Here is a 69,507-nt window from a genome sequence, read left to right on the forward strand (position 1 = left end):
AATCAGAAAATATATATTACCTCCTGATCTAATGCTAAAAAAACACCGTTGTAATGGTCAATATTCATTGTGTGCAAACTCATGCACACAAATAGAAAGAGTTACATCAACTAAATATCTTGGATTATATGTAGATCAACATCTCAAGTGGGACATTCATGTAAAATCATTGACGAGAACATTACGATATATATCATATACTATCCTAACTTTGAGTAAATTCTTACAGTTTGAAACACTACGTATGGTATACTTCGCGTTAGTGCAATCAGTCATTAACTATGGTATAATTGCCTGGGGTAACACACACTATTATATTTTACGCCCGCTTATTGTCTTGTTAAATAAAATTTTACGTTTATCCCTACATAAACCATTTGGCTATCCGACAAAATTACTGTATAAAGAATACAAAACTATGACACTTTCTCAATTATATGCTTATGCAGCACTTGTATATGGCTTTAAATACTTATATCACCAATCTCTCAGACATAATCGAAGTACAAGATTTATAGCTTCAAATAATTTAAACTTACCAAAAAAACATACAACTCTAGGGCAAAATCACGCGGCATATGTTGCTATAAAATTGTTCAATGATCTAGATATTAAAATTAAATCTATAATTGATATCAACCTCTTTAAAAGAAAAATCAAAAACTGGCTTGAAAGTAAAGAAAATTTAGAACTTCTTATGAAAATATAAAAAAAAAGGAAAAAAATTGTATGTATGTATGTGTGTTTATATATATATGTGTATATGTGTGTTTATATATATATATATATATGTTTATTTATTGTACGCATCCTTTGCTACTGCTCGCACGAAAATTTTAAATTGCTACCTCGTCGTCCACGCACAAGTTATACTTATGTGGACGGCGAAAATCTTCCTACTATAATCAAAGTCAAATCGAAATGTATAATTATAAAGGTTGAAATAAAGAAATACAAACAATACAAACAAACAAAACCAACTCAACCGAAAGATACTCAAACCAAAAAAACTAAAGATGCCCCCACCGCTACCATGAAAGTTCCTAAAAAACAAACTCAACCGAAATTTACTCAAACCAAAAAACCTAAAGATGCCCCGATAATGATTATTGCATCCCTACTAAAGAAATTAAAACTAAAGATGCTCCGAAATTGAAAACTACTACTACTAAAAATACTAAAACTAAATATGCCCTGAAAATGACATGTGCAACTAAAGATGTCTCAAAAACTGACCCCTTTAAGCCCAAGAAATCACCTCAATTTCAAGAAGAAATCGCAGCTGTTTCATCAAGAGGGAGAGTAATAAAAATGAATTTAAAAAATGATTATATATATTAGTACAATATTATCTAAGTCAAAATGGGTTGACAATTGATAGATGTGATAGTAAGCCACCCTGGAAAACTGTGATAATAATCCAAACTAATAAAAAATAATGTTTATAAGTCACCCAGCCAAAAAGTATGTGATAACATTTAAGGGTTATTAAACATTGTAAAGTTAAGTTTATTTTTTCAAGTTTTTAATAAAAGCATTTTAGATTATGAATTAGACAATGAATTACTTAAAATTATAATTGTAATGGAACATAAGATAAGTTCAGTCTGAGGCTGTATTTTCTATTGTTAATTTGGTAAGTCTAAAACTGAAGACAAATTCATTTGAACTCTTCGATAACCGCTTTCATCAGTGTTAAAGGTTCCGGTATATTTTTTAGGGCTTTTCATGTCTGAACTAATGAGCATTGACCTCCGAGCAGGCTTATAATTTGAACTTGTAAGTTTACCAGCTGTTATGAAACGCATCTGGCTGAAAAATGTTTCAACAACACTACCGTTAACTTTCACTGGATATACATAATGATTCGGATTTCTTTGATGATAATCATTTACAAAGCCTACAAAACCGTAGACCATCATCCGCACCAGGTCCCAGGTTTGCCAGGCTAGAAATAATTTTCCTTCCTGCCCTGACAATGTTTTTCCACTTGAAATTATTTCAGTTGCCCAGTTCTCAAAATATGAAAAGCCTTTTAAAATATTTTCAACTGGTTCACTCTGGGAGGAGTAAACCTTTTTATTTGAGAGAAAACCAACTTCAAATAGGTGGTAACATGCATTGAGAAAGTCGTAGCATGCCATGACTTCATTGTAATCTTTTGGTTTATCTAGGCTGAAATTCTTAGCACTTTGTTCAATTCCTTCAATGGTGTCTGAAGGACAATAAGCACTACTCGGGTGTGTGTAATTATATAATTCACTCAGAAAAGGAAGTTGCTGAAATATTTTAGCTGGGGTCACGTTCAATTTGGTCCAAGCATCCCTCTCGATGTAGGAATGCCGTAACCCTTTTACTTGACAGAGTTCAAGATTTGCTTTTCTTTCATCCTCTCTAGCTTCCACTTCTTCAATTTGTTTCCAGCCAAAGGACACACCATCATTTTGAAAATTTCGAGTCCCATTTTCTTTAGAGTGGCTGAGACCATTAATTAAATTTTTTAACTGGTGAGTTGGGCAGATAATCCAGTACACCCAACGGTCTGGTAAATATGGATTCCTAAATCTTGGGATAACTTCAAAGTTTAGGCTTCCATCTTCAAGAGTAATATAGGAGTATTGGCCAGTAACTCCGTGACTTGATTTTATCATAGTTAAATTTGAGCTGGCACCATCGCAAATTATAGCTGATACTGCAAATCCAGTGGAATGGAATGCGAACATGCATTTTTGTGATATTGCTGTCAATTGATCATGGGTAAATGGAACATGGTTCGGGAAATAGGGTCCAACAACGTCATATTTCCCACCAGCGCACCGCCAAATAAATTACAAAACGTACTGCGCGGCTAGGCAGTTGTTAACAGATTTGGGTTTATAAAAATTATAAAGTGATGTTAGTTCATTCGGGTCCATTTGCTAATCCTGTAAATTTATTGTTGCTTGCGTTCCAAACCATTTTTCCTATAACTTTAACCTCGTCTAAGACTAAAAACCCGTCTTGAGGTGGTCTTTCTTCTACAGGATAGCTTGAGAACTTTTCATTAAACTTTACGCTTTCTCTCATCAGATGCTCAATGTCAATCCCTGCGTCGCATTTTATTTTACGAATCTTCTTTTCAATCGTGCGAACACTTGGCAAGTTAAAGATACTAAGAGATTTCAAGGCTCTGTATGACGCTGGTGAGCGTGAGTAGAGAGTTAACGCCAGGCGGTAAGTTAGAGGGCTCCATCGATTACCCGTGCTGTTTTCAATATTTCGTTCTTGGTCTTTCAAAAAACCTGATAGCTTGTGGTTTTCTGTGTCGTTTTTCCAAGAAGTTGAAAACGCTTTGGCCAGAAGTGGATTCCTCCTTTTAACCTCCAAGAAAATCTTCTTTAACTTTTCCTGATGATTTGCATTAATTTCACTGACAACTTGAGTCAATTCCAAATTTTGTTCAGGATTTAGAGTGATGGCATTTTCTTTTAATTCCTTTTCCATATTTGCAATTCTTTTATTCAGACGATATCTTTGATTACGTAAGTTTTTTATTCTCATTTTTCGGCTTATGGGGGTCAAATCTTGTATCGGAAACTTGGAGCTGATGTGTCGTCTCTTTAACTTTGTCCTTGGTTTTACATTACCCATGTTCTTCAGTTTCTTCAGATACCTTATAGAAATAAGCATTAGTTATCGAAAACAAAAATATACCACTTCATTAGATTAATGAATCTTGTTCCTGGAATATTTACTTTTGTAAGTTAGAACATTTAGGACACATGAATTTTTCTTCGCTGGTAGTGGAGCTTGATAATTGATTATTCTGTGGCGTTAGTGATGGCTTCTTAAAAATAATGGGACAATTTTTGGCCTGTCGTCTTTCACATGGATGGTGTACTGTAACTAAGGATCTCGCTTTAGCCTGTGGAAATTCCTAGAAATTGAGGAATAAGTTAATAACCTGTTTGGGTGAATAAGACCTAGGAGTGTAATACGTACGTTTTGAATTCCTGAACAAAAAACATTGTTTTCGTTGAGATAATTTAACGCTCTAAATACAGTCGCTGTATCTATATTATTAGTTTCGGAATCCCAAAAGGTCTCTTGTATCACTGGCTTAAAAACTAGAACAATCGATACAATTCCATCCGATGAAAATTTTAATTTGACAGGGACTTCGTATAGACCACCAATGTCTTTAAGCATATTCCTTCGGGAAACCTCCATGCATGTTACTGAACCATCCAGCTTATGTTGATACACGCAATTAAGCTCTAGAAATATTAATATACTTATTATAATATTTAGAGTAAATTAACATTATTATTATTACAATTTATTATACACTTTAGAATAAATTTACAATACATACCAGCTTTAACTTTAATAACGTCATAAACTTGTTTGATAACTTCATTCCCAACCATAGGGTTATTTTCACACATATATTTCAGAGGAGTTGCACATTCATCAGAAATATCAGTACCTTGTAGTTTTCTTTTAACAATCTGTGCCGCTGAATGTTGTTTAGCGCCAAGAACACCAATTTTCAAATTAGTTCCAGGATTTTTCAAATTATTATCCTTAATTTCAACCCCTTCCCTATCTGCAAGCTCGCCAATGCTTAAGTCTTCCGTAGAGATATTCTTAGTTTTCTCATCTGGTTTGGTTTGACTTGCTTTAGTTTTTTCTTTAAATACAGTTTGTGTCTTCTTCTCACTTTGATCTTTGTATGTAAGATCACATTGCGTTGAAATATTCATATTTAGATTTGACGAACGGCACGCGAGTTCTAAGTATAGAATTTCACGACAGACGACTGAAATAGTTGAGAAGCTTATCACCAGGTAGCGATAAAATGAAAATGAGAACTACTTTCTGGGCTCCTCCTGATTGGCTTATTTAAAGTATTGAGCGCGGGAACCGTTTTTGAGGGGTTTCGCGACGCCTTGCACTAGCCAAAGGTACAAAGGGCCACTTCTGCTATTTACTTCTGCCAACAGTGAATTTTGTTAATTCATAAATATAAGTAACAGTGGTGCTGATTAATCCAGGAGGACAGTGTCGTTATGTAATTTAACTAGTCAAATAATTTCCATGTTTACATCAGCGCAGATTTTTCCAACGTAACCACGTCAGCAACGGAGGGTTACGTTGTTCGCTATCTCCACAGTTCACATTGCCGTTTGTTTGCTATGAATTGTTTAGGTATTTAATTTAATTACTGTTATTGAAGCCAAAGTTGCTAAACTATAGAATCACATCGTTCATTAACATATGTTATAGATGATCTTTATGTTACCGCAAATTTAGCACGTGGTATGATAAAAATTTAACACTTTGTGTTGGCAAGAATGAAAAACTCCACAATAAAGGTGATTTGAAACTCATTTTCTAAGCTAAATCAACACTTCCAAACCTCAATCCTTCATTAATTTCTACTTAATTAAGTATAATTAACGTGAATTTAAACATGAAATATACATATTTGGATGAGAACTCGAGTAACTTTGAAATAAAATACTTAATTAAGATTAAAACTGCACAAGCTGTTAGTATAGCCCCATGTTTTCTATCTCATACTTAGTTAATTTAAATCTTTAAAGTACATTAATAGGCGCGAAATTCGAAAGTTTAAGGTAAAATAAGATTCAAAACCCACTAAAAATTGCAATTAAGGTTAAGTATATATTGAAAGTCATTTATAACCTAAATGTACACTGCCGAAACACAATCCTACGTTAATTTTAAATCAATTAAATATAATTAACGTAAAATTAAACCAAAAATATTAATTTTTTGGATTAAAAGCTCAAATAACTTTTAAATCAACTGTTTAACTAAGATTAAAACTACCCAAGCCGTTGGTAAATCCCAATGTTTTCTATTTCACACTTCAGTTAATTTCAACTATGTTAAAAGTACATTAATAGGCGCGAAATTCAAAAGTTTGGGGTAAAATAATGACTGTGGCAAAAATGTTAAACTGCACAAAACGTTGCAATTAGGGTAAAAAATTCCAATAAATTATACTTTTAAGCTTAATCGACTCTCCCGAACTGAGCTCAAATTAAGATTAAAACAACACAAGTTTTTCGCACAGCCACAGATGTTTCCTATTTCACTTTCGAATAAATTTAATTCATCATTTAAATACATCAAAAGCGCATACATATTTTAGAGTAATTGCAATTAAAGTTAATATTTCATTGAAACTTGTATTATAAACTAAATCCACACTAGATAAACCGTTAAATTAAACTTAATCAAGTATAATTAATGTGAAATTAACCCAAAACACGAATGTTTTTGGTAAATTCATGGATACCTCATAATTAAACTAACAAATTATAATTAAAACTACACTTATCTTTCACTCAGCCTCCATTCTCCTGTTTAATTCTTACACTTAAAAAATTGTCATTTAAAATAATTTTTCCTATATTGAAAAGGCGCGAAATTTAGAAGGTTTTTTGGGGGGGAGGGGGGTACAGTATGTGTGCCTTTTTAACAGGAGTATTGTTACAATTGTAACACTACAGACCTTGTATTTCTAATGGAACCGGCAATACCGCAACGCTGAGCCGAAAAACCAGGATGGTAATTGTTTGGACCTATCGGGTGAGGACATTGGAGCACCAAAAACATACCGCGGTGTCACTTGTTGAACGTTAAAGCGACCTTCATCACTTTAAATCCCATGACCTGCTCAATCTGGCAATCTTTGAAAACTCAACTTTGAGGTACTTCCGGTCCCTTTTCATGAGTGGGGTGGCGTAGCGGTTAGCGCTTTCGCCTCGCAGCAAGAGGATCCTGGGTTCGATCCCGGACTGTGGCACCGGGTGAAAACCTGGGAAGAAATCCTTCTGCGTAGAGTTTGCAAGTTCTCTCCCCGCTTGTTAAAAGGAGTTTTCCTCCGCGGTCTAACCCGGTTTCTCCTTTCCATCAAAACTTGCAGAGGTTAACGGTAATAGTTAGTGTAGGGCGCTGTAGGTTAGCTGTGGCATAGGGGCTAGCCACCACCCCTCTATGCATTGTAAAGGGACCCACCTGTAAGTAAGTCGCGAGTTGACTTAGTGTGGATATCCCTTCCTAGACCAAGCTTAAAAAAAAATATACAGGGTCTTCAGTGTTGGAGCTAAGTAGTAGAATTACAGTAGTTAGTCTCGTTTCCTAGCAAAATGCTAACCTGTTCTAACCAGGACAAATTGGACAGGATGTTTATTTTGAACTTCAGTCAAATGATAAACCTCACACATATCGTTTGTTTTTCCGGCCTTGGTCCAAACCAAGACGTTTTTTATAATCTATGGTGTCGTGGTTATCACGACCGCTTTACAAGCGGAAGGTCACAGTTTCGAGCCCAGGAAGATACATGTTTTGACCATCGTGATTGGACATAATAATAAGCTAAACCTCTTCAAAAACACAGAATAGCGACGTATCTATGGTGTAGTGCTTATCACGTCCGCTTTACACGCGGAAGGTCCCAGGTTCGAGCCCTGGTAGATACATGTTTTGACCATGGTGATTGGGAATAATAATAATCTAGATCTTAGGGAAAACTTTGTGTTATCACGTATCTATGGTGTAGTGGTTATCACGTCCGCCTAACACGCGGAAGATCCCAAGTTCGAACCCTGGTAGATACATGCTTTGACCATCGTGATTGGAAGCTAAACCTCTTCAAAAACACAGAATAACGACGTATCTATGGTGTAATGGTTATCACGACCGCTTAACAAGCGGAAGGTCACAGGTTCGAGCCCAGGAAGATACATGTTTTGGACATCGTGATTGGGCATAATAATAATCTAGATCTTAGGGAAAACTTTGTGTTATCACGTATCCATGGTGTAGTGGTTATCACGTCCGCCTAACGCGCGGAAGATCCCAGGTTCGAACCTTAGTAGATACATGTTTTGACCATCGTGATTGGACATAATAATAAGCTAGATCTCTTCAAAAACTCAAAATAACCACGTATCTATGGTGTAATGGTTATCACGACCGCTTTGCAAGCGGAAGGTCACAGGTTCTAGCCCAGGAAGAAACGTGTTTTGACCATCGTGATTGGACATAATAATAAGCTAGATCTGTTCAAAAACCCAGAATAACGACGTATCTATGGTGTAGTGGTTATCACGTCCGCTTTACACGCGGAAGGTCCCAGATTCGAGCCCTGGTAGATACATGTTTTGACCATGGTGATTGGACATAATAATAAGCTATACCTCTTCAAAAACACAGAATAACGACGTATCTATGGTGTAATGGTTATCACGACCGCTTAACAAGCGGAAGGTCACAGGTTCGAGCCCAGGAAGATACATGTTTTGGACATCGTGATTGGGCATAATAATAATCTAGATCTTAGGGAAAACTTTCTGTTATCACGTATCTATGGTGTAGTGGTTATCACGTCCGCCTAACACGCGGAAGATCCCAGGTTCGAACCCTAGTAGATACATGTTTTGACCATCGTGATTGGACATAATAATAAGCTAGATCTCTTCAAAAACTCAAAATAACCACGTATCTATGGTGTAATGGTTATCACGATCGCTTTGCAAGCGGAAGGTCACAGGTTCTAGCCCAGGAAGATACGTGTTTTGACCATCGTGATTGGACATAATAATAAGCTAGATCTCTTCAAAAACCCGGAATAACGACGTATCTATGGTGAAGTGGTTATCACGTCCGCTTTACACGCGGAAGGTCCCAGGTTCGAGCCCTGGTAGATACATGTTTTGACCATCGTGATTGGACATAATAATAATCTAGATCTTAGGCAAAACTTTGTATTGTCACGTATCTATGGTGTAGTGGTTATCACGACCGCTTAACAAGCGGAAGGGCATAGGTTCGAGCCCAGGAAGATACATGTTTTGACCATCGTGATTGGACATAATAATAATCTAGATCTTAGGCAAAACTTTGTATTATCACGTATCTATGGTGTGGTGGTTATCACGTCCGCCTAACACGCGGAAGGTCCCAGGTCCGAGCCCTGGTAGATACATGTTTTGACCATCGTGATTGGACATAATAATAAGCTACATCTCTTCAAAAACTCAAAATAACCACGTATCTATGGTGTAATGGTTATCACGAACGCTTTGCAAGCGGAAGGTCACAGGTTCTAGCCCAGGAAGATACATGTTTTGACCATCGTGATTGGACATAATAATAATCTAGATCTTAGGCAAAACTTTGTATTATCACGTATCTAAGGTGTAGTGGTTATCACGTCCGCTTTACACGCGGAAGGTCACAAGTTCTAGCCCAGGAGGATACATGTTTTTACCATCGTGATTGGACATAATAATAAGCTAGATCTCTTCAAAAACTCAAAATAACCACGTATCTATGATGTAATGGTTATCACGACCGCTTTACAAGCGGAAGGTCACAGGTTCAAGCCCAGGATGATACATGTTTTGACCATCGTGATTGGACATAATAATAAGCTAGATCTCTTCAAAAACACAGAATAACGACGTATCTATGGTGTAGTGGTTATCACGTCCGCTTTAAACGCGGAAGATCTCAGGTCCGAGCCCTGGTAGATAAACGTTTTGACCATCGTGATTGGACATAATAATAAGCTAAACCTCTTCAAAAACAAAGAATAACGACGTTTCTATGGTGTAGTGGTTATCACGTCCGCTTTAAACGCGGAAGGTCCCAGGTTCGAGCAATGGTAGATACATGTTTTGACCATGGTGATTGGACATAATAATAATCTAGTTCTCTTGCAAAACTTTGTATTATCACGTATCTATGGTGTAGTGGTTATTACGTCCACCTAACACGCGGAAGGTCCCAGGTTCGAACCCTGGTAGATACATGCTTTGACCATCGTGATTGGACATAATAATAAGCTAAACCTCTTCAAAAACACAGAATAACGACGTATCTATGGTGTAATGGTTATCACGTCCGCTTTACAAGCGAAAGGTCACAGGTTCGAGCCCAGGAAGATACATGTTTTAGACATCGTGGTTGGGCATAATAGTAAGCTAAAGCTCTTCAAAAACACAGAATAACGACGTATCTATAGTGTAGGTGTTATCACGTCCGCTTTACACGCGGAAGGTCCCAGGTCCGAGCCCTGGTAGATATATGTTTTGACCATCGTGATTGGACATAATAATAACCTAGATCTCTTCAAAAACCCAGAATAACGACGTATCTATGGTGTAGTGGTTATCACGTCCGCTTTACACGCGGAAGGTCCCAGGTTCGAACACTGGTAGATACATGTTTTGACCATGGTGATTGGACATAATAATAAGCTAAATCTCTTCAAAAACACAGAATAACGACGTATCTATGGTGTAGTGGTTATCACGTCCGCTTTAAACGCGGAAGATCTCAGGTCCGAGCCCTGGTAGATAAACGTTTTGACCATCGTGATTGGACATAATAATAAGCTAAACCTCTTCAAAAACAAAGAATAACGACGTTTCTATGGTGTAGTGGTTATCACGTCCGCTTTAAACGCGGAAGGTCCCAGGTTCGAGCAATGGTAGATACATGTTTTGACCATGGTGATTGGACATAATAATAATCTAGATCTCTTGCAAAACTTTGTATTATCACGTATCTATGGTGTAGTGGTTATCACGTCCACCTAACACGCGGAAGGTCCCAGGTTCGAACCCTGGTAGATACATGCTTTGACCATCGTGATTGGACATAATAATAAGCTAAACCTCTTCAAAAACACAGAATAACGACGTATCTATGGTGTAATGGTTATCACGTCCGCTTTACAAGCGGAAGGTCACAGGTTCGAGCCCAGGAAGATACATGTTTTAGACATCGTGGTTGGGCATAATAGTAAGCTAAAGCTCTTCAAAAACACAGAATAACGACGTATCTATAGTGTAGGTGTTATCACGTCCGCTTTACACGCGGAAGGTCCCAGGTCCGAGCCCTGGTAGATACATGTTTTGACCATCGTGATTGGACATAATAATAACCTAGATCTCTTCAAAAACCCAGAATAACGACGTATCTATGGTGTAGTGGTTATCACGTCCGCTTTACATGCGGAAGGTCCCAGGTTCGAACACTGGTAGATACATGTTTTGACCATGGTGATTGGACATAATAATAAGCTAAATCTCTTCAAAAACACAGAATAACGACGGATCTATGGTGTAATGGTTATCACGACCGCTTTACAAGCGGAAGGTCACAGGTTCGAGCCCAGGAAGATACATGTTTTGGACATCGTGATTGGGCATAATAATAATCTAGATCTTAGGGAAAACTTCGTGTTATCACGTATCTATGGTGTAGTGGTTATCACGTCCGCCTAACACACGGAAGATCCCAGGTTCGAACCCTGGTAGATACACGCTTTGACCATCGTGATTGGACGTAATAATAAGCTAAACCTCTTCAAAAACACGGAATAACGACGTATCTATGGTGTAGTGGTTATCACGTCCGCTTTACACGCGGAAGGTCCCAGGTTCGAGCCCTGGTAGATACATGTTTTGACCATGGTGATTGGACATAATAATAATCTAGATCTCTTGCAAAACTTTGTATTATCACGTATCTATGTTGTAGTGGTTATCACGTCCACCTAACACGCGGAAGGTCCCAGATTCGAGCCCTGGTAGATACATGTTTTGACCATGGTGATTGGACATAATAATAAGCTAAACCTCTTCAAAAACACAGAATAACGACGTATCTATGGTGTAATGGTTATCACGACCGCTTAACAAGCGGAAGGTCACAGGTTCGAGCCCAGGAAGATACATGTTTTGGACATCGTGATTGGGCATAATAATAATCTAGATCTTAGGGAAAACTTTCTGTTATCACGTATCTATGGTGTAGTGGTTATCACGTCCGCCTAACACGCGGAAGATCCCAGGTTCGAACCCTAGTAGATACATGTTTTGACCATCGTGATTGGACATAATAATAAGCTAGATCTCTTCAAAAACTCAAAATAACCACGTATCTATGGTGTAATGGTTATCACGATCGCTTTGCAAGCGGAAGGTCACAGGTTCTAGCCCAGGAAGATACGTGTTTTGACCATCGTGATTGGACATAATAATAAGCTAGATCTCTTCAAAAACCCGGAATAACGACGTATCTATGGTGAAGTGGTTATCACGTCCGCTTTACACGCGGAAGGTCCCAGGTTCGAGCCCTGGTAGATACATGTTTTGACCATCGTGATTGGACATAATAATAATCTAGATCTTAGGCAAAACTTTGTATTGTCACGTATCTATGGTGTAGTGGTTATCACGACCGCTTAACAAGCGGAAGGGCATAGGTTCGAGCCCAGGAAGATACATGTTTTGACCATCGTGATTGGACATAATAATAATCTAGATCTTAGGCAAAACTTTGTATTATCACGTATCTATGGTGTGGTGGTTATCAAGTCCGCCTAACACGCGGAAGGTCCCAGGTCCGAGCCCTGGTAGATACATGTTTTGACCATCGTGATTGGACATAATAATAAGCTACATCTCTTCAAAAACTCAAAATAACCACGTATCTATGGTGTAATGGTTATCACGAACGCTTTGCAAGCGGAAGGTCACAGGTTCTAGCCCAGGAAGATACATGTTTTGACCATCGTGATTGGACATAATAATAATCTAGATCTTAGGCAAAACTTTGTATTATCACGTATCTATGGTGTAGTGGTTATCACGTCCGCTTTACACGCGGAAGGTCACAAGTTCTAGCCCAGGAGGATACATGTTTTTACCATCGTGATTGGACATAATAATAAGCTAGATCTCTTCAAAAACTCAAAATAACCACGTATCTATGATGTAATGGCTATCACGACCGCTTTACAAGCGGAAGGTCACAGGTTCAAGCCCAGGATGATACATGTTTTGAGCATGGTGATTGGACATAATAATAAGCTAAACCTCTTCAAAAACACAGAATAACGACGTACCTATGGTGTAATGGTTATCACGACCGCTTTACAAGCGGAAGGTCACAGGTTCGAGCCCAGGAAGATACATGTTTTGGACATCGTGATTGGGCATAATAATAATCTAGATCTTAGGGAAAACTTTGTGTTATCACGTATCTATGGTGTAGTGGGTATCACGTCCGCCTAACACTCGGAAGATCCCAGGTTCGAACCATGGTAGATACATGCTTTGACCATCTTGATTGGACATAATAATAAGCTAAACCTCTTCAAAAACACAGAATAACGCCGATCTATGGTGTAGTGGTTATCACGTCCGCTTTACACGCGGAAGATCTCAGGTCCGAGCCCTGGTAGATAAACGTTTTGACCATCGTGATTGGACGTAATAATAATCTAGATCTCTTGCAAAACTCTGTATTATCACGTATCTATGGTGTAGTGGTTATCACGTCCACCTAACACGCGGAAGGTCCCAGATTCGAACACTGGTAGATACATGTTTTGACCATGGTGATTGGACATAATAATAAGCTAAATCTCTTCAAAAACACAGAATAACGACGTATCTATGGTGTAATGGTTATCACGATCGCTTTACAAGCGGAAGGCCACAGGTTCGAGCCCAGGAAGATACATGTTTTGGACATCGTGATTGGGCATAATAATAATCTAGATCTTAGGGAAAACTTTGTGTTATCACGTATCTATGGTGTAGTGGTTATCACGTCCGCCTAACACGCGGAAGATCCCAGGTTCGAACCCTGGTAGATACACGCTTTGACCATCGTGATTGGTCATAATAATAAGCTAAACCTCTTCAAAAACACAGAATAACGACGTATCTATGGTGTAGTGGTTATCACGTTCGCTTTACACGCGGAAGGTCCCAGGTTCGAGCTATGGTAGATACATGTTTTGACCATGGTGATTGGACATAATAATAAGCTAAACCTCTTCAAAAACACAGAATAACGACGTATCTATGGTGTAATGGTTATCACGACCGCTTTACAAGCGGAAGGTCACAGGTTCGAGCCCAGGAAGATACATGTTTTGGACATCGTGATTGGGCATAATAATAATCTAGATCTTAGGCAAAACTTTGTATTGTCACGTATCTATGGTGTAGTGGTTATCACGACCGCTTAACAAGCGGAAGGGCATAGGTTCGAGCCCAGGAAGATACATGTTTTGACCATCGTGATTGGACATAATAATAATCTAGATCTTAGGCAAAACTTTGTATTATCACGTATCTATGGTGTGGTGGTTATCACGTCCGCCTAACACGCGGAAGGTCCCAGGTCCGAGCCCTGGTAGATACATGTTTTGACCATCGTGATTGGACATAATAATAAGCTACATCTCTTCAAAAACTCAAAATAACCACGTATCTATGGTGTAATGGTTATCACGAACGCTTTGCAAGCGGAAGGTCACAGGTTCTAGCCCAGGAAGATACATGTTTTGACCATCGTGATTGGACATAATAATAATCTAGATCTTAGGCAAAACTTTGTATTATCACGTATCTATGGTGTAGTGGTTATCACGTCCGCTTTACACGCGGAAGGTCACAAGTTCTAGCCCAGGAGGATACATGTTTTTACCATCGTGATTGGACATAATAATAAGCTAGATCTCTTCAAAAACTCAAAATAACCACGTATCTATGATGTAATGGTTATCACGACCGCTTTACAAGCGGAAGGTCACAGGTTCAAGCCCAGGATGATACATGTTTTGACCATCGTGATTGGACATAATAATAAGCTAGATCTCTTCAAAAACACAGAATAACGACGTATCTATGGTGTAATGGTTATCACGAACGCTTTGCAAGCGGAAGGTCACAGGTTCTAGCCCAGGAAGATACATGTTTTGACCATCGTGATTGGACATAATAATAATCTAGATCTTAGGCAAAACTTTGTATTATCACGTATCTATGGTGTGGTGGTTATCAAGTCCGCCTAACACGCGGAAGGTCCCAGGTCCGAGCCCTGGTAGATACATGTTTTGACCATCGTGATTGGACATAATAATAAGCTACATCTCTTCAAAAACTCAAAATAACCACGTATCTATGGTGTAATGGTTATCACGAACGCTTTGCAAGCGGAAGGTCACAGGTTCTAGCCCAGGAAGATACATGTTTTGACCATCGTGATTGGACATAATAATAATCTAGATCTTAGGCAAAACTTTGTATTATCACGTATCTATGGTGTAGTGGTTATCACGTCCGCTTTACACGCGGAAGGTCACAAGTTCTAGCCCAGGAGGATACATGTTTTTACCATCGTGATTGGACATAATAATAAGCTAGATCTCTTCAAAAACTCAAAATAACCACGTATCTATGATGTAATGGCTATCACGACCGCTTTACAAGCGGAAGGTCACAGGTTCAAGCCCAGGATGATACATGTTTTGAGCATGGTGATTGGACATAATAATAAGCTAAACCTCTTCAAAAACACAGAATAACGACGTATCTATGGTGTAATGGTTATCACGACCGCTTTACAAGCGGAAGGTCACAGGTTCGAGCCCAGGAAGATACATGTTTTGGACATCGTGATTGGGCATAATAATAATCTAGATCTTAGGGAAAACTTTGTGTTATCACGTATCTATGGTGTAGTGGGTATCACGTCCGCCTAACACTCGGAAGATCCCAGGTTCGAACCATGGTAGATACATGCTTTGACCATCTTGATTGGACATAATAATAAGCTAAACCTCTTCAAAAACACAGAATAACGCCGATCTATGGTGTAGTGGTTATCACGTCCGCTTTACACGCGGAAGATCTCAGGTCCGAGCCCTGGTAGATAAACGTTTTGACCATCGTGATTGGACGTAATAATAATCTAGATCTCTTGCAAAACTCTGTATTATCACGTATCTATGGTGTAGTGGTTATCACGTCCACCTAACACGCGGAAGGTCCCAGATTCGAACACTGGTAGATACATGTTTTGACCATGGTGATTGGACATAATTATAAGCTAAATCTCTTCAAAAACACAGAATAACGACGTATCTATGGTGTAATGGTTATCACGATCGCTTTACAAGCGGAAGGTCACAGGTTCGAGCCCAGGAAGATACATGTTTTGGACATCGTGATTGGGCATAATAATAATCTAGATCTTAGGGAAAACTTTGTGTTATCACGTATCTATGGTGTAGTGGTTATCACGTCCGCCTAACACGCGGAAGATCCCAGGTTCGAACCCTGGTAGATACACGCTTTGACCATCGTGATTGGACATAATAATAAGCTAAACCTCTTCAAAAACACAGAATAACGACGTATCTATGGTGTAGTGGTTATCACGTTCGCTTTACACGCGGAAGGTCCCAGGTTCGAGCTATGGTAGATACATGTTTTGACCATGGTGATTGGACATAATAATAAGCTAAACCTCTTCAAAAACACAGAATAACGACGTATCTATGGTGTAATGGTTATCACGACCGCTTTACAAGCGGAAGGTCACAGGTTCGAGCCCAGGAAGATACATGTTTTGGACATCGTGATTGGGCATAATAATAATCTAGATCTTAGGCAAAACTTTGTATTGTCACGTATCTATGGTGTAGTGGTTATCACGACCGCTTAACAAGCGGAAGGGCATAGGTTCGAGCCCAGGAAGATACATGTTTTGACCATCGTGATTGGACATAATAATAATCTAGATCTTAGGCAAAACTTTGTATTATCACGTATCTATGGTGTGGTGGTTATCACGTCCGCCTAACACGCGGAAGGTCCCAGGTCCGAGCCCTGGTAGATACATGTTTTGACCATCGTGATTGGACATAATAATAAGCTACATCTCTTCAAAAACTCAAAATAACCACGTATCTATGGTGTAATGGTTATCACGAACGCTTTGCAAGCGGAAGGTCACAGGTTCTAGCCCAGGAAGATACATGTTTTGACCATCGTGATTGGACATAATAATAATCTAGATCTTAGGCAAAACTTTGTATTATCACGTATCTATGGTGTAGTGGTTATCACGTCCGCTTTACACGCGGAAGGTCACAAGTTCTAGCCCAGGAGGATACATGTTTTTACCATCGTGATTGGACATAATAATAAGCTAGATCTCTTCAAAAACTCAAAATAACCACGTATCTATGATGTAATGGTTATCACGACCGCTTTACAAGCGGAAGGTCACAGGTTCAAGCCCAGGATGATACATGTTTTGACCATCGTGATTGGACATAATAATAAGCTAGATCTCTTCAAAAACACAGAATAACGACGTATCTATGGTGTAATGGTTATCACGAACGCTTTGCAAGCGGAAGGTCACAGGTTCTAGCCCAGGAAGATACATGTTTTGACCATCGTGATTGGACATAATAATAATCTAGATCTTAGGCAAAACTTTGTATTATCACGTATCTATGGTGTGGTGGTTATCAAGTCCGCCTAACACGCGGAAGGTCCCAGGTCCGAGCCCTGGTAGATACATGTTTTGACCATCGTGATTGGACATAATAATAAGCTACATCTCTTCAAAAACTCAAAATAACCACGTATCTATGGTGTAATGGTTATCACGAACGCTTTGCAAGCGGAAGGTCACAGGTTCTAGCCCAGGAAGATACATGTTTTGACCATCGTGATTGGACATAATAATAATCTAGATCTTAGGCAAAACTTTGTATTATCACGTATCTATGGTGTAGTGGTTATCACGTCCGCTTTACACGCGGAAGGTCACAAGTTCTAGCCCAGGAGGATACATGTTTTTACCATCGTGATTGGACATAATAATAAGCTAGATCTCTTCAAAAACTCAAAATAACCACGTATCTATGATGTAATGGCTATCACGACCGCTTTACAAGCGGAAGGTCACAGGTTCAAGCCCAGGATGATACATGTTTTGAGCATGGTGATTGGACATAATAATAAGCTAAACCTCTTCAAAAACACAGAATAACGACGTATCTATGGTGTAATGGTTATCACGACCGCTTTACAAGCGGAAGGTCACAGGTTCGAGCCCAGGAAGATACATGTTTTGGACATCGTGATTGGGCATAATAATAATCTAGATCTTAGGGAAAACTTTGTGTTATCACGTATCTATGGTGTAGTGGGTATCACGTCCGCCTAACACTCGGAAGATCCCAGGTTCGAACCATGGTAGATACATGCTTTGACCATCTTGATTGGACATAATAATAAGCTAAACCTCTTCAAAAACACAGAATAACGCCGATCTATGGTGTAGTGGTTATCACGTCCGCTTTACACGCGGAAGATCTCAGGTCCGAGCCCTGGTAGATAAACGTTTTGACCATCGTGATTGGACGTAATAATAATCTAGATCTCTTGCAAAACTCTGTATTATCACGTATCTATGGTGTAGTGGTTATCACGTCCACCTAACACGCGGAAGGTCCCAGATTCGAACACTGGTAGATACATGTTTTGACCATGGTGATTGGACATAATAATAAGCTAAATCTCTTCAAAAACACAGAATAACGACGTATCTATGGTGTAATGGTTATCACGATCGCTTTACAAGCGGAAGGTCACAGGTTCGAGCCCAGGAAGATACATGTTTTGGACATCGTGATTGGGCATAATAATAATCTAGATCTTAGGGAAAACTTTGTGTTATCACGTATCTATGGTGTAGTGGTTATCACGTCCGCCTAACACGCGGAAGATCCCAGGTTCGAACCCTGGTAGATACACGCTTTGACCATCGTGATTGGACATAATAATAAGCTAAACCTCTTCAAAAACACAGAATAACGACGTATCTATGGTGTAGTGGTTATCACGTTCGCTTTACACGCGGAAGGTCCCAGGTTCGAGCTATGGTAGATACATGTTTTGACCATGGTGATTGGACATAATAATAAGCTAAACCTCTTCAAAAACACAGAATAACGACGTATCTATGGTGTAATGGTTATCACGACCGCTTTACAAGCGGAAGGTCACAGGTTCGAGCCCAGGAAGATACATGTTTTGGACATCGTGATTGGGCATAATAATAATCTAGATCTTAGGCAAAACTTTGTATTGTCACGTATCTATGGTGTAGTGGTTATCACGACCGCTTAACAAGCGGAAGGGCATAGGTTCGAGCCCAGGAAGATACATGTTTTGACCATCGTGATTGGACATAATAATAATCTAGATCTTAGGCAAAACTTTGTATTATCACGTATCTATGGTGTGGTGGTTATCACGTCCGCCTAACACGCGGAAGGTCCCAGGTCCGAGCCCTGGTAGATACATGTTTTGACCATCGTGATTGGACATAATAATAAGCTACATCTCTTCAAAAACTCAAAATAACCACGTATCTATGGTGTAATGGTTATCACGAACGCTTTGCAAGCGGAAGGTCACAGGTTCTAGCCCAGGAAGATACATGTTTTGACCATCGTGATTGGACATAATAATAATCTAGATCTTAGGCAAAACTTTGTATTATCACGTATCTATGGTGTAGTGGTTATCACGTCCGCTTTACACGCGGAAGGTCACAAGTTCTAGCCCAGGAGGATACATGTTTTTACCATCGTGATTGGACATAATAATAAGCTAGATCTCTTCAAAAACTCAAAATAACCACGTATCTATGATGTAATGGTTATCACGACCGCTTTACAAGCGGAAGGTCACAGGTTCAAGCCCAGGATGATACATGTTTTGACCATCGTGATTGGACATAATAATAAGCTAGATCTCTTCAAAAACACAGAATAACGACGTATCTATGGTGTAGTGGTTATCACGTCCGCTTTAAACGCGGAAGATCTCAGGTCCGAGCCCTGGTAGATAAACGTTTTGACCATCGTGATTGGACATAATAATAAGCTAAACCTCTTCAAAAACAAAGAATAACGACGTTTCTATGGTGTAGTGGTTATCACGTCCGCTTTAAACGCGGAAGGTCCCAGGTTCGAGCAATGGTAGATACATGTTTTGACCATGGTGATTGGACATAATAATAATCTAGTTCTCTTGCAAAACTTTGTATTATCACGTATCTATGGTGTAGTGGTTATTACGTCCACCTAACACGCGGAAGGTCCCAGGTTCGAACCCTGGTAGATACATGCTTTGACCATCGTGATTGGACATAATAATAAGCTAAACCTCTTCAAAAACACAGAATAACGACGTATCTATGGTGTAATGGTTATCACGTCCGCTTTACAAGCGGAAGGTCACAGGTTCGAGCCCAGGAAGATACATGTTTTAGACATCGTGGTTGGGCATAATAGTAAGCTAAAGCTCTTCAAAAACACAGAATAACGACGTATCTATAGTGTAGGTGTTATCACGTCCGCTTTACACGCGGAAGGTCCCAGGTCCGAGCCCTGGTAGATACATGTTTTGACCATCGTGATTGGACATAATAATAACCTAGATCTCTTCAAAAACCCAGAATAACGACGTATCTATGGTGTAGTGGTTATCACGTCCGCTTTACACGCGGAAGGTCCCAGGTTCGAACACTGGTAGATACATGTTTTGACCATGGTGATTGGACATAATAATAAGCTAAATCTCTTCAAAAACACAGAATAACGACGTATCTATGGTGTAATGGTTATCACGACCGCTTAACAAGCGGAAGGTCACAGGTTCGAGCCCAGGAAGATACATGTTTTGGACATCGTGATTGGGCATAATAATAATCTAGATCTTAGGGAAAACTTCGTGTTATCACGTATCTATGGTGTAGTGGTTATCACGTCCGCCTAACACACGGAAGATCCCAGGTTCGAACCCTGGTGGATACACGCTTTGACCATCGTGATTGGACGTAATAATAAGCTAAACCTCTTCAAAAACACGAAATAACGACGTATCTATGGTGTAGTGGTTATCACGTCCGCTTTACACGCGGAAGGTCCCAGGTTCGAGCCCTGGTAGATACATGTTTTGACCATGGTGATTGGACATAATAATAATCTAGATCTCTTGCAAAACTTTGTATTATCACGTATCTATGTTGTAGTGGTTATCACGTCCACCTAACACGCGGAAGGTCCCAGGTTCGAGCCCAGGAAGATTCATGTTTTGACCATCGTGATTGGACATAATAATAAGCTAGATCTCTTCAAAAACCCAGAATTACGACGTATCTATGGTGTAGTGGTTATCACGTCCGCTTTACACGCGGAAGGTCCCAGGTTCGAGCCCTGGTAGATACATGTTTTGACCATGGTGATTGGACATAATAATCGGCTAAAACTCTTCAAAAACACAGAATAACGACGTATCTATGGTGTAATGGTTATCACGACCGCTTGTAAGGTCACAGGTTCGAGCCCAGGATGATACATGTTTTGACCTTCGTGATTGGACATAATAATAAGCTAGATCTTAGGCAAAACTTTGTGTTATCACGTATCTATGGTGTAGTGGTTATCACGTCCGCCTAACACGCGGAAGATCCCAGGTTCGAGCCCTGGTAGATACCATGTTTTGACCATGGTGATTGGACATATTAATAATCTAGATCTCTTGCAAAACTTTGTATTATCACGTATCTATGGTGTAGTGGTTATCACGTCCACCTAACACTCGGAAGGTCCCAGGTCCGAGCCCTGGTAGATACATGTTTTGACCATCGTGATTGGACATAATAACAAGCTAGATCTCTTCAAAAACTCAAAATAACCACGTATCTATGATGTAATGGTTATCACGTCCGCTTTACAAGCGGAAGGTCACAGGTTCGAGCCCAGGAAGATACATGTTTTGGACATCGTGTTTGGGCATAATAATAATCTAGATCTTAGGGACAACTTTGTGCTATCACGTATCTATGGTGTGGTGGTTATCACGTCCGCTTAACACGCGGAAGATCCCAGGTTCGAACCCTGGTAGATACATGCTTTGACCATCGTGATTGGACATAATAATAAGCTAAATCTCTTCAAAAACACAGAATAACGACATATCTATGGTGTAGTGGTTATCACGTCCGCTTTACACGCGGAAGGTCACAGGTTCGAGCCCAGGAAGATACATGTTTTGACCAAATTAACTGAAGTGTGAAATAGAAAACATTGGGATTTACCAACGGCTTGGGTAGTTTTAATCTTAGTTAAACAGTTGATTTAAAAGTTATTTGAGCTTTTAATCCAAAAAATTAATATTTTTGGTTTAATTTCACGTTAATTATATTTAATTGATTTAAAATTAACGTAGGATTGTGTTTCGGCAGTGTACATTTAGGTTATAAATGACTTTCAATATATACTTAACCTTAATTGCAATTTTTAGTGGGTTTTGAATCTTATTTTACCTTAAACTTTCGAATTTCGCGCCTATTAATGTACTTTAAAGATTTAAATTAACTAAGTATGAGATAGAAAACATGGGGCTATACTAACAGCTTGTGCAGTTTTAATCTTAATTAAGTATTTTATTTCAAAGTTACTCGAGTTCTCATCCAAATATGTATATTTCATGTTTAAATTCACGTTAATTATACTTAATTAAGTAGAAATTAATGAAGGATTGAGGTTTGGAAGTGTTGATTTAGCTTAGAAAATGAGTTTCAAATCACCTTTATTGTGGAGTTTTTCATTCTTGCCAACACAAAGTGTTAAATTTTTATCATACCACGTGCTAAATTTGCGGTAACATAAAGATCATCTATAACATATGTTAATGAACGATGTGATTCTATAGTTTAGCAACTTTGGCTTCAATAACAGTAATTAAATTAAATACCTAAACAATTCATAGCAAACAAACGGCAATGTGAACTGTGGAGATAGCGAACAACGTAACCCTCCGTTGCTGACGTGGTTACGTTGGAAAAATTTGCGCTGATGTAAACATGGAAATTATTTGACTAATTAAATTACATAACGACACTGTCCTCCTGGATTAATCAGCACCACTGTTACTTATATTTATGAATTAACAAAATCCACTGTTGGTAACAACTGCGCTAACGTAAACACCACGACTCTTTTAACTGCTGTAGGGAAAACATATTAAACTTTTTGTCATCTTACCAGAAGTATTTTGAAGTTTTCGATATTTTCACAGGGTGAAAATCACTATCTTTATTTCAACACGTTAATAATTTGAATAGGTATGCCATTTTTTACATCATATTGGAAGCGCACACGGTAAATACAGCACAAAAAACCTAGGGTTAACCCGGTTAGGCTATGTTTCTAGCATAAAATTGAGCAGACTATACACAGGATTCCAAAACAAATGAGAGCTGGAAATCAGCCTTTTCAATAATCTTTAAAGAGTAACTAAAATAGGGTAATGGCAGGTTGGCAGCCCTCTGCCTTCGACTGTATTAAGCTCTATGGGGAAATAACATGGGGTGCTATTAGTCTATACAACTTAAGCCTTGGCCGTAAAGAACGTCGAAAAACTTACTTCAAAAGATATAAAAACCTCTATTAACTGTAATAATTTACCTGAATTACTTTTCTAGACGAAAATTCGACCTGATAACGACCTATTTCTTATTAAGGGTGCTACAGTTAATTAGAAAATACATATAAAGGTGCTCAAGCTCGGACGAAATACGAAAGTAATTTGTTAGAGTCTACTGCTAAGAAATTAGGAAAATCAGCAAGAAAGCCAACATTTACAATTAGTCAACGTAACTTGTTAGCACCCACAAACTTAGGACCTTCTAGTTGTCAACGAGAACGAAATTAAGAAAATAGGTTTAAGCGCGCTATAAGGTTAGGCTGACCTCTGACCCAAAAGTAATTTTTTGACTTACTATCTTAATTAGTTAAATTACAAAAATTAGAATTCATAAATTAAAAATCGAAACAGGTAAGTTTCCATTTAATAAATGCTTGTTAATTTAGAAGTATTCCGAAAACTAACTTCGCTATACTTTTTCCATATGGCCTGTCTCAATTGCCTTAAAAAACCGAAAAATTTTTAATGCTTTTTCTATGGGACGCTAACCCTAAAAGGTGTGACTTTTTCTTTAACATTACGGAAGGTTGTCATGTCATATCTACAAGGGCCTACCGGCCCTGTAGAATACGCATTTTTTCGATTACTTTTCACGCGGACATTACTCCATAAAGAAGGGTTTTTAAGTTTTTGGCCGCCATTTAAAAAGATGGCGACAAATCGAACCCGAAAGACCGCATTCAGCCCGTCCATAGCTTAAAGGAAAGCAGTGTACTAAATATTTGCGAAATCGGTTGAAACTCGCGGACTTTGTTGCGTAGAGCAGATTTTTTACATGTTTGTGGGTGCCATTTTTTAAGATGGCGGCGGCGGATTGGGGGGAAATCTTTCTTAGTACGCGCCTACTACTTGCGAGTAACGTTCCTGCAAATTTTCAGCCTTCTAAGGGGGCAAGCGGTTTGGGCTGGGCGTTGATTATCAGTCAGTCAGTCAGGACTTTGATTTATATAGATATAGAGTAATGTCAGTTCTACGGATGCAAACGTCATACCCGGCTTCTATCTCTTAGCTCAGTGTCATCCCCCCTACCAGGCGTGTACAGTATCCCCTCTTACAAAAGCGCGCCTAGAGGGAGGGTTACACAGTCTACTCCCCTCTCTACCGGCACTACTCTATAGATTGACCATGGTGTGACGTCACTGGGAAGATATAGAGAAAGGGGGGGGCGTGGTTACATCACATCACCAACATCCGTTAGTACAGGAAAAGAATGATTGGTGAAATTGGACAGTTGAATTGAGCGATTCAAGCCAACACGCAACAGCGACATTGTTGAAGAGTCCATTGGGGAAAGGGGGCATTTTGCAACTGTCCATGACGAAGTATTTGAGGAAATGACCTTGCATGCCCTTGGCATGGCGTCTTTTAACACTTCCATGTTGCGAATGTTTTTGCACAAAGCAACTGTCTCGATCGAAATACCTTTTATCCTTCGTTGTTTCCTTTAGTTCTTTAATTTATCGCGAGTTATCGCTAATTTCGTTGGGGAATCGAGGGGGGGGGGGTAATTTTAAAATTAACGTTTTGTTCGCGTTTTCAACTTAAAGAATTAAAGCGGATAAATTAGTTTAAAATACATTAAAGAAGAGCGTAAAGGGAGGCGTAAAGTGGAATAAAATAGGGGATTCAAATTGATTAAAAATAATGGTATCAAAATGAATGAAATAAATTTACTCCTCCGTACGTAAGGAGGACAGGGTTTCGTTAAGACAGTTCGGGTATCGACTGAGGGTGGGACAGGAGGGACTCCTATATACAGGGTTCATACAAACCTGGAAAACCTGGAAAAATCAGGAACATAAATAGTTGACGAAAACCCGAGGGGAAATTTCAAATTTTTAGTAAAATTCAGGGAAATATACGTCAAACAGGACAGGGGCCGAGTAATTAAGCAAAATGTTCGTAAACATACCCCCCTCCGTAGGATTAACATTACTCTATACTTTGGAGGCTGAAAACTCTGGTTCTACTAGAGATACGAGGATGTCCTTTGAGTATGTTATAGTCCTATTTGTCCCCTTTCCAATGATACTAAACACTTGGGGCTGCGACAAACAGGGACCGAGTAATGAAGCTAAACAACCCCCTCCATAGAGGATTAACATTACACTATATTTGGAGGCTCACAACTCTGGTTATATTAGAGATACGAGGATGTCCTTTGAATATGTTATAGTCCAATTTGTCCCACATCCAACGATACTAAAAACCTTAGGGCTACGACAAACAGGGGCCGAGATATTAAGCAAAATGTTCGTCAACGTATGGTATCGTCTCACTTATTTTTATTAGGTTACTTATGATTTTAACACTGAACTTTGTAGGCTCATAACTCTTGTTCTACTAGAGATACGGGGATCTCCTTTTAGTATGTTATAGTCCTCTATGCCCCCCATACAAGGATACTTTAAACCTGAGGCTACCTCAATATCTTCGTCAACTTATTTTTGTCTCACTTATTGTTATTAGGTTACTTATATTTTTTTTAGCAGTAAACTTTGGAGGCCTATAACTCTGGTTCTACTAGACATAGAGGGATGTCCTTTGAGTTATGTTATAGTTTTCTATGCTCCCCATACAAGGATACTTTGAAATTGGGGCTACCTCAATATCGTCGTCAACTTATTTTTGTCCCACTTATTGTTATTAGGTTACTTATGATTTATGAAAATATACTTTGGAGGTTTGTCCCCCATCCAACCATACTAAACACTTGGGGATCGAGTAAACAGGGGCCAAGTAATTTAGCAAAATGTGCGTCAACATACCCTCCATAGAAAAATTTCACAAGTTGTGGTTTCAAAGTGGATTTAGCTCGAACGTTTAAAACAAAATAAATGTTATAAAATTGATTAAGATTGAGACAAATTAGCAGTTTGGAAGAGCTATAATTACAAAGCCAAAGTTAGTATTTCTAATTGTCATTTTAATCGGGGAAAGGTTTTTGACACTTTTTTCCACGTGTCCCGGCAAAAGGTTTTTGCCAACCCTGGGGGGAATAGAAAATTATAAGCGGCCTTCAGCTAAATGCGATATAAATAATTGGTATTAATTTTAAATTGGCGCGTGTTTAATACTGATTATATTTTGTTTTCCGTTTTTAATTCTCCCTCTCTCTCGCTCTCTTTCTATGGATTTAGTCATACGTGACGTAATATTATACTAAGTTTATAAATATATTCAGAAGGGGATAATAGTAGAAGGATGACACTCTGTATCCTCTTAATGCTTTAGTTATGTAACGTCATTCTTCCCAGGCTCCCCCCTTTAGTTTGCTTTCCCGCTCATCAAACTTCAGATGGGCATCGCACTGTAAAGTGAATTATATAGTTGTTTGCACTAAATCCCCAGCAATCATACCACAAACCTCGTCTTGACGTGGGACAAAATTCACAAGCGCGTTTTGCCAAATATTTAAACGCTAATAGAGTAATGATGAGGGAACCATTTATCGTGTATGTGATTCGGTTTAGTAACCTTGCTCTAAATATTCCGATGTTGGGAAGAGTGACGTTACACTTACCCCGCTTTGTGCACGGTACACTTCTCTCGAAGAGAAGAATTATATACTTCTGATATATTATATTTCTATCTCTTACTTTCCCTATATAAATCTCTAGTCATGTATAAATTATTAATCGGTTGTACATAATATTTATGTAAATGTGTATTTTCTCGTGAACCACTACGGTTCTTTTTATGCGCAATAAACAAGCTATTCATTCATTCATTTCCATCCCGTTTTTCCGTGACGCTGATTGTATGGGTGCAGGTTTATCAAAAGCAAATAGAGTTAAACATGCCATAAGAATAGCGCCACACCCAACTTTAGAGGCTCGTAACTCAGGTTCTACTTGAGATACGGGGATGTCCTTTTAGTATGTTATAGTCCAATTTGTCCCCCATCCAACCGTACTTAAACCATAGGGCTACGACAAACATGGGCCAAGTAATTAAGCAAAATGTTCGTCAACGTATGGTATCGTCTCACTTATATTTGCTATGTTACTTATGATTTTAGCACTGAACTTTGTAGGCTCATAACTCTCGTTCTATTAGAGATACGGGGATCTCCTTTGGATATGTTATAGTACTCTTTGCTCCCCATACAAGGATACTTTAAAATTGAGGCTACCTCAATATCGTCGTCAACTTATTTTTTGTCTCACTTATTGTTAGGAGGTTACTTTTGATTTTTGAAAATAAACTTTGCAGGCTCGTAACTCTTTTTCTAGTAGAGATACGCGGATGTCCTTTGAGTATGTTATAGTCCAATTTGTCCCCCATCCAACCATACTTAAACCATAGGGCTACGACAAACATGGGCCAAGTAATTAAGCAAAACGTAAAGAAACAAACCCCTCCATAGGAAATGCATTAAACTAAATTTTGGAGGCTCGGAACTCTGGTTCTACCAGAGATACGGGGATGTAAATAATGTGACCTTGACACAAATGTTCGGATAATTATAAAGGTCTTTACATATCCCAAGCGAAAAAAAAAACTTCGCGGTTTCGAACCTGTGGCCTTCCGTGAGTGAGGCGGATGTGTCAACCACTTCACTACAGATATGTTATTATGGGTGACCGAGAATACAGTGCCGAGTAATTAAGGAAAAAGTAAAGAAACAACTCCTTCCATAGGAATAGCATTAGACCCAATTTTGCAGGCTCGTAACTGTGGGTCTAGTAGAGATACGGGGATGTCCTTTGAGTATGTTATAGTTAAATTTTTCCCCCATCTAACTATACCAAAGACTTTGGGCTGCGACAAACAGGGGCCAGGTACTTAAGCAAACCGTAAAGAAACAAACTCCTCCATAGGAAATGCTTTAGACCCAACTTTGCAGCCTCGTAACTCTGTTTCTACTAGAGATACGGGGATGTCCTTTGAGTATGTTATAGCCCAATTTGTCCCCCATCCTACTATACCAAAGGTTTGGGGTTGCGTCATATAGGGGCCGAGAAATTAAGCGAACTATTCAAAAATATGCCATAAAAATAGCGTCACACCCAACTTTAGAGTCTCGTAACTCTGGTTCTACTAGACATAGGGGGGATGTCCTTTGAGTATGTTATAGTCCAATTTGTCCCCCATCCAACCATACCAAGAACATAGGGCTACGACAAACAGGGGCCGAGATATTAAGCAAAATGTTCGTCAACGTATGGTATCGTCTCACTTATATTTGCTATGTTACTTATGATATTAGCACTGAACTTTGTAGGCTCATAACTCTCGTTCTATTAGAGATACGGGGATCTCCTTTGGATATGTTATAGTACTCTTGGCTCCCCATACAAGGATACTTTAAACTTGAGGCTACCTCAATATCGTCGTCAACTTATTTTTTGTCTCACTTATTGCTAGGAGGTTACTTTTGATTTTTGAAAATAAACTTTGCAGGCTCGTAACTCTTTTTCTACTAGAGATACGGGGATGTCCTTAGGATATGTTATAGTCCAATTTGTCCCCCATCTAACCATACTAAAAACTTTGGGCTACGACAAACAGGGGCCGAGTAATTAAGCAAGGCTCGTAAGTCTGGATCTACTAGAAGTGCTATAGCCCATTCGATAGGTAATTAAGAGCAGATTCCTCTGTTGGTAAAGGAGTTAGGGGCGAGCAAGTTTCAACGATGTGAACTTTTGGTTTTTCTATCTATACACTTTTGATAAAACCCTTCCAAACTTCTTCAGGATAATGTAATTACTTTTCTATTAAGTATCAACTTTGCAAGCCAAATCCTTCTTAATTCCTCTCAATCCCGTTTCAAAGGGCTAAGTAATTAATTGTCTTAAAGTAATTAATTAACGAATTAAGTTTATAAAACGCTTATTTATTGTTCACGAGGAACGTTTGTAAAAATGCACTGAAACTAAAACACGCGTTCTTTAACATTTTATTCACAAATTTAAACAATTGCAACGGCTTAAAAATTTAAACAGTTTATTAAATTTAAAATATTTTACGTAACCATTAGGTGGCAATTTACATTAAAATTTATTACATTAAAAAAATAGTAATAAAGATTAAATTAACGCAAAACAATTAATGGAATGATAAAAAGTTATAATTAAAAGAAACAATATTTAAATAAAAGTTTAAAATTAAATTAGGGCGGATGAGGCCATTAGTTCGTAATTTATAAGAAGGACTCCCCGCTTTCTTTGCGCTTTGTGGAGCTTTTTTTCTTTCACCTCGGCGGAGCCTTGGTGGTAGTTACGCACCGCCAGACCTGGACACCTATAGAGCAAAATTAACGAAATTATTCTAGTTTAATTAAACCTGTTTTACTTTGCGGATTGGTCTTGTAGTTATTAGAAGAATTGATAAAAGAAAAACACTCGATTTTGCTTATGGGCTTATCGAATTATTTGGTTCGGTATTCAATCGAATAATTCGATAGTAGTAAACTAATTTAAGATTTAAACTAACAAAGGGCTTGAAGGCAATTAATTAAATTTAGGAATAGTCGTAAACTAACTTAAGATTTAAATGAACAAAGGGCTTGAAGGTAATTAATTAATTAATGAGAGAATTTCCAGGACTAGTGGGAGGAGTGACAAGTGGATAATATAACACATTAAACAATATGGCTAATAATTATAAGTTTTTACTGCCATAACCGCAGCTTTTTGCTTTTTCGCTAACTTTAATCTTTACATACCTCATGTCCAGATCACTAGGTGTAGAGGCCATCGTAATTAAAAGTTAAAATAATAAAACCAATAAAAACGATAAAAGCAATAAAAGCGATAAAAGCGATAAAAACGAATCCAAACCACAGTCTGTGAATACCAACCGTCCACAACGTCTTTTTATAGCTAAAAATCTGGAGGCACCAAAGAGAATTTAGAAGGGGAGTAGAAAGGGTGGTTTGGAATCTAGCGCAACGTCGTCTGCTAAACGTTATCTAGGGCTAGGCAGGCAGGCTGGGAAATAAGGATATTTTTTAAACTAGTCCTTGGGACCAGTGACCCCTCTAGTCCCCGAAATAATTAACTGGTCTCCGGACTGGTCCCAGCCTTTGTTCTCCAATAGATTTGCAATTAATAAACTGGTCCCGAGGACCAGTAACCCCCACTTTTTGAATTAAAAAACTAGTCCAAGCAATTAATAAACTGGTTTTGGACCAGAGGAAGTGCACTGCTATTTCCCAGCCTGTTGACAACTGTTTTTGGCGATGTATTTTCCTAACGATTACAATGGGTCAGTTATTTAGCAGACGACATTCGGTAATTCAATGTTTGGAAATTACTAAAAACAGTAGCAGGGTTGCCATCTAATAAGAATCCAACGTAATTAATAGGTCAATTTGATCAAGTTGTTTAATTTTCTATGTTGAGATTGTAGGTTTTGAATAAAATATTTCTTCCCATGGAATTTCCCTAGATTTAGCAAATTTTTGGTGGAATTTCCCTTTTCCCTTTTTACCGTTTTTAGGAGTCAAAATTTCCCCAGATATGGGAAATTTCCCTCAATCTGGCATCACTGCAAGTTCAGTAGCATCTGACAGTCAGCCTGATCGGCCTAGCGGACGAAAAAATTATAAGATCGTGATTGGTTTAAAATTTCTAAGATAATTTGAAAAAAAGCGGGAACGTGGAACCAAGGTCAAAGTTGATTTTCTTGATTAATTTTATTCAAATTGTCATTCTTGTAATACGATACAGGGAATATTTACGCATTTATTTTTTGTCTAATGATGGAGTCCAAAACACGAACATCTCATTCCATGGCTAAACTTTACGGTTTAGCTCGCGCATTCAAAATACGGCAGTTTTTACAATAAATATCATTTATTCAAGGTTAATTATATGATAATATACTGGTCGGGTTTTTATGGTAGTGAAAATATTGATTAAAATAGTTTCCGCCGCGACTTAAATTTAATTAATTATCATATAATTAACCTCCAAGAAATGATAATATTTATTGTAAAAACTGCCGTATTTTGAATGCGCGAGCTAAAGTAAAGTTTTTACGGAAACCATTTTAGTCGTCACATTTCTCCCACAATTGGCCCCTCTTTCTTCGCGTGTAAAATGTGAAAATTACGCGCAATTATAATCGCCGCATTCCTTAATGTTTGATTCATTATATTGAGTAGAATATTTAGGGTTACTTTCAAAAAAATGACATGTTAGGGGGCCGAGGTAATCAGGTTTTTCCCCCCCGGCCCTTTGTAGGGCTGATATTTTGGAGAATTGTTTTTCTAGTTTCATGGGTCTGAAGAAATTGTTCCGTCGCGAGTCCGGAAGAATTTTCGCTTAAGCTTTTTTTATTCTCCTCATTCTGTTGGGATTCTGTTCTGCTAAATTGAGGGCGGTGGTGTTTTCCATAGCCTACGATGTAGCGGACGACAGAGCTACCTGATCACGTGGTACTTTCACCTGACTTTTGAGCGCGACATTAAAACGTAGAATTTAAAGGGTTTCCAAAATAATGACTAACGAAAAATAATCAGACACAAACTGGATTCAATAGAAACATTTTATTATGGCAAATTGTTTAGGAAATATATTTTCCAAAAACTGAGTTCAAAGTGAACCATAATTAAAATTAATATTAATCTTAAACAATAAGAAAAAAGTTGTACAAACAAATTAGTTATTAATAAAAATTAATATTAAACAATAAGAAAAAAGTTGTACAAACAAATTAGTTATTAATAAAAATTAATATTAAACAATAAGAATAAATACAAGTCCCATAAGTTTTAAAATTAATTAAAAATTAATTTAAAAATTTAAAAAATTAAAAATTAATTAAAAAAATCAAAGTTTTCGAACGTAAGGTCGATGGGTGGTCTTTCTTGGCAGATTTTACGAAATATAGCTGTAATTAATGATGATTAGGTAAATAATTAATTTAATGAGGAGTAGAAAATTTAAAATTTACCCTTGAAGGCGGTGATGTTAACCGTCGCATCATTTTTTTTTTTAAAATTAATTAAAAATTAATTTAAAAATTTAAAAAATTAATTTAAAAAATTAAAATTAATTAAAAATTAATTTAAAAAATTAAAATTAATTAAAAATTAATTTAAAAATTTAAAAAATTAAAATTAATTAAAAATTAATTTAAAAATTTAAAAAATTAAAATTAATTAAAAATTAATTTAAAAATTTAAAAAATTAAAAATTAATTTAAAAATTAATTAAAAAAATTAAAAATAGCGACGGGGGTCTCTCATTGCAGTCCATGGCCAATTGACAACGGTCATCCGTGATGGCTAAGTTAAAAAGGCACAATCCGGCCACTCCTTGTTCATCATATACAGACGGAATTTGATTCCGGAAAGAGTCGGCCTATAATGAAGGAAGAATTAAGAAAGCATAAGTATTTAATTAATTAGGTAGGTCACTTTGCACAATATTCTTACTCCAAACCGTCTTTCAATCTTGTCCAGAGTGATGTTTCTCAGGTTGCGCTCAACCTTTGCCCCTTTCCTGACCTAATAAAAAGAAGTCAGTTGTTGAAAAATAAATAGGCCTACACATCCATTTTATTGTTGGTCATATTTAATTAAATTTAGGAATAGTAGTAAACTAATTTAAGATTTAAACTAACAAAGGGCTTGAAGGCAATTAATTAATGAAAGAATTTCCAGGACTAGTGGGAGGAGTGACAAGTGGATAATATAACACATTAAACAATATGTCTAATAATTATAAGTTTTTACTGCCATAACCGCAGCTTTTTGCTTTTTCGCTAACTTTAATCTTTACTTACCTCATGCCCCGATCACAAGGTGTAGAGGCCATCGTAATTAAAAATGAACTTTAAAATTTATAAGTTAAAATAATAAAAGCAATAAAAACAATAAAAACATTAAAATAATAAAAGCAATAAAAGCAATAAAAGCGATAAAAGCGATAAAAGCGATAAAAGCGATAAAAGCGATAAAAGCGATAAAAGCGATAAAAGCGATAAAAGCGATAAAAGCGATAAAAGCGAATCCGAACCACACTGTGAATACCAACCGTCCACAACGTCTTTTTATAGCTAAAAATCTGGAGGCACCAAAGAGAATTTAGAAGGGGAGTGGAAGGGGTGGTTGGAATCTAGCGCAACGTCGTCTGCTAACATAGATAATATCTATGCTGCTAAACGTTATCTAGGCAGGTCGATTTCCGGTATGATGCGTTTGTAACAGAGAGATTTTAGAACATGTGACCGGAAACTCTCCTACCCCAAAAAGCTCAACGCGACAACTTGTTTGGGCTTCATCACTTTTAATAGAGTCGTCCACTCCCCTTCTAAATTCTCTCTGGAGGCACGAGCCACACGAATATGTTAACCAATGAGAATAGGGCATAGATAAAATATACTCTAAGTTGCTGGAGTGGAAACGAGGGGATGTGGTTTTTTTTATATAAAAAAGTCTTTGTCAAATTAGTAAGAATTTATATCGAGAGGAAAATAGTTTTTATATTATAAAACTAAGTTCAAGTTGGCCGGGAGTGTGGCGCACTCCTGTAAGCCACGCTTCTGGGCGGCAAAGTTTGAGGGAATACGATACATGTCGGCGATCCTAGTCCTACCCTTTAGGTGCCGACTGGCCCGTGTCCGCACTCCGCCGGAGGTGACTTGACCCCCACACCCCTTCCGTCACCTCCCAAGTAAACCTCATTTCCTTCCAGTGTTTAACGAAGCTGGAAACTACTACTACCAATTTTATCGCTCCTTGGGAGCGCTCCGCGAGGACCCAAAGCCGCCCCAAAGCATAGCCCACTCGATCACGCGCGGCCGGGAGCGCGGATCGAGTGGGCTATGCCCAAAGGAAAACGCTATTAGTTTCAAAGTTTCTTGCCATCTTGGTCGAAATTGAACGTTTCCTACGGCCTATAAATCACGTATTTAAGTTTAATCAAGGATAATTAATATGTTCCAAGATAGCGCTAAACGTAAAACCTTCGATAAGTGAGAAGATCCGGAAGAAATGGTCGAAAAAGAAAAAGTACAAACATTTATTAAGGTAAGCCTTGGCCTTTTCCCATAATAACCGGCAACCGGACCAAAGGGTAATGGCAGCCCTCTGGCTTCGACTGTATTAGGCTCTATGGGGAAATAACACGGGGTGCCATTAGTCTATATCCGGAGCATAACAATAACATTAACACGTGGAAATTGAAGTTTCTATTTCAAAATCTTGGTTTGACGACTCAAAAACTTATTATTTAACTTAATTCGAACCATGAAATAAATATTTATTAGCTTTTAATCGAAAATATATGTAAAGAAAGTCTCAAACTGAAGTAGGCCATTTTTAGTGACTTAAAACTGCGTAAATACTTAATTTAATCATAATAATTAGCTACCTAATTAAGTATTTGCCAAAATATTACGAAAATTAAACGACAGAAACGTTGGGCTCCCACCAGGTCCCACCAGGTCCCCTTTTTCCTGCAAGGTCCATAATCTAGCCTGAAATTGCTATTCGGTCCTTAAATCAGGGTTCATACGAACATGGAAAACAGGGAAAACCTGGAAATATCAGGGAAATTGGTGTAGAGGAAAAAATCAGGGAAATATCAGGGAAAATGAAAATTTCTTTGAAAAATCAGGGATAATAATTTTTTTTCCAAAAAAATCAGGGAAATTAAATAAAGTGAAACAAATACACTTCAGTGGGACCCATAATCTAATTTGGTGCACGGAAAAAATCGTCTTATGACGGTTTAAACGCAAAAATAGCAAGATCACAGTTGATGAAAGTCCAAAATCGTGGAGCTCGCTTCGCTCGCTCAGCAAATAGCAAATGTTTAACTTATTATTTAAAATGAATCCAGTTCAAATGAATGTTTTGTTTTTGATTTAAAACGGCATCAATTGCTTTGATTTCTGTAATTGAATTTCGCCGTAGACCTTTTCTGAGGTGACCTTTCCTTTGACTGGAAATATCTAAGACCATAGATTGAGCTAAATTACGACACTGACCTTCAAAATATCTTTTAAATCGGTCATCTCTGAAAACATTTCATTTCAAGTGGCCCCTATTTAGTCACTTTTTGCTTACCATTTCTAAATTAATTATGGTCAGTAGCCCTATCTTGGAACACTTTCTCAAACTTTTTGGAAAGTCAGATTTTTCAGTAACAAATAAGTTACTGAAGTGAACAAGCAGACCATTACAATAAGTTTGAACTATTGCCGATCGATTGCACCCATTTTCAGATTGCTAAGACGCGTACTTTTCCTGCAAAATGGGTTTTAAAAAAGGTCGGTTTCAGCCCTAACTTGGAACAGTTCGTCCTAAATTGGAACGCCCCCGTCCTAATTTGGAACACCCTAATTTGAATACGAAAATATCCGAGTTTTTGCAACTAATAATAAGCAAATATAATTTGTTAGCGAAACTACGACCATCTAGCGACCAACGCTTTCCATTTTATACCTGTACATATATTTTAAAGGGCACTGAGTGTCATCTGCTTAAAGCTTCAAAAATTGGCGCGCTGTCAGTTCATTACGGTTAAACATTGTAAATTAAATGCACTCTAACGGTATTTCGAATGAAATAATTACCAAGTTAGATCAAAGTAACCTACACTGTTATGTTTTTGTGGCGTAATTGTGTCGAATCTACATTTTACATCAAATGAGTCATGATACGGTGTTTGAAACCCAATATCACTAGGCGAAACATGCTAAATCAGCTAAAATTGGCATCACGTTTATGACTAAATCTGGACACTGGGCTGATAATACCCGTATCTTTTCCGCATCTTAATCTACGCTTACGGGACCAAAAGTATTAAACAGGTAATGAATCAACGCATCTTCTAAGGTCTTTTTGTTGTCCTTTAGTGAGTAAAACATTAGTTATGGATGTAAAAAGATAGATTAAATTTTCGTGTATCGGGGTGTTCCATTTTAGGCAAATGAGGACATATTTTCTATTCGAGTTTTCTCAATAATTTTTGGGCCTAACCTGGCGTTTAAAGTGTTTAATTTGAAGAGAAAGATCCGAAGTTTTCAATGGAATCATTTTCGTAAGCCTATGTTTCTCCCATTGGCCGTGAAAGCTTATTTCCCGAGACCCATGGGAGAACTTTCCCTTCATTTTGGAAAAAATAAATTATGCAAAATATGAGGTTGTCTAATTACGCTTGTATCTTATCTGGAATTTATGATAGAGTCTTGAGTGTTTTATGGATAGAGGGATGTTCATTCTTCCAAATGAGCCCTTAAAATATTAATTTGAAGCTCTCAAACTTAAGTTATGACGATTTTAAGAAAAGTGTTCCAAATTAGAGCTGTTCCAAATTAGGGCAGCTGACCCTAGTCACTTATTCAACTAAAATTGAGCGTATGAGTGAGTATCAGCCCTGGTGTATGGAATTCTGTATTTTGGTACTGTCTATTATAACCTAACAAAGAATGGTAAACATATAATATTTATTTCGTAACCAAAGCTACTGGCAACCACAGAGGCATGCGCCTATATAATGTGGTTGTAGCTATAGTCTGGTTACCCTATTTGAAATTATAACACTCCTCCAATGCAAAAAATGCACCTGGAAATTTATAAGAAGTATTCTGGAAAACCTGGAAATATCAGGGAAATTGGGTTACGAAATTTCGTATGAACCCTGTTAAATCAGCCTATTTTCCCATCAAAATCAGAAAAAGTATTTATTTAGTAGTCAGGCAAGTTGAGATAACAAGATTAACTGTTGACGCGGCACTTTTACTTCGATTCCTATTAGTTATTTGGATTTTTGTTACTTTACAGTCCTATCCCTGGTTATACACGAACCCTGATTCACCGCGAATTTGACTTTGATTCTACAGTTTGTGCACAATCTTTCCCTTAGTAATCCTGACCCCGGGGGGGGCGAGGGGATAACTAGAGTAGAGAGCTGCATGGAAACGGATCGGGAATGGATGGAAAACAACCAATATGGAATGGAAGTGGTTAAATTGTTATAGATTTTAGTTTGGAAATGGTTGGTAAATGGATGGAACATCCTTTCTATGGAAGATCCTAAAATTCTAAAAAGACTTAAAAAGGTTTTTGCCACTGAGTAATGGCAGCTCTCTGCCTTTGACTGTATTAGACGAGATATGGCAATATAATATAGGTGCCTCTACTACTCATCTCACTTAGTTTGTTGTAGCCTAGCTGGCTAAGCTAACAGTACCGGCGTCTTCTAGCTGATCCTCCTATTACTTTAGCACGCAAGATTCGCGGCTATTATAGCTGTCAATCAGTCCATTGTAAATTCTCGCGCTAAATTCTCGGAATAAATATTTTGGGAAGTGATTCATGGTACTTGGCGAGGGGCGAGCGGGAGTCCCTCAGTCCAGTCAGATTTTTCTACAGTTGTTCAGCCCCCTTATTTTTACTAAAATTCCCGATGAAGAACCGTATTGCGGTGGTAATTTTGGGCCAAACCAAGACGCTCAAGGGTTATATTCTTTCGAACACTATGGTATGGAAATGGTTTTCCGCTGTTGTTCATTTCGGTAATGGTTGGAAATGTAATAACCTTTCTTTATCGGCAACGGGAATGGTTGGTATTTGGAAACCACGGATCGGTAACGGATCTTGGGGAGCTTGATGAAAAATATGGGTGCAATTGGTAAACAAAAATATGAACAACAAGATGGCCCAAGGGCTGGGCCTTAATAGTAATTTTACACGGCTCACGTGACCCCCGTATAGTTGATTTCCAATAAATCGTACAACTAAAAACATTTCTGAAACACAATCGTGTATCCCTTTAATTTCTAATAACGTCACATTTCAAATAATATTAATGAAACTAAATTGTGCACCCCACTAAAGTATAATTTTTAAAAACCATACGAATCAAATAATGTATTTAAACAAAATCCTGGATCCCCTAAACCAGAAATCACTATGACCGTAAAGCGTCCCCTCTATTTTACGAAACCTAACCTAACCATCCAGCATAATCTCTGATGTATCACGCGCACAAAGTGCAGTAGTGCACGAAAATTATCATCTTGTTTCCCTTCACTCAAAAAAGCCCGCGAGATTTAAACTACCTTTCTTTCCTCTCTCTCCGAGCGGGATGCCCCCTCTCCCTCTTCCCCCTCTCACTAATATACCAGGCAGGCAGTTCTCTCTCTACGCGGAGCTTCGTATCGCCACCGCGTACGCTAGCGATCTCTCTCTCTCATCGTAAGCGTTCGTTTCGCGGACGCGACCGGTTTCCCTCTCTTATCGTAAGCGTTCGTTTCGCGGACGCGTCCGGGACAGGGACAGGGGTTTTGGTGCCGTTTCTTAAATTTTACCGTAATTAAAATTCCGTGTAAAATTAAAAAGGACTTCTAACCGGGTTCATACAACTTTAGGAAAACAAATTTCCCTGAGATTCCCATGAGGTTTTCCCCATATACTTCCCTGAGGTTTCCAGGTTTTTCCCCCATACATGGAGCAAATGTTAACGAAGGAGGGGGGGCAAATAGGACTATAACATACTCAAAGGACATCCCCGTATAGGGCTATAACATAATCAAAGGACATCCCCGTATCTCTAATATAACCAGAGTTTTGAGCCTCCAAAGCATAGTGTAATGTTAATCCTATGGAGGGGGGGGGGGTATGTTAGTAAACATTTTGCTTAATTACTCGGCCCCTGTTTGACGCGGAAATTTCCCTGAGGTTTCTCTGAGTTTTTGTCAACTATTTATTTCCCTGATTTTTCCGGTTTTCCAGGTTTGTATGAACCCTGGAGTTCTAAGCATCGGGAGAGAGAGAGAGAGAGAGGGGAGAGAGAGAGAGAGAGAGAGATCTTTAGCGTTATTAAACACTTATTTCCCTTGGAAAAATCTCTTTTACCGGAAATAGAATAGCTGGAAGAGGTTGCCCCCCGGGGGGACGCCCCCCGTATATAAATCTTCCTTAACCCCCACTCCCGACCCCCAATAACCCGGGGGTGACCTTATGACTCCGGGATCGCGCGTTATCTCGAGTAAATTTTGTTGTACAACGCTATAATAATAAAAAAATATGGAAAACACAATTGATTTTTTTTTACTTGTTGAACTTGGGCTTTTCCACGGTCATTGGTGACCTTTCCCCTTTTGGGTCTCTCTCGTTAAAAATAAGCTCTAAAATGGAGGCTGGCCCATTTTTCCCGATAAAGGAACCGTTGGCAAAAAGCGTGACGCGGAAAATTTTTCGTCTAAAGAGAAGAAGATTGCGACCTCAAGCCGGAAGGGTTTAAAATCAAATCAATATAAAAGCCTCCTCCCCTCCCCTCCCCTACGCTCCCCGCTCCCCAATACCCAATACCCATGGCTCTTCGTCGATACATACTTTTCCCCATTCCATCTTCTTCAGGGTTCATACAACTTTTGGAAAACAACAAATTTCCCCGAGATTTCCATGAGGTTTTTCCCCCATATACTTCCCCCTGAGTTTTCCAGGGTTTTCCCCGGACCCCCGTATATGGAGCATCCTACGGAGCAAATGTTAACGAAGGACTGGGGGGGGGGCAAATAGGACTATTACATAATCAAAGGACATCCCCTTATCACTAATAGTAGAACCAGAGTTATGAGCCTCCAAAGTATAGTGTAATGTTAATCCTATGGAGGGAGGGGGTATGTTTACGAATATTTTGCTTAATTACTCGGCCCCTGTTTGACGCAAATTTCCCTGTATTTTACTAAAAATTCGAAATTTCCCTGAGGTTTTCGTCAACTATGTATTTCCCTGATTTTTCCAGGTTTTCCCGGTTTCCCAGGTTTGTATGAACCCTGGCTTAATTACTCGGCCCCTGTTCGACCCGGTTTGACGCAAATTTTCCCTGATTATTACTAAATTTTACTAAAAATTCGAAATTTCCCTGAAGTTTTTGTCAACTATTTATTTCTCTGATTTTTCCCGGTTTGTATGAACCCTGATTCTCCGATATGCCAGCCAGAATAATACTTCGTTCCCCCCTCCCCCACTCTTTTCTTCTAACAAGGTCTAGCCTCCTCTCTCTCTCTCCTCTCTCTCCTCTCTCTCTCTCTCCCCTCTCTCTCCCTCTCTCTCTCTCTCTCTCTCTCTCTCTCTCTCTCTCTCTCTCTCTCTCTCTCTCTTTTCAGCGTATCTCGCCGTATCCTCGGGAAGGAAAATGAATAAATGTATTGGGGGAAAGCTGCGTGCTCGAGCGCCAATGTAATGTTTATGTAAAAAAGGTAGGTAGTAGAGATTACTGGAATATGTTGACAGACATTTTTTCTTTTTACGCTTTCTCGCGGTGATTAATCTATCTATATTTGGAGACTACTACTTCCCGTGCCCGTAATCATATTATTTAATTACCTAACTATATTTCGAGTAACCCTTGGATGGATGGGGGGAAGGGGAAGGGGAAGGGAAAGGGGGGAGTGGCTTTAAAAATAAATTTAATATCTCCATTCAAATAAAATTGGATGGAGATATGGTTCTTTGAAGTCAAATGCTCGCTGATATTCTTAAAATTACATTTTATATCATAGGCTTCTCCCTTAAGCGTTGAAAGGCAGGTATAAGAGAAATATGAAATAAAAAAATGCCTCTATATTTTCTTTCTTTCTCTCTCTCCCTCTTTCTCATTCTCTCTTTCTCTCTCTCTCATTCTCCGCATCACATCGAGGCCGAGTGGAGAAGTTTATATTCAGGGTTCGTACAAACTTTTTGGAACGAAATTCCCTGACTTTTCCAGGTTTTCCCTGACCATTTGCTGCAATAACATACATGGCGAAGAAACCAATCTAAATTCACTAGAGTCATTTTTGCAGGAGTTGTTATTGTTATAAAAATAAGCCAATTAACTCGTTTAAATTCAGGGTTGGCAACTACCTATCCAGTCCGGTTTAAACCACCTGGTTTAATCCGGATTAATCCACTTTAAAAAATCCACCTAAAATTTCCGGCTTAATTATGAATGGGGAAAAATCAATTTTGTGCCATAAAAATAAAATGAAACCAGAAACAAGGCAAAAATATATGAAGCGATAACTAAAGATTACTTATTATAAATGATAAAACTAATAGTTATGTTAGCAGTTACTGTCCAGTTACAGCTTACAATATATTACCAGTATTACTCGAACTTAAAGCATAACGTGGTTCCAGTGGATCCCCTACAAGTTGACTTTCCTTACGAACTCCAGTTTTGGCTTGGGAAAGCTGCATTTGTGGGCGGGATTTATACGTGCATGTATAAATCCCGCCCACTAGCCTTTGCCAAGCCAAACCCGGAGTTTAGAAGGAAAGTCCCCTTGTAAGGGATCCACTGGAGCCGCGCTAGTGTTAGGCTCGTGCACTCAGGAAAGAAAATTAAGAAATAGATTTCATGAAAACATTTTAGCAGTTAAACTAGAAGACGATTTTGTATTGGAACCTGGGCTAGGGGTCGGGGAGTGCCCCAAAACCCAAATAAGAGCTAAACAGAAGTACTTTGCCTTCAAAAAAAACCTAAAATGACTCGTGTTTTTAAATAATCCGGATAAATCCAATAAAATCCGGTTTAATCCAATAAAAACCACTGGTCTGGATTTTATTCAAATTATCCGGATTTTTGCCAACCCTGTTAGGAGCTGCCGGCCAGTCTCTTTCTACTTGTAGATAGATATAATGACGAATAGTCTTGAGTTTATTCTGGCCGAGTTTTGTTTCCGTCGGGGTTTGTGTCCGAGTGTCCGAGTGCTGGGAGCGAGAGTATGCTGGGCCAGATTTCTCTCTCTCTCTTTCTCTCTCTCTCTCGCTCCCCCCTCTCTCTCACTCCTCTCTCACTCCTCTCTCTCTCCTCTCTCCTTCTCTCTCGCTCCCTCTCTCTCTATCTCTCTCTCTCCGTATAACCCTTTATGCCCGTGAGAAAATATCCTCACCCAAAATTCTAACCCTTCCTCTCATATCGACCGGGGCCAAAAATTCTCAGGATCGACAGAGAAAAAAGAGTAGCGTTTGAAGAAATGTGATGTGATGGGATTGGGGGATGCGGGGGGGGGTTCGAAATGGTCATGGTTACCTAACGATGAAAAATGGTTGGGGAATATTTGTTGGAAATACCTAGAATACGATTGAATTTACTTAAACCTGCAAAGAAAATATACTTGCTATCCGTGTTTAAAAAAATCATTTGAGGTTCTTTAAAGATAATTTTATATTGATTAAGAAAGTGGGAATTTATCTTTTCAATTGAAGGAGTTACCTTTAGACTCATGGTACTATAGTCATTTGTAGTTGAGTGGGGTGGTGTAGCGGTTAGCGCTTCCGCCTCGCAACAAGAGGGTCATGCGTTCGATCCCGGACTGTGACATCGCGGGTAAAAATCTGGGAAGAAATCCTTCAGCGTATACATTTTTTGCAAGTCCTCTCCCCGCTTGTTAAAAGGAGTTCCGGTTTCTCCTTTCCATCAAAACTTCCATCAGAGGTTAACGGTGGTAATAGTTAGTATAGGGGGCGTTGTAGGTTAACTGTGCGGTCATAGGGGCTAGCCCCCCTGCACCCCTCTTTGCAATGTAATGGGACCCACCTGTAAAAAAGCCACAGGTTTAGTGTGGAAATCCCTTCATAGGTAATGGTTAGTATAGGGGGCGCTGTAGGTTAGCTGTGCGGGCATAGGGGCTAGCCCCCTGCACCCTTCTATGCAATGAAAAGGGACCCACTTGTAAAGAAGCCACAGGCTTAGTGTAGAAATCCCTTCATAGGTAATGGTTAGCATAGGACGCTGTAGGTTAGCATAGGGCGCTGTAGGTTAGCTGTGGGGGCATAGGGGCCAGCCCCCTGCACCCCTCTTTGCAATGTAATGGGACCCACCTGTAAAGAAGCCACAGGTTTAGTGTGGAAATCCCTTCATAGGTAATGGTTAGCATAGGACGCTGTAGGTTAGCATAGGGCGCTGTAGGTTAGCTGTGGGGGCATAGGGGCCAGCCCCCTGCACCCCTCTTTGCATTGTAAAGGGACCCACCTGTAAAGAAGCCACAGGTTTAGTGTGGAAATCCATTCATAGACAAATCCTAGATTATAATTGTTATAATGGACGAAAGTAAAGTGGCTGGCTGACCCCTCGACCTCGACACGAGTCACGTGAGATAGTGTCCGACTCGGTAACCACGCACCAATGTTGAAGAACGTAACTTAGGCCAACAAGGAGTAGACGACAGCTATTCTTAATTAAATGTAAATGATTAGCCCTAATTCTTTTGACGATAAGAAGAAAATAATTTAATTAACAACCATTTAATCTAGTAACACTGGGTAAGGTAAGGGGGAAGGGGTTAAGGGGTGTGTCCACTGGATCGATCTAGCGCGTGGTGCCTCCTACGCTTTCTGTTTCTGGTGTGATGGCGTGTATATCCCTTCTGAGAATGCACTCCTGGCGCTGCTCGGGGGTCGCGTTGGGGGGCTAATGTCTTATAGGGGGGGCAGCTTAGCAGCTAGCTCCCATTTCCACGGCATCGGTTCGGCGCTAGGGCTAGCTGCTAAACCGGCGGGGGCATATCCCATTCTCTTTGTGTAATTCGCTTATGTACGGTGGCGCCGCCAACGCGAGAGAACTACCTTAAAAAGATTCCTGTTTTCTATTTTATTATTCCGCCGTTTAATTTGCATAAAACATAGAGCCCGAAATAAGGAGGATAGAAAGAGAGAGAGAGAGGAGAGAGAGAGAGGAGAGAGAGGGAGAGAGAGAGTATTTCCTTAAAACACATGATTTCTTTTTTCTGTCTTATCTTTGGGTATGTCTTACTCGGCACTCGCCGAGAGCCAGGGCCCAGGAGATACCGGCATTTAAATTGCGGTTATAGTTAATTTCTAAATTAGGTGCAGGCTATATAAAAGAACCATTCAGAGTTCAGACAGATTATTAAGCTGACCTTATTATACAGGGTTCATACAAACCTGGAAACGTCAGGGAAATTGAAAATGGGCCTAAAAGGTCAGGGTAAAGTCAGGGAAATTTAAAATGGGCCTAAAAAGTCAGGGAAATGTCAGGAAAGTCTGGATAACGGTATCAGAGTGACCAGAAAATGTGTTGTCTGAGATGTGACCAGAGCCCCAAATTCGCAGAGCGGTTATTTATGATTCACTTAAAGTTAAATTTTAACGAATTAATTGGCTAATTTTTATAACAATAACAACTCGTGCAAAAATGATTCGAGTGAATTTAGATTGGTTTTCATATATATTCGCCATGTACGTTGTTGCATATGGTCAGGGAAATTTGTTTAATTTAGTCAGGGAAAACCTGGAAAAGCCAGGGAATTTCATTCCAAAAATTTTGTACGTACCCTGTTGTAACAAAGATTATTATCATGGTGACATTATAATCAGTTCAAATTTACATTCTAATTCACCCTTTCTTCAGTTTTTTCAACGACAGTTTCCCCCCCCCCAACCCATTTCTTTTCTTCTTTGTAATATTTTGGGGGGTGTAGGCCTAGACTGTCTCCTAGGATGTCGATTTTTATTAGTGGCAGAGATGGAATTATATTTCCGCTCTAGAGCTCCGTAATTAATCTCCTTCGATTTGACCAAGTACTTCCTTAATCTCATTTCCCCATTCCTTTCTCCATCTTCCTTATTTTTCCTTAGCAAATATTAGAACCCCTTTTTTTCTACTTCAATTACAAAATTATCTGGAAGGGAACTAAATTTTCAAGGGGATTTGATAATAGGAAGTTTTCAAATTTTAATTATGATAATATTAATTTAGAAAATTAAAGAAATTTACGGAGATAAACCACGTGTAATTAGAGTTAAATAATAATTTATTTAAAACATCCAAATTAAAAATGAGACGTTTCGAGCCGCGGCTCGTCGTTCAGTCTCTACTCTAATTTGGATGTTTTAAATAAATTATTATTTAACTCTAATTACACGTGGTTTATCTCCGTAAATTTCTTTAATTTTCTAAATTACTTCACACCCGTGTATAATAATAGTTATGTTTGACCTTTTTATGATAATATTAGCTGATGGTGGAAGTGATGAGGGGAAACCCCAATTCAGGCTGAAAATGTATAATGTATTTTCTACCAGCGCCTGTAGAAATGTTTTACCCGCTGAACACCAAATTTCAACGGGGGAAGTAGTCATTCAGGGGCTATAGGAAATTTCATTTTTTTTCACGTACTTAACTAGTATGGTTATTTAATTAACTATTATCAGGTTTCATACAAACCTGGAAAACAGGGAAATAAATAGTTGACAAAACCTCAGGGAAGTTTAGATTCTTTAGTGAAATTCAGGGAAATCAGGGAAATTTGCAAGTCAAACAGGGCCGAATAATTGAGCAAAATGTTCTTAAACATTCCCCTCCATGGAATTAACATTACACTAAACTTTGGAGGCTAGTAACTCTGGTTATATTAGAGATACGGGGATGTCCTTTGAGTATGTTATAGTCCTATTTGCCCCCCCCCCTCCTTCGTTAACATTTGCTCCATAGGATACTCCTTATAGGGGGAAAAACCTGGAAAATTCAGGGGGAAGTATATGGGGAAAAACCTCATGAAAATCTCAGGGAAATTTGTTGTTTTCCAAAAGTTGTACGAACCCTGTAATGGTCGTATTTCATTAAGGTGGTTCCCGTAGCAAAGAGACGATGTCCGCCGCCGCGTTGTTCGTCTCAAGCTGCGTCTTCTGTAGGGACGAAAGGCGGCATTTTCTCTTGCGCTTAACATTATAGGGTTGTATTGTAAATTATCTCAGGGACGAACTATTTTTTTGAAAAAAATAACAGGCCACGTCGAAATGCGCCGGAGCGTTATTACTCTTTTGGCAGAAAAAGCCTTTTTTCCCTTTTCCCTTTCCCTATCTTTATATTATCTATATATTGGAGAAGAAGGCCAGGGTGATAGGATCAACATCTAGCCTTTCGCGCCGACGGCTCGAATTCGTTCGCCTCGTATCCGGTAATGAAGGGAAAGGCGGGAAGGAAGGATATCAACTCGGATTTCAACTTTCCCCCTCCCAAAGGGACACTACAGTGTTCTATTACTACTAGCAGAAGTGAGATGAGACTAGAAGTGAAGGGCTCTAGCATTGATAGTAGATCCTGTAGGCACTAGTGAACAAATTTGAGGATTTTATGCCACCGCTTCCATCCCTGCGCCTACAATACTGAGAAAAAATTTGGTCGAGTTCCAAAAAACATTTCCTACCCCCGTTCCCCTCAACCTAAAGCCGGGGGTGTACACGGACGAAGCGGGTGCTGCTTGAATCTAGTTCGGCCCCCGTCTACCGCCACCCGTGAGCCCAGATCACGTTTTGGAATTTGGAGAGGAAATTGAGAAAGCGCTACCAGAGGGCTGCTGCCCCTTATCAAGAATATTAATTCACTTTCGCCGAGTGAAGAATTTGGTTAGCTCTGTACTTCTGGTCTCATCTCACTTCTGCTACTAGTTAAAAATAATACATTTTCCATTCTTGGCCCGTTTCCCGTGACTCTCCTCGTGCATTTATCCTAACAAAAATACAAGTTTTGTATCATACTCGTAAAGGGAATATAACAACAGGCTTGTTTCCTCGAGAAGCCAATCACTTTCGACCCTCACCCATTAGGGATTACTCGTATTCAGCCTGCGGGTTAGGGAAACACCGATTAGTCCGAGTGACTGACCCGCCCCTCGGAGGAAAACGAGATCAGCTGGGGCTTGAGGTACTGATGGGATTAAAAAGTGGCGCTGGAAACCTTTCTCGGTAGCAGTTTTTGGATCCCCTGTTATCAAAAGATGACCAATACTCTATATACATTTATAGATCCAACGCACCTATGACGTAGGAGAAATTTCGTCCCAATTTTCCAAAAGCGATAGAGATCCTTTCCTCCCCCCCCCCCTCTCTCTCTCTCTCCCCTCCAGAACGAAAAACACCTCTCTTTATTTTTATCCATTTTTCTTGTTTTTAACCTTGTATCAGAAGGGGATAATTGAAGAAGGATGACACTCTGTATCCTCTTAATGCTTTAGTTATGTAACGTCATTCTACCCAGGCTAGAGAATTACCCTTTTTGTCTGCTTTCCCGCTCATCAAACTACAAATGGGCATTGCACCGTGCTAGGGTGAATTCTATAGTTGTTTGGCATTAAATCCCCAGCAATTATGCCACAAACCTTGATTGTCTTGAGGTGGGACAAAAACGCACATGCGCACGCATGCGTCTTACCAAATATTTAAACGCTAATAGATGTAGTAATGATGAGGTAACTATTTATCGTGTATGTGATTCGGTTTAGTAACCTTGCTCTAAATGTTCCGATGTTGGGAAGAGTGACGTTACACTTACCCCGCTTTGTATTATATACTTCTGCTTGTATGGATCGAGTATGAACGAATGTTGGGGGGGGAAGACAAATTTAACGGATTTTTTGATGGAGGCGCATTTTTTTTGTTACGTTGCCGAAGTAAATCGATTCTTAATATCGATTTCTCCGGACCCTTCCTTCTGATTTCATCCCCCCTAACCCCCCACTCACCCACCTCAACCCGAGAGATTTTTGGGATGGTGGGGTCGAGAACAGATGGCGTTAGCCTACGCATTTTTCTCCGACCATTTTTACGTCTATCTCAGTTGTGACGTCAGTGCCTAGGTAAAACGTCAGGGGCTTAGCTTTGGCAGTGGGCGGCCATGTTTGGTACCGCTTTGGTTCTACGGGAAAATAGCATGGGTGACGTCACACTATGGCTTCTGGGATAGCTCTATTGTTTACTTGCAGGGGTTATTTTAATACGTTATAATTATTTTTATTGGGTGGAGTTCAGTTTTCTTATTTTTGGAACATAATGTAAACTAGATATAAATAAGTAACTGCCAGGGATAGATTTAATTTTAGAAGTAGGAATGGAGAACAGAGTAATATCTGGGCGCGCGCGCATCAAAGTCCCGGACCCCCTTCCACGGGACGGAGGGGGGTATGAAAGAAGAGGGGGGAGGGTCATAGCGACAAAGGAATTACGTCACTATTTTTCGCCGTCCCCTTCAACAACGTCATCAAAACGTGCACGGTTTAAGTGAGCAGCCAATAAGATAATTTAAACTTTTCGTTTCGTGTTGGAGGGAGGGACGGGGCTCTATACTGGGTGGTCTACGAGTCGGAATAACTGAAGTAAATACTAACCGTTCCGTTCTCCATTCCTACTTCTAAAATTAGATCTATTCCCGCAACTGCTAACGGTGTTTCTTAAAATCACGCATGTCTGGTCTGGGATTTGAAAAAAGGCGGAAGTGACGTCAGGGATTTAAAGTTTCTTCCTATAAAAGTCAGGTATATGTCAGGGATTTCGTTTTGTATTTAGCTCGAGGGAAAGCCTACCTTCCAGGGGCAAGTTGATTTGTTGAGGGAAAGCCTACCTTCCAGGGGCAAGGGGATTTGTTGAGGGAAAGCCTACCTTCCAGGGGCAAGTTGATTTGTTGAGGGAAAGCCTACCTTCCAGGGGAGAGTTGATTTGTTGAGGGAAAGCCTACCTTCCAGGGGAGAGTTGATTTGTTGAGGGAAAGCCTACTTTTCAGGTATGAGCTGCAGGAGTAATTATGAAGTGGGCTCTGATAAACAATGGTCCCAGGGATGTATTGCAGCAAAATTTGGTCAGGGATAACAGCTGGAAAAGTCAGGGATTTTCAATGGAAAAATATCGTACGAACCCTGGTATTGGTAAAATTTGTCTTCATCTTCGTCACGACGGTAATTGAGAATAATAAGTAATTATTGGCAATTAAGCCTTTTAAAGCGCCCTCCTTCCGGTAGTAAAGGAATCCTGGGAAATTTCAAAATAGAAATGATGCGGTCTTATTAAAGGGGGGGTGGTCAATTTTGTCATTGATCCGTCACTGATAAGTTCCCAAATTATAATCCCATCGTTGTCTCTTGCCCCCCCATTAACAGATAGCGTATTCGGCGGCATCGCCTATCAATATCCTCCTTCGGGGACGCGCGTCGATATCGGCTCTTCGTCCCGTTGTTCTTGACCTTTTGACCCTATTATCTGGACCCCCCGCGTCTTTCTCCCGCTGCATGCTCGCTCTGTTGTGGTGGTAGTGATGGCCAGTATAGCCCCGGGGATAACACAACGGCCTCATCTGGAATAGCCCGATTGGCTACCGTATTGAGGAGTGCTGTTGCAGCTTAGGAAACACTGAAAAATCAAGTTGTTTCTCCGGGGGAGGACGCCTACGGGGGGAAGAGCCCCCGGGGGAGGGGAAAGGGATGGGGCGCCGCCAATGTGGCGTCATCTTATCGCGATTATGCTTTCTGTTCGCCAAGCGACGAATATTAGAAACCGGGGGCCAGACTATGAATATGTCCTCCTACTCCTTTCCTTCCGCAGTTAAGTCAGTTCAATTCAGTTCATTGGTATAGAAATCCGAGCCCAGAGGTCCTATAATTCCTATAAAATCCTATATTTTTGAGCCTGTCCTGTTTCTCTCTTCGTGATTTGATATATTTCAAGGTTTTCGTCAATATCTCACTCCAGAATGAGAGGCTACCTCAATATTTTCGTCAATATGTGTTATCGGCTCACTTATTGTTATTATGTTACTTATGATTTTAACACTGAACTTTAGAGGCTCGTAACTCTGGTTCTATTAGAGATACAGGGTCTCCTTTGTGTATGTTATAGTCCAATTTGCCCCCCATCTAACGATACTAAAACCTTAGGGCTACGACAAACAGGGGCCAAGTAATTAAGCAAAACGTAATCAAACAACACCCCTCCATAGGAATAGCATTAGACCCAACTTTGGAGGCTCATAACTCTGTTTCGCTTAAGTTCCTTACTCCTACTTGCAACTTTGATTGAAAATTTAATGAACCTGTCCTATAATATTATCCTATAATTTCACGAAAGGTCCTATAATATCCTATTCCTATATTTTTCTCACAAAGCTGCATTTTAATCTCGTTTCTCAACGTCAAATGTAGAAGAAACGCGTTTAAAATGACAATTTTAACGCGTTACTTACGAGTCGAGATAAATTGTAAGTTACAACGTTTTTGAACTTAGCCTTTACCCTTTCTAAAAAGCCCGCCAAAATAGCTTTATCTTCATCGCGACTTAGGTCCCCTTCGCTCTAAGAGCGTCATCCGAAAAACCATAAGGAAATTATCTCTCTCTCTCTAAGGGCCCAAGATGCTATGTTACGGTTGATATGTATGTATGTCCGATTTGGTCAGCCATCCGTCTCATCTCAAGTGGTATAATAATTGTATAGCCTGAACAGAGGCCGAGCGCATTTGCTGCAGAGTAACCCGGCATTGAACATTTTTCCCTCCTTCAAAGATTTCTCACGACAGCTCTTCGTGATTTTTACTAAGCGCGAATTTACCTCTTGTGTCTGAGAGAGCTGGGGGGTTCTGGAAATTCTCTTACTTATTTTTTCCCCTTAGTCCTTCCTCTCTCGCCTACCCGTGTGTTTTAGTTTGATTCCCAACCGCTTGGGAGCGTTATCTCAAAGCTCGCGTCTAGACCACGACCGGCTTAGGATATCGGTCGTGGCTGATTTTGAAAATTATTTTTCTCTCCCGCGAATTTCACAAAAAAATCGGAAGGAGCCCCTATACAAAATCTACGTCACATCTAGCAGAACTAGATGCTTTTGCTAATAGATGCGCTTGGGCCCTTAGAGAGAGAGATAATCTCCTTATGGTATCAACTTTGCAACCCAAATCCTTCTTAATTCCTCTCAATCCCGTTTCAAAGGGCTAAGTAATTAATTGTCTTAAAGTAATTAATTAAGCTAACTTTGGAGAATTACGAATTAAGTTTATAAAACGCTTATTTATTGTTCACGAGGAACGTTTGTAAAAATGCACTGAAACTAAAAGACGCCTTCTTTAACATTTTATTCACAAATTTAAACAATTGCAACGGCTTAAAAATTTAAACAGTTTATTAAATTTAAAATATTTTACGTAACCATTAGGTGGCAATATCAACAAATTTCGAACATTAAAAAATAGTAATAAAGATTAAATTAACGCAAAACAATTAATGGAATGATAAAAAGTTATAATTAATTGAAACATTAATATTTAAATAAAAAGAAAATTTAAATACAATCTAAAATTAATTTTAAGAACATTATTTAATTGCGTCGTTCACCATGGACCCTCGATTTAAGCTTCTCCATGTTCCGTTCACTTTTGCACAGATTTCTCCACTTATCACAAAGTTGTTGAACGGATCTTTTAATCCCGTATTAAAACATTAAAATTAAAACATTATAAAATTAAATTAAAACATTAAGGATAAAAGAATCGGGGTCTGGAAATTCTTCAATGTCTTTCACTTTAGATATTTCAAACCGTTGCCCACATCCATTGCATCCGATATTGGCATGATAGTATGTGAAGTATAACTTAGCTCCACAATGCTCATCCGGACAAATGCCACTTAACATCTTCTTATGCTGCTCCATTTCAGAATTCTATTAAGCTTGTCATTAAAACAGAATAATTGTAAACTTTACAGAGCTCTAAGACACTATCGCGTGATGTCGTTGTAATTAAAAAAATCTCATCTGACTGATATTAAAAAGTACGTTGCTTATTTACCTTCAGAACAAGTAAACGGTTAAACAATCATCTCATTTGGTCTGGTCTGGGCCACCGAAGCCAAGGCTTAGTCATCCGCCGCTTTATATAGTATTAACTTACGAATCATACCCACGGGGCCACACGACGTCTTTTAAACAAACTAAATTGCAGCACGCTTAACTTAATTAAATATGAACTTTAAAATTTATAAGTTAAAATAATAAAAGCGATAAAAACAATAAAAACATTAAAAGCGATAAAAACGAATCGGAACGACACTGTGAATACCAACCGTCCACAACGTCTTTTTATAGCTAAAAATCTGGAGGCACCAAAGAGAATTTAGAAGGGGAGTGGAAGGGGTGGTTTGGAATCTAGCGCAACGTCGTCTGCTAAATGTTATCTAGGGCTAGGCAGGTCGATTTCAGGTATTTTTTTTTTTTGCTCTGGGTCCGGGATTAGGCTAGGGCTTGGTGCCATATAGCCAGAATTTTGTAGTTAGCTCCCGTTTAAAGATCGCCAGCGTTTGTAACAGAGAGATTTTAGAACATGTGACCGGAAACTCGCCTACCCCAAAAAGCTCAACGCGACAACTTGTTTGGGCTTCATCACGTTTAATAGAGTCTTCCACTCCCCTTCTAAATTCTCTCTGGAGGCACGAGCCACACACGAATATGTTAACCAATGAGAATAGGGCATAGATAAAATATACTCTAAGGTGCTGGAGTGGAACTCAGATGAAACGAGGGGATGTGGTTTTTTTTTATAAAAAAGTCTTTGTCAAATTAGTAAGAATTTATATCCAGAGGAAAATAGTTTTTATATTATAAAACTAAGTTCAAGTTGGCCGGGAGTGTGGCGCACTCCTGTAAGCCACGCTTCTGGGCGGCAAAGTTTGAGGGAATACGACACATGTCGGCGATCCTAGTCCTACCCTATAGGTGCCGACTGGCCCGTGTCCGCACTCCGCCGGAGGTGACTTGACCCCCACACCCCTTCCGTCACCTCCCAAGTAAACCTCATTTCCTTCCAGTGTTTAACCATAGCCCACTCGATAGCGCGAGCAGCTTGCGTCGTGACGCGCGTGATCGAGTGGGCTATGGCCGAACCATTTTTTTCCCGCTACATAGATCGAAAAGAAGCCCAATTGGGCGGTACCGCCCATCTGGCAACTCTGTACATTGGAACGGGAAACGGCTATATATAGCGCTTTTCCTTACGAACCTCGCATTCGTAGTAATAACGACGTTGAAGCTAAAGGAGTTCGGTTACGGTTTATTATTTAGGCGGAAGCTCCGATTTAGGTGATTATAATTATTTTTAAGGATTTTATTCCCCCACGTTTTATAGTTGATAGTGTATGTAGTTTTTAATTACTTAATTAATGGATGGATTAATTATAATTAATGTTTACAGGGTGATATTAGCTCTGATAATGCATGCTCGAGTCAATCTCAACAGAACCAGAATCCTGATGAGTTTGTCTACAATCAAGAACTGCAGGAACTTCGCCTGCAATCACGCGGTTCTGACCCAATTGAAATGGATGAAGATTGGTCGTCTGAAATCCTTATCTTTGGCTCTGTTCCATGAAGAAAGTGGCTACGACTATTGAAGCGGATATTGGTGAGGGGGGATATAATTATGATGAAGATGATGAGCATTTTCCAGCTGGTTAGTTTGTTTTTTAACATTTTTTTTTAATTCGTTGGCGTCATAGAAGTAATTATATTTTAATTGCAGCGGCAAGTCCCTCGGGAGGAGACTTTGGTGGAAGCCAAGAGATCATGGAATTCGCATTCGCGCAACTTCAAAAAGAAGCTCAAACGCAAGCCCTTGCATTCGCGGGAGAAAATCTTGTTCAACAACCTGATAAAGTATTAAATTCCCTTAACTTATGTTTAATTTAATTAAAATGATCAACTTTAATTTTAGATCGGTAAACCATTATTCGTTTACCAGAAAACGGCCAAAAAGATTAAACGAGCAATGTGGACTGTTCTCTCCAAATCTGTACTTATATTAATTAATTAATTTCAATGAAATTTTATAGGTGAATGATAAAATTATTTTTATTAGGAGGAAGATAAGGAAAAAATGCCGGATTCCATGATGTTCTCCGAACTGTACAGAGAGATACCGAAGCATCTTTTTAAATTTTTTAATTTACTTTTAATTTTTTTAACTTAATTTTTTTAACTTAATTTTTTTAACTTAATTTTTTTAACTTAATTTTTTTAACTTAATTTTTTTAACTTAATTTTTTTAACTTAATTTTTTTAACTTAATTTTTTTAACTTAATTTTTTTTGTATGAAACGGATAAAACTCTAATTTTAATAAATAATAGATTTTTTTCACATGATATTTATGGTTTATTAAATTTGACTTTTTGGAAAAATTAGCCTTATTCCTGATCAGCGCCACTAGGTGTAGCGGCGAATTTTCGAACTATTAAATGACCATAGCCAATGAGAGGGCGCCAAAAACGGAAAGAAATTTGATTTTTTTACATCTCTGCTTGTTTTTGAGTTAGCGGGGAAAAATCGTCACCCAACTAACAATGGTTTCTAGTTAATTAGACTGTGGGGAGTCCGAAAAAAATAATTAAAAAATTATTTGGCCGCCGCAAGTTGGTTAAAAAAATTTTTGAAAATTTCAAAATCCACTCACTTACCCTCATTGAAGCCGCTATCCCCTTAACGCATTCTGCACTCAATCTTGCAAAATAAGCCGGGGGGGGGACTGTGAAAAATTGACGTACTCGCGCCGGAAACATTTACGTACTCGCGCCGGAGATATAGCTATGGAATTTTTTAAGCTTCCTGAAACTGTTCATTTCTGATAAAAGGACGGAAATATAATGCGAGAAAAACTGCTATGTTTTGGGAAAGTCGTTGAATTTTTGGGGAATTCGATAAATGATAACGGTAAATTTTGGTAAATGCCGTCAAAGTATTCTCGGATTTATAAATCTGAAGGACAATATTTTGGAAAAGGTGTCAAATTATTCGGGAATTTGATAAATGTGAAGGACGATATCATGGAAAAAGGTGTCAAATTAATCTGAATTTGATAAATCTGGAGGACGTTATTTTGGAAAAGGTGTCAAATTCAACTCCAAAATGAGTGACGTACTTCCACTTCCTGCCCCTCAACAATTTCATTTTTGTCGCCTTCTTTAGGAGTGGGAGCTAGTCTAACTCTTCGGAATGGAAACTTTCTTTCAGGCTGCCAACTTAAAAACAAAATGGTAAGGTAATTGGACTAATAGAGGTTTAATAAATGTTTAAAGGAGACTGAAATAAAATTAAAATAATTTTTTATAAAATAAAAAACTATTTTAAGCAGTGTCATTTTTCGTGCGGAACAAAAGAAAAAGTTTTTACTCATTCTCAAAGGCCACGGAAACCTCTTCGTCATGTAGGTCCGTTATAAATGCCTAAAGAAAGATATACTTTAGTTAAATACTCAAGATTAGGTTTTCAGTTATAGGCTTAAAATGGATCCACTTCCAGTCAGTTTTTTAACATAGGTCCTTACTCTTCATGAGCACCAAACTTTCCAATGAATGCTTTTATGACCTTTCAACTCAATATTTTAAAGCTCTCTTTTAAACTTATAGTGGCTCAAAACTTAAGGTAAAGATAATTCACATTTTCGGTGTAAAGATGTAACTTTTACACATTAAAACTTCACTAAATGTTTCATAATGTTCTAACTGACACCATAAGTTTATAAGATACGTTACATAAGTATGTCACTACCCATACTTCGTAATGTTAAAGGTTTAATGAGAGCTATTTCAAGAACGACGTGAGAATTGACTACACTCGGTTTTGCAGTCCATCCTCCTCTTTAGTCTGTACTAAGCCTATGACAGGGCCTCACTAGGCGTCGCTTTACGAGAATCTATGACGTTTCACCTACGTCACTTCATGACAAGCTCTCATTAACGAGTGACACACTTATGGAACATGTCTTATAAACTTATGCTGACACCTATAAGTTTTCTAACATCATACAACACTAAGAAAAATATAAATTTCAAGTAGAATTACGCAACTAAATTCCGAATACTAGTTAGGTATAATTTAAATAAGCAGTTATTAGATAATTTTCAAAACAGGTTTAACGTTGAAACATTGCCAGGTGGTGGTAAAACTAAAACTGCACTCAAGTTGATTGAACTCTAACCATTCTAATGTTATCAAAGCTAGTACTCAAAGGTCTATAAAAGGCTTGAGCTAAAGTTTGGACTTAACTACTCAAGCTACAAATGAATCCAAACTCATTGTACACAATACTTGAAGCTCTACTAACTCATCATAAGCTATTTTCTATCATTTGTTAAACATCATGTAAAAACTATGTAGCTACACATTTCCACATTAAGGGCTTCTGCTTTTACATAATTTTATTTTTCCGCGGCGCTGCCGAATCGAGTCTCGAATTTGCGGGCTATTCCCAATTGCCACCGTGCGACAAGGCCTAAGCCTAATCAAAAGGGTTTCCAGGGCTGATACTAACTCATACGCTCAATTTTAGTTGAATAAGGGTGGAATTCATAAACGTCGGACGCAACGCAATTTAGTACAGGCGAAGGCAGGGCGTCGTGCGCCAAGTCCTGCCTTTTGCGCACGACGACCTGCCTTTGTCTGTACTAAATTGCGTTGCGTCCGACGTTTATGAATTCCACCCTTAAGTGACTAATTAATTTAAAAACAGTAAACAAAAAGTGACTAAATAAGGGCAAATTAAGCTATAAAAAGGACCACTTGAAATGAAATGTTTTCAGAGATGACCGATTTAGAAGATATTTTAAAGGTTGGTGTCGTAATTAAGCCCAATCTATGGCCTTAGATATTTCCAGTCAAAGGAAAGGTCACCTCAGAAAAGGTCTTCGGCGAAATTCAATTAGACCATTTTGGAGCACAGCTCAGAACGCAAAGTAAAGATGTAGTTTTAAATCAAAAACAAAACATACATTTGAATTGGATTGATTTTAAGTAATAAGTTAAACATTTGCTGAGCGAGCGAAGCGAGCTCCACGATTTTCGGGTTTTATCAACTATTTTTGCGCTTAAACCGTCTTACACTCAATTATATTACGTTTAACGTTGTAGTCGAGAAGATAAATAACACCGAAAGACTCAAAAATCCTTAAAAAGTGACAAATAGTAACCAAGTTTTGGAAAAGTGACTTTTAGTGAAAAAAAGTGACTTAGTATCAGCCTTGGACCGTTTCCCGCGCGTTAAGCCTGAAAACGATGACGCGCGGGCAAAACCGATATTTTCCTTGGGATATTAGGATTTGGCATAAGGTTTTCTAAACCGGGAATCGTTCAAATCTTAATGAAAAACTGTATATTACCTTGTAGTAGGCTCCGTTTTCGCCGCAAACTTCGACAGAAAGATCCTCCATTTTGCTACTGCTCGGGATAATGGGAGAAACTCGTAAGATTTCATCCGTCGGTTCGGCGGCTTGCATGCGTTCCTCTTGTTGATTACCGAACGTATAGATTAAAATTAAAAACTCACGAACTTCCCGACAAACCGAAAATCAGACAAACTAAGAGTAAACTCTCGTAACAAAGGCTTTTTATTACGTTCCTGCTTTCGACAAAAAACAATAGTTTATCTTTTGTGTCCAAGAGCGGCCCTAGAATGGGAAGTATTTTTTAATTTTTTTGGGGGGGACGATTTTGCACTTTTTTGAATAACGACGAGGAAATATACTCTCAGTATTTAAAAAAGTTAATGTGGTGGAAACCTTGTTTTATTTTTTAACTCACTTCCTTTTTTAAAAAAAATAAGTCTCTACTCAGTACCATAAGTTAATTAAGCCTTAATTAAGGCTTAATTAACTTATGTCAGTACGCATGGCAAAACAAAAAGCCAAAAGGAAAAATGAGCCAATCACCCATCGTTATTTTGTACCCTTTCAGGCTTTCCCTGGAATTTCCAGAGTGGCGCGAAACTTGAGTGGGGGTCCGGGGTAAACGACTAAATGTGGTACTGCTATAATAGTAGCAGTAGAGATACTGCTATAGGAGTAGCAGTTGAGAGGTTAAGCATTTCTTAACGCTTTAACTTTGACCTTTGACACTATAACATCTTCACATGAACAGAAGTATAAATTATCGTGGTAAATAATTTATATTAAATAATATTATATAAAACAATTATAATAAAATAAATAATATTCCATAAATTAATATAAAAAAATAGTCTTATAATTATGTTTAAGATATTTTGTATCTTAGATGGCGCGCTAAGCGTTTTGGAAGGGGTGAAGAAATGTATGAAATGTTTAGTTAGATCTTTAAAATTGAGATGTTTCGAGATAAAATAGCGTAAACGTTGAAAACGTTCTCGTAGAGGTTACGGCTGCAATATATTGCCTAAGAACCATGTTAAAGTGTTTGTTGAGTAATAGGGTCTGTCAAGATCATAGGCCACGATCTAGGCGGTTTCCAATGACACCCTCTCGACTTAATGACCTTTTAAACGGTTACAATACATTTTGCAGTCCTACCATTTGCGATAACCTAAGAAAAACGTAAAATTATTAATTGGATGCTACATAAATTATTATTTAGCAGGAAGTGTGAGATAAACTTGGAAATCATTGTTTTAGATTCTTGTATGGTAAGGTTATCCATTTTTTGCTCCTATTGAAATTTGAAAAGCGTGGGAAAAATTGACGGGAAAACTAAGTTTCCGGTCTTTGGCGGTCTAGATAGTGCCGACACCTGCTGGCGTATTCTGCAACAAAACTAATATTTTCTTATTTACTTAAATTAATTTTAATTTGGAGGAAAAAAAAGTGTGTATTTATTTTAGTGTACATTGTTAGAAAATTAATCGTAGTTAACTTTATTTTAACTGTTAAGTTCATCTACGATCATATAACTCCATGCATTTCTTATATTAATTGTATGACAATTTATCATAGTTTGAGCAAACTAATTTTGAAGTTAACTATTTCTCTGTGGTATTTTCGGTTGAGGTAGAAGATGCTTCCGTTGTAGATGTAGTTCCTTCCGTTTCCGCTTTTTCGGTTGTAGTTGTTATTGCAGCCGTAGTTGTAGTTGTAGCAGCGGTTGTAGTTGTAGTTGCAGCGGCGGTTGTAGTTGTTGGTGCCTCAGTAGTCGTAGTGGTTGTGATAGTTGCTTTAGGCGTAACTTCCTCAACGATCCTACTACTTGTCGATGCTGGTACAGTCGGTATTTCAACTACCACGCTTCCTTCCGTAGTCCCTTCCGGTGTTGAAGTGGTCGTTTCGTTGGTCGCAGTTTCATTGCCTACGCGATCAAAAACCAATCAGTTAAACAAGAACCGGTTCTTGTAGTTTCAGACTAGTTTCAGAATTGTTTTCGATCAATAGGTTAAGGTCATTTTTGGTCAACTTAGTCAAATCCGGTGCTCGCGACATGCCTACAGACACCACAACTACCGCGGTCGCTCAAGCTGACAACGTATACGTTAATGAAATTTAAGTAATGCAAAATGATACATTCGCTTAAAACTTGCACATTACACGAGCTCAAATAATTGGTGGCTATCTCAGCTACCGAAAAGATACCATACTAATGTTTAGATGGGGTAGTTAAAAGAGTTAAAACACATCCCATTGATAAGAACTTTTTTGTTTTGAGTAAAGAATTTGTAGACTGAGGAGCCCCAATAGGCAAAAAATGACGTCAAAGTCCTATTGAAATGTGACACGCTTCATTTTGGGTAGCCGTAGCACCCACCCTCTAACGTGGTACCCGCAACATATGTTCAACTAAAAAGAACCGAAATACCCACCCGCAAATTTTTTCTACCCACCCATATCCACCCGCGGGTGGGTTGGGTTTTTTACGGATAACCCAAAGATTTGACTGCGGGCTCCCACCTCTACCCCCATCCAACGAGACTTAAAACTTAGGAATAGGACAAACAGGGGCCGAGTAATTAAGCAAAATGGTTTTAAACATTCGCTCCATAGGATTAACACAGACTTATTTTACACAACACCCATTAACTCTGGTTCTATTATAGATACCCGGATGTCCTTTGAGTATGTCATAGTCCTATTTGTCCCCCATCCAACCATACTAAGAACTTAGTCCTACGACAAACAGGGGCCGAGATATTAAGCAAAACGTAAACAAACCCCCCTCCATAGGATTAACATTAGACCCAACTTTAAAGGCTTTTAACTCTGTTTCTACTAGAGATACGGGGATGTCCTTTGAGTATGTCGTAGTCCTATTTGTCCCCTTTCCAAGGATACTAAAAACATAGGGTTCCACCAATCAGGGGCCGAGAAATTAGGGAAAATGTTCGTCCCCTCCACAGGATTTGCGTCACACCCAACTTTGGAGGCTTATAACTCTGGTTCTACTAGAGATGGGGGAATGTCCTTTAAGTATGTCATAGTCCTATTTGTCCCCTTTCCAAGGATACTAAAAACTCAGGGCTACGACAAACAGGGGCGGATTAATTGAGCAAAATGTTAATACACACTCGCTCCATAGGATTAACAAGGACACGCAGCTTTCTAGCCTAAAGCAGGGAGGGTTGCGGGTTATACCTTGAAGGACGAGACGTGGTGGCTCTAATGGTGGCGCTGGTAGCCGAAAAAGTGGCGCCCTAGGGGTGGTAATGTTACCAGGGTCAACTGGCTTCTTGATGAAAGACGGAAGGGTTGGCTTTGGTTTGTTAGCAGTACGAGGCACGAAGGGAGTACGGTTTCGTCTTTGCGTCCGTCTTGGTGTTCCTCCTTGGGCGCTGGTCTAAACACCCAAGAAGGTAAGAAAGTCTAAGTCGTCGAAATAAGTTCAATATATTTACCTCGGTGTAACGGCGAACGGTTTAAGTTTCTCCTTATTGGTCAGAGACTTTTCTTTGTCGGCCGCTACGGCGTCCTTGTCGTTCTTGGCTTATCCTACGGAGGGAGTTAAGTTTGTTTACGTTTTACTTAATTACTCGGCCCCCGTTTGTCGTAGTCCTAAGTTTTTAGTATGGTTGATGGGGGACGAATTAGACTATAACATACTCAAAGAACATCCCCCTATGTCTAGTAGAACCAAAGTTACGAGCCTCTAAAGTTGGGTGTGACGCTCTCCCTACAGCATGTTTTTGAACATTTCGCTTAATTACACGGCCCCTGTTTGACGCAACCCGAAACCTTTGTATGGTATGATGGGGGACAAATAGGACTATGACTTACTCAAAGGACATCCGGTTATCTCTAGTAGACACAGAGTTATGGGCCTGCAAAGTATAGTCTAACTCATTTCCTATGGAGGGGTTTGTTTCTCTACGTCTTGCTTAAGTACTCGGCCCCTGTTTGTCGTAGCCCAAAGTTTATAGTATGGTTAGATGGGGGACAAATTGGACTATAACATATCCTAAAGACATCCCCGTATCTCTAATAGAACCAGAGTTATAGGCCTCCAAAGTTTAGAGCAAAATTCATAAGTAACATAATAAAAATAAGTGAGACGATACCATAAGTTGACGAACATTTTCCTTAATATCTCGGCCCCTGATTGGTGTAACCTTAAGTTTTAAGTATCGTTGGATGGGGGACAAATAGGACTATAACATACTCAAAGGACGTCCCCGTATCTCTAGTAGAAACAGAGTTACAAGCCTCCGAAGTAGGGTGTAATGCTATTCCTATGGTGGGGGTTTACGTTTTGCTTAATATCTCGGCCCCTGTTTGTCCTATTCCTACGTTTTAAGTATCCTTGGAAAGGGGACACATAGGACTATGACATACTCAAAGGACATCCCCGTATCTCTAATAGAACCGGAGTTATGAGCCTCCAAAGTTTAGTGTAACGCTATTCCAACGGAGAGTATGGTGGTTATGAACATGTTGCTTAATTACTCGGCCCCTGTTTGTCCTATTCCTATGTTTCAAGTATCCTTGGAAAGGGGACAAATGGGCCTATAACATACCCAAAGGACATCTCCGTATCTCTAGTAGAACCAGAGTTATGAGCCTGCAAAGTAACCTAACTTAATCAAACCCAACCTAACTTAACCTAATCTATAATATTAAGGGTAATATATAGACATAAAACAAGGAAAATGTACATTTTAATTAATTTCCGCGACTTAAATGTAATTAATTATGCTATAATTAACCTTGAATAAATTATATTTATTGAAAAAACTGTGTATTTTGAATGTGCTAAGGGCTAAAGTACAGTTTGGGAACACAAATGTTTTGAAGAGTCTTAAATATTAAATTATGCATATATTACCTGTTATAAAAATGTTCCAAACATACTCTACTGGCGTAACCTTTAACCATCCCGCCAAATTCCAATCTTTTCTATGAAGAGTTGAAGCATGGAAGAAGACACTCACTAAGCCTTGGCCCTTTCTAAACTGTACTGTCCTGGCTTAAGCCTTGGTTCTTTCACATAAACATTGCTTTTTCGATTACCTTTGGCTTTTAAAACTGAATAAAACACGAACGTTTCTTTCGCGTAATCATGGTTTGAACACTTCTTAACCATTTTTAATTGCAATTAACGAAAGAACTTGGTTTAATTAAACTAAATAAAGGTGCAAACACGAAATGTCACACAGGAGCTAAGCACAGTTGCTGCTGCTAAGGCTGCGATCTTCAAAGCTCGCCGTCAGCGCGATAGACGCAAGTTAAAACAGCTTCGCTCCCACCCTGCGACTTTCTGGAAGTTTGTAAATCGCAGGCTTAAACCCCCAAAATCCGGTCCCTCTCTAAAACTACCTGACGGGTCCATTCCGCCCCCTCAGATTTCGGCCAATTTATTTAATGCCCGCTTCCATCAAAATTTTTCGCGATTGCCCTGCTCCTCCTCTGCTAATTTACCTGAATTTTGTCCTCACCAACTCATTTTTACTCCCCCCACTCGTTCCGAGATTCGTCTTATTCTAAAAAACTTAAAAGCTCCTTCCGCTGCTGGCCCTGACCAAATCCCAAATCGATTCCTCCGCGGATGCGCAAATACCATATCTCGGCCCTTAGAAATTCTGTTCTCACGTTCTCTAAAAGAAGGTGTTCTGCCTGACGACTGGCTTACGGCTCATGTCGTTCCCGTTTATAAAAAGTCCGGTTCAAAAAGTGACCCGCAAAACTACCGCCCAATTAGTTTGACCTCCGCAATTTGTAAAGCCCTGGAACAGCATCTCAAATCCGTTATTCACAACCACGTCCAGCCCTATCTACACGCTTCCCAGCACGGCTTTTTGAAAGGTAAATCCACCACCACCAACTTGCTTACTACTTTCCACACCTGGCTGGAAGCTTTTGATGCAGGTTACCCTGTTGATGTCATATACCTTGATATTTCAAAGGCCTTCGACTCCGTTCCCCATGCTCGGCTTCTTTCTAAACTAGCCTCTTATGGCATCCGCGGTACCCTGCTACATTGGCTTTCAATCTATTTGACCAAGCGCTCCCAACGGGTCTCTCTCTCCGGGATTCTCAGCGATCCAGTTGGTGTGGCTAGTGGGGTCCCACAGGGTAGCGTTTTGGGCCCACTCTTATTCTTACTCTACATAAATGACATGCCCACTGAAATACTCAGTCCGATAGCCCTTTACGCTGATGATGTTAAGATGTTTCGGGTGATCACTTCGTACGAGGATGTTAAAACTATGCAAGACGACCTAGCTCGTTTACACGTATGGGTCTCTTTAAACGGCCTATCTTTCAATTGTTCTAAATCTTACCATCTCAAACTCTCCCCGTCATCCTCGCCGTCACCCGGTTCGTGCTCCCCTTATTTCCTGAATGGTTCCAGGTTAGAACGCATTAGTGACCATCGGGACCTAGGCGTCCTTGTTTCTTCTGACCTATCCGCCACCAAACAGTGCGCCAAGCTTGCGTCCCGCGCCAGTAGCGTTGTCGGGGCTCTTAGCCGAAATTTCTCGTACCTCGACCAGTCCTCCCTTACCCTCCTCTACAACCAATTTGTGCGACCCATATTTGACTACTGCTCCCCGATTTGGCGACCACATCTCGTTAAGGATTATTCATCCCTAGTCTCCATCCAAGCTCGTGCCTCCAAGATCCTCCCTGCCCTGCGTGGGGTTCCTCGGGACCTTCGACTTGAAGAGTTGGGCTGGCCTTCCATCCACTCTCGCTGGGATACCATTGACCTCATCCTCCTATTTAATATCCTCTCCGATCCCACCCAACCTTATGTTGAAGCTAATCATTCCTCCACGCGCGGTCACTCTCGAAAACTTTACATTAAACGTCCACGACTCAACGTCGTTAAACAGTCATTTTTTTACCGGGTTGTTCCCTTATGGAATTCCCTTCCCAATGATATTATTAATTCGACCTCTGTCAAATCATTTAAACTTAAGCTAAAAACCCACCTCTCAAATATGTAACTGTTCTTAACTCTGATGTATACTTTAATTTTTCAATCTGGCCCATACCTACCAAATATGTCCCTGTTTCCTTGGTACTATTATAGTCAAATTTTAAATATGCCTCAAGGAGCTGCTATGGCCTGCGCCCTAGCTCCACAAAAAACCAGAAAAAGAAAAAGAAAAAAAGACAGGCTGCCAGACTCAGTCACTCAGCTCAGCTGATGCCGGCCACAGATAGGACCGGAAATAAGCACAGAGCATTAAGCATTGTATAATAAAATTTTAATGTCCTATCAATGCTTTAAAAAACTAAGAAGGGTGTCACTGGACATTGTGGCCAATAAATATTGCGTAGTTTTGATTGAATACGACGTCACGACGACAGTAACAATGCAAAGAAGGCCTTTCCGGGGGTGCAGTTTCCCATTCTCGCTCAAACTGTCTACATTCTTGCTACTCCGTAAATACTTGTGACTGGCTAGGCGGGTTTTTTGAATTTCAGATCTCTGTCATTTTTACTTTAAATTTTCATTTTCGATTTTAAACCCTAATTAAATTTAATTTATGGCTTAAATTAACTTGAATAAACTAAACAGAGTCCGAAAAAGCCGAAAATGTTGGTTTTGAGCTCGTACTACTGATAGGTTTTGAACTATTGACCTCCGAACTTGAAAGCTTAAAAGTGAAATTATGCAAATGTTTTTTTTTGTTCCGTGTTTATTCTATAAAGAATTTTGAAACTTTCTTTACGTCATTTTGTAGATATTTTGACGCTATAAGCATAAGGTAATATCCATAAGTTCGACAAAAAGGCATAAAGAAATAAGCAAACAAAGAAAGAAAAACTTACTTTAGAATTTAAATTTGCGTTTCACGACAAAAATAGCAGGGTTCATAGAACTTTTGGAAAACAAATTTCGCTGAGAGTTCTATAAGGTTCTTGGCTACAATAATAATTTATTTAATAGATTGTATTTTCTTCAATAATTTAAACAGATGTGCTTTTTAACTCGCAATTGATAATTTATTCATATTTTGATATTCAAAGAGCGTGTAAATATATTTTAACCAGCATTCTTTATTGTAGAAAATGCACGAACACTTTTTAATATCAACTTTAGTCGTTTTAGATTTGAACAAATTTCTTTTTCCCCAAGAATAATTTTAGAGAACAAATTTATAAAATACAAAATAATATTTAACATGGTAATTATTTAAAAACACAAGAACGAATTTATAAAATTCAAAATAATATTTAACATGGTAATTATTTAAAAACACAAGAACGAATTTATAAAATTCAAAATAATATTTAACATGTTAATTAGTTGAAATTATAAAATTAAAAAAAAAACAGCAGAACGAAATTATAAAATTAAAAAAAAAACAGAAGAACGAAATTATAAAATTAAAAAACACAGAAAAACGAAATTATAAAATTAAAACCATTCATTTTCGCCGCAGAGTCCTTTTCAGCATTTCAGCGGCCTTTCGCAACTCGGCTGTTGTATTCTCGGGCTAGGAAAAGAAGAAGATGATAATGCTTGGAATTATTTTTAATGCAATGATTAAAACTTATATCCTTATCAATTTTCACCTGGGCAATTGATTGACTGCTTCCAGCCTTCTTTAATGAAGCTGCCCTTGCTCCGCTTCGGGTTATCTTGGGCTTGACAGCGGAGTCAGCCGAGTTGCTTCTGGCTCGCTGACTGCGGGTTTGTCGACTGGAAACCAAATTTAATACGCTTTAGTATATTAGTAACTTGGCGGTTAAGCCTAAACTAAAACTTACGCGATGGACATGTCACTTCCGCCCAGGATTTAAAAGGATTAAAAAGGGATTTAAAAGGATTAAAAAGGATAAAAAAGGATTTAAAAGGATAAAAAAGGATTTAAAAGAATTTAAAAGGGACTAAAAGGATTAAAAAGGGATTTAAAAGGATTAAAAAGGGATTTAAAAGGATTAAAAAGGGATTTAAAAGGGACTAAAAGGGATTTAAAAAGGATTTAAAAGGGGATCTAAAAAGGATTTAAAAAGATTTAAAAGGGATTTAAAATCAAACAATGATTTGACTTCTTTCTTTGATCTAGATGATTTTTTACTTTTGGGTGGCATTGAAGTAAGTTGATGGCGAGAACTAAACTTAAATTAATTACGGTGCGGGAATTTAGACAATTAAAACGTTTGAACTGTCTCGCTGCCATCACCAAAAGCGTGTCACAAACAACAACGATTTTTCGCGCTTTAAATACAACTCGGTAATGAAGCCAGAGAGAATTTAGAAGGGGAGTGGAAGGGGTGGTTTGGAATGTAGCGCAACGTCGTCTGCTAAACGTTATCTAGGCAGGTCGATTTCCGGTATGATGCGTTTGTAATAGATAGATTTTAGAACACGTGACCGGAAACTCGCCTACCCCAAAAAGCTCAACGCGACATCTTGTTTGGGCGTCATCACGTTTAATAGAGTCAAAGGGGGGGGCCTTCCACTCCCCTTCTAAATTCTCTCTGATGAAGCCAATCACCGTCACATAGTTGGCCATCCAATCGGCGCTGGCCCTTAATAGGCCTACATACTTTGCCGTTTTCCATGGAGTAGTTTTAGTGGAGTGATAATGGTATTTCTATTAAAATTGCCTTAAATGTATTTACGTCTTTACTAATATTGCTCCATGGTGGCTCTATTCAATAAACCTAAATCGTAAGCAGACGAAATTTCACGAGGAATGTGATCAGGCTAGGAAATAAGACAGGTTTACAGGTCAAAAACCAGTTTATTAATAGCTCGGACCACTTTTTTTATTCAAAACGTGAGGGTCACTGGTCCCAATGACTAGTTTATTAATTCCTACTTTTATTAAAAATTGATATGGGGACCTCTTTAATTATTTTCATTTTAACATAAATTTCGACTCCAGGAGTCCAGTTGTGTATACAACCCTAAGCCGAGAGAGATTTTTTTAGAAGAGAGAACGACCACAAGTCCTGGGACCAGTAGAAAAAATAAATTGGGGAAGGGTCACTGGTCCCGGGACCAGTTTCATATTTAAGACATCAGGGGTCACTGGACCGGAGGACTAGTTCAGAAATAAACCTTATTTCCAAGCCTGAATGTGATGCTGTCAGCAATCTGTCACCATGGAGCAATATTAGTAAAGACGTAAAATACATTTAAGGCAATTTTAATAGAAATACCATTATCACTCCACTAAAACTACTCCATGGAAAACGGTAAAAAATGTAAGCCTATTAAGGGCCAGTGCCGATTGGATGGCCAACTATATGACGGTGATTGGCTTCATTACCGAGTTGTATTTAAGGCGCGAAAAATCGTTGTTGTTTGTGGCACGCTTTTGGTGATTGCAGCGAGATATCCTTATATTTTATTCATTCGCGCACCGTTATCAAGTTGAGTTTTATTTTCACGTCGCTAGATCGCCACCAAATTACTTCAATGCCAACCAAGAGTGAAATCTCATCTAGATCAAAGAAAGTCGAGAAACAAGAAGAAGGCAAATCACCGTGTGACATTGTTGAGGCGCTCTGCCAAAATGCCATTACTAAACTTGAAAAAGATTTCTACGCCAGAATGAACAAGTTCACTGTTGAAAAGGAAAGGCTGCATGCCGAAATGAATGACTTGATTGTCGCAATGAACAACCTAGATGAAGAAATGGAAAATTTGACTGAGGGGTTTAATCTAGCTGTAAAGCAGATCCCAATGGTAAGATTGTAACTAATCAAAAGGGTAAAAATTTGTATAACACGTGTAACTTGTTACATTGTCTCATTCTAGCAAGTTATGGAACAGATGAAAATTGGCGATGCCTTAAAATTAGATGGTAGATTATTAACTTGCCTCGCGTTGTAATCTTCTAGTTACTGGTAATTACTAATATATATAATTACTTATAGCCAAGCAGCTTCAAGAAGTAAAGGGAGCCACAGCAAATGCAGCTGTGGATGATGATGGCGACAGCGACAGTGACAGTGACACTGACAGAAATGCCCAGGTGAAAATTGATAAGTTCTAATCATTGCATTAAAAATAATTACAAGCATTATCATCTTCTTCTTTTCCTAGCCCCAGGCTACAATTGCCGCTGAGTTGCTAAAGGTAGCGGAAATGCTGCCAAAATAATTCTTTTTTAATTTTCCGTTTTTCTAATTCAATTAATTCATTTTTTATAATTTCAACTAATTACAGGTTAAATAATTACCATGTTAAATATTATTTTGAATTTTATAAATTCGTTCTTGTGTTTTTAAATAAAAACCATGTTAAATATTATTTTGAATTTTATAAATTCGTTCTTGTGTTTTTAAATAATTACCATGTTAAATATTATTTTGAATTTTATAAATTTGTTCTCTAAAATTATTCTTGGGGAAAAAGAAATTTGTTCAAATCTAAAACGACTAAAGTTGATATTAAAAAGTGTTCGTGCATTTTCTACAATAAAGAATGCTGGTTAAAATATATTTACACGCTCTTTGAATATCAAAATATGAATAAATTATCAATTGCGAGTTAAAAAGCACATCTGTTTAAATTATTGAAGAAAATACAATCTATTAAATAAATTATTATTGTAGCCAAGAACCTTATAGAACTCTCAGCGAAATTTGTTTTCCAAAAGTTCTATGAACCCTGCTATTTTTGACGTAGCCCAAAGTTTTTAGTATGGTTAGATGGGGGACAAATTGGACAATAACATACTCAAAGGACATCCCCGTATCTCTAGTAGAAACAGAGTTACGAGCCTGCAAAGTTTATTTTCAAAACAGTAACCTAATATCAATAAGTGAGACAAAAAATAAGTTGACGACGATATTGAGGTAGCATCAAGTTTAAAGTATCCCTGTATGGGGAGCAAAGAGGACTATAACATATCCAAAGGAGATCCCCGTATCTCTAATAGAACGAGAGTTATGAGCCTACAAAGTTCAGTGTTAAAATAATAAGTAACATAGCAAATATAAGTGAGACGATACCATACGTTGACGAACATTTTGCTTAATATCTCGGCCCCTGTTTGTCGTAGCCTTATGTTCTTAGTATGGTTGGATGGGGGACAAATTGGACTATAACATACTCAAAGGACATCCCCCCTATGTCTAGTAGAACCAAAGTTACGAGCCTCTAAAGTTGGGTGTGACGCTATTTCTATGGCAAGTTTTTGAATATTTCGCTTAATTTCTCGGCCCCTGTTTGACGCAACCCCAAACC

At 38.7% G+C, this 69,507-nt stretch overlaps 2 protein-coding genes, 3 long non-coding RNA genes and 19 other non-coding genes across 24 annotated transcripts; 21 read left to right on the forward strand and 3 right to left on the reverse strand.

Moving 5' to 3' along the window:
- The first annotated feature begins 7,423 nt into the window (after window positions 1-7,423).
- On the forward strand, window positions 7,424-7,496 carry TRNAV-UAC (transfer RNA valine (anticodon UAC)). The gene has a single exon. It is a non-coding gene; the product is annotated as a tRNA-Val (tRNA).
- Window positions 7,497-7,561: 65 nt separating this feature from the next.
- TRNAV-AAC (transfer RNA valine (anticodon AAC)) lies at window positions 7,562-7,634 on the forward strand. The gene has a single exon. It is a non-coding gene; the product is annotated as a tRNA-Val (tRNA).
- Window positions 7,635-8,103: 469 nt separating this feature from the next.
- Window positions 8,104-8,176, forward strand: TRNAV-UAC (transfer RNA valine (anticodon UAC)). The gene has a single exon. It is a non-coding gene; the product is annotated as a tRNA-Val (tRNA).
- A 203-nt stretch (window positions 8,177-8,379) lies between these two features.
- Window positions 8,380-8,452, forward strand: TRNAV-AAC (transfer RNA valine (anticodon AAC)). The gene has a single exon. It is a non-coding gene; the product is annotated as a tRNA-Val (tRNA).
- A 203-nt stretch (window positions 8,453-8,655) lies between these two features.
- Window positions 8,656-8,728, forward strand: TRNAV-UAC (transfer RNA valine (anticodon UAC)). Its single transcript has one exon. It is a non-coding gene; the product is annotated as a tRNA-Val (tRNA).
- A 1,445-nt stretch (window positions 8,729-10,173) lies between these two features.
- On the forward strand, window positions 10,174-10,246 carry TRNAV-UAC (transfer RNA valine (anticodon UAC)). The gene has a single exon. It is a non-coding gene; the product is annotated as a tRNA-Val (tRNA).
- A 341-nt stretch (window positions 10,247-10,587) lies between these two features.
- Window positions 10,588-10,660, forward strand: TRNAV-AAC (transfer RNA valine (anticodon AAC)). The gene has a single exon. It is a non-coding gene; the product is annotated as a tRNA-Val (tRNA).
- Window positions 10,661-11,001: 341 nt separating this feature from the next.
- Window positions 11,002-11,074, forward strand: TRNAV-UAC (transfer RNA valine (anticodon UAC)). The gene has a single exon. It is a non-coding gene; the product is annotated as a tRNA-Val (tRNA).
- A 203-nt stretch (window positions 11,075-11,277) lies between these two features.
- TRNAV-AAC (transfer RNA valine (anticodon AAC)) lies at window positions 11,278-11,350 on the forward strand. Its single transcript has one exon. It is a non-coding gene; the product is annotated as a tRNA-Val (tRNA).
- A 65-nt stretch (window positions 11,351-11,415) lies between these two features.
- Window positions 11,416-11,488, forward strand: TRNAV-UAC (transfer RNA valine (anticodon UAC)). The gene has a single exon. It is a non-coding gene; the product is annotated as a tRNA-Val (tRNA).
- Window positions 11,489-11,829: 341 nt separating this feature from the next.
- Window positions 11,830-11,902, forward strand: TRNAV-AAC (transfer RNA valine (anticodon AAC)). Its single transcript has one exon. It is a non-coding gene; the product is annotated as a tRNA-Val (tRNA).
- Window positions 11,903-12,105: 203 nt separating this feature from the next.
- On the forward strand, window positions 12,106-12,178 carry TRNAV-UAC (transfer RNA valine (anticodon UAC)). Its single transcript has one exon. It is a non-coding gene; the product is annotated as a tRNA-Val (tRNA).
- A 1,444-nt stretch (window positions 12,179-13,622) lies between these two features.
- Window positions 13,623-13,695, forward strand: TRNAV-AAC (transfer RNA valine (anticodon AAC)). Its single transcript has one exon. It is a non-coding gene; the product is annotated as a tRNA-Val (tRNA).
- Window positions 13,696-16,105: 2,410 nt separating this feature from the next.
- On the forward strand, window positions 16,106-16,178 carry TRNAV-AAC (transfer RNA valine (anticodon AAC)). The gene has a single exon. It is a non-coding gene; the product is annotated as a tRNA-Val (tRNA).
- A 2,410-nt stretch (window positions 16,179-18,588) lies between these two features.
- On the forward strand, window positions 18,589-18,661 carry TRNAV-AAC (transfer RNA valine (anticodon AAC)). Its single transcript has one exon. It is a non-coding gene; the product is annotated as a tRNA-Val (tRNA).
- A 1,721-nt stretch (window positions 18,662-20,382) lies between these two features.
- Window positions 20,383-20,455, forward strand: TRNAV-UAC (transfer RNA valine (anticodon UAC)). Its single transcript has one exon. It is a non-coding gene; the product is annotated as a tRNA-Val (tRNA).
- Window positions 20,456-20,796: 341 nt separating this feature from the next.
- On the forward strand, window positions 20,797-20,869 carry TRNAV-UAC (transfer RNA valine (anticodon UAC)). The gene has a single exon. It is a non-coding gene; the product is annotated as a tRNA-Val (tRNA).
- Window positions 20,870-21,072: 203 nt separating this feature from the next.
- TRNAV-UAC (transfer RNA valine (anticodon UAC)) lies at window positions 21,073-21,145 on the forward strand. The gene has a single exon. It is a non-coding gene; the product is annotated as a tRNA-Val (tRNA).
- A 196-nt stretch (window positions 21,146-21,341) lies between these two features.
- Window positions 21,342-21,414, forward strand: TRNAV-AAC (transfer RNA valine (anticodon AAC)). Its single transcript has one exon. It is a non-coding gene; the product is annotated as a tRNA-Val (tRNA).
- Window positions 21,415-29,286: 7,872 nt separating this feature from the next.
- LOC149645012 (uncharacterized) lies at window positions 29,287-33,875 on the reverse strand. Its single transcript, XR_016372015.1, has 4 exons — window positions 33,279-33,875; window positions 33,226-33,243; window positions 30,079-30,137; window positions 29,287-29,654 (listed from the first exon to the last, which is right to left on the reverse strand). It is a non-coding gene; the product is annotated as an uncharacterized LOC149645012 (long non-coding RNA).
- A 1,914-nt stretch (window positions 33,876-35,789) lies between these two features.
- Window positions 35,790-36,505, forward strand: LOC149645013 (uncharacterized). The gene is made up of 2 exons (XR_016371980.1): window positions 35,790-36,179; window positions 36,295-36,505. It is a non-coding gene; the product is annotated as an uncharacterized LOC149645013 (long non-coding RNA).
- A 16,911-nt stretch (window positions 36,506-53,416) lies between these two features.
- On the forward strand, window positions 53,417-54,218 carry LOC149645014 (uncharacterized). The gene is made up of 4 exons (XM_089850439.1): window positions 53,417-53,531; window positions 53,649-53,782; window positions 53,841-53,918; window positions 53,985-54,218. The coding sequence occupies exons 1-4, from the start codon at window positions 53,495-53,497 to the stop codon at window positions 54,093-54,095; spliced, it is 360 nt and encodes a 119-aa protein (XP_089706565.1). The 5' UTR covers window positions 53,417-53,494; the 3' UTR covers window positions 54,096-54,218.
- A 393-nt stretch (window positions 54,219-54,611) lies between these two features.
- Window positions 54,612-58,171, reverse strand: LOC149645015 (RNA-binding protein FXR1-like). The gene is made up of 3 exons (XM_089850440.1): window positions 57,279-58,171; window positions 55,294-55,346; window positions 54,612-55,142 (listed from the first exon to the last, which is right to left on the reverse strand). The coding sequence occupies exons 1-3, from the start codon at window positions 57,393-57,395 to the stop codon at window positions 55,019-55,021; spliced, it is 294 nt and encodes a 97-aa protein (XP_089706566.1). The 5' UTR covers window positions 57,396-58,171; the 3' UTR covers window positions 54,612-55,018.
- A 7,107-nt stretch (window positions 58,172-65,278) lies between these two features.
- On the reverse strand, window positions 65,279-66,108 carry LOC149645016 (uncharacterized). Its single transcript, XR_016372017.1, has 2 exons — window positions 65,877-66,108; window positions 65,279-65,797 (listed from the first exon to the last, which is right to left on the reverse strand). It is a non-coding gene; the product is annotated as an uncharacterized LOC149645016 (long non-coding RNA).
- Window positions 66,109-69,507: the final 3,399 nt, after the last annotated feature.

Source organism: Phalangium opilio, unplaced genomic scaffold (assembly GCF_054372755.1).
Source record: "Phalangium opilio isolate 3A_F unplaced genomic scaffold, DU_Popi_V2 ptg000090l_1, whole genome shotgun sequence".
NCBI classification, from domain to species: domain Eukaryota; kingdom Metazoa; phylum Arthropoda; class Arachnida; order Opiliones; family Phalangiidae; genus Phalangium; species Phalangium opilio.

Coding starts and splice junctions, on each gene's coding strand:
- LOC149645014 (XM_089850439.1), top strand. CDS start 53,495: ATGAAGAAAGTGGCTACGACTATTGAAGCGGATATTG. Junction 53,532..53,648: donor GACTATTGAAGCGGATATTG/GTGAGGGGGGAT, acceptor TTTTAATTGCAG/CGGCAAGTCCCTCGGGAGGA. Junction 53,919..53,984: donor GGACTGTTCTCTCCAAATCT/GTACTTATATTA, acceptor TATTTTTATTAG/GAGGAAGATAAGGAAAAAAT.
- LOC149645015 (XM_089850440.1), bottom strand. CDS start 57,395: ATGCAAGCCGCCGAACCGACGGATGAAATCTTACGAGTTTCTCCCATT. Junction 55,347..57,278: donor AAAACGGAGCCTACTACAAG/GTAATATACAGT, acceptor ATCTTTCTTTAG/GCATTTATAACGGACCTACA. Junction 55,143..55,293: donor TCCGTGGCCTTTGAGAATGA/GTAAAAACTTTT, acceptor TTTGTTTTTAAG/TTGGCAGCCTGAAAGAAAGT.